We start from the raw sequence: 72,089 nt of genomic DNA, 5'->3' as shown, positions 1-72,089 counted from the left end.
CGTATCTTGGTGAAGCAGAGATAGCTACATTCAAGACTTCGATTGATAGATTCACAGAAGAAATGATCGATGCTTGGGGGGAAACTCATATAACACACTACATGCATATTCTCTATGCGCACAGTTCCTTCTTTCTAGATGAATATGGGTCTCTTGCACTCTGGAGCAACCAAGGCATGGAACGATCACATTACCAAGCCAAGGCGGCCTATTTTAAGAACATGGGTCATGGCGGTGGCAAGGTTCGTAGCAACAATGCGTTTCAGGAAATGTTCAATTGGTTTTACCGTGCAGTTACTGGGAGAAAGGCCCAAAAGCAAGCCGAAAATTTATCTTTGAGGCACAAAATCATGAAGGTGGTAGGTGCAAGGCGAAAGAGAAGGGTGCAATGCGTCAATGGCACGTGAAAGAGCGAGGCAATGGCACAGTGGTCGACTAAGAAATGGCCGCGTGTGGTTACCCACCCAATAATTCTTGTTCGCCACTTTTTGGCGCGTTCATTGAATTGACTTTTTTGTAATTTTGGCCCCCTGTAAATATCAAAGTGAGTTTTATTGTCATTTTTAAAAGTCTTGACTTGTGAGCTCTCTCTCTCTCTTCCTCTTCCCTTGACTCTCTCGCGTGCTCTCTCTCTCTCTCTCTCTCTCTCTCTCTCTCTCTCTCTCTCGTGCACTAATATCTCATGCACATGGAGCCCCCAAATGATCCTCCCTCCAATACGCAGGATGACATTTTCAAAGACCTTGGGCCCTTACCCGCCGGTGCACATAGAACTGAAATCCCAATCATTTACCCACAAGCCCAAATGGATCTGGAAGCTGAGCGTGTGAGGCTTGAGCGAGAGGCCCAAGAAGCCCAAGAACTCCAAGAAGTGGAGAGATTACAGAAAGAAGCAGAGGACATGGAGGCAGTTGAGAGAGCAAGAAAAGAAGCCGAAGAGACCGTCAGAACACAGGAGGAGGATGAGGCAGCAAAGAAAGCACAGGAGGATGAGGCTGCCAAGAAGGCGGAAGAAGACGAGGCAGTTAGGAAGGCGGAGGCAGATAAGAAGGCTGCAGAAGAAGCTCAGGCCGCCGCAAGCAACGAGAGAAGATTAGCATTCTTTGCTGTGGAGGAGGATTGGCTTAACAGACAAGCTCGCGGATTTGTTGTTGCTGACCTGCGAATGGCCAGATACGAAGATGACCTGCGAATGGCCGGATACGAAGATGACACAATTTTGGAAGCGGCTATACAAGGTCTTCGAGCAGAATATACAAAGAGGAGAAATGAAGACACAGTAGAAAGGGAGCACCTGCCGAGTAGTAGGATTCTCAATGCAATGTTAGACAGAGTCTTGGCTCGTGCACTTGGTAAAGGAAAGAGAAAACTCTCAGCTGAGGAAGTAGAAAATAAGAGACAGAAGCTTGAACGAGAAGCCATGGCAGCAAACGCACGGAGGCTTTGTGAGGAAAAAGAAAGGAAAGATGAAGAGGAGCGAGTAAGAAAGGAGGCAGAGCAGAGAGCAACTCAGAAGACTCCATCTGCAAAGGCAAAGAAAACTCCAACACCTGCAAAGGCTAAGAAGGGGAAAACCATTCCTAAATGCACAAAACCCCCTTCCGATAACTTCCAAGAGCAGCGACAAAAGTTCAAAAATGACACGCCAGCTTGGACTCGCCACGCGCAAGCACCACCGCCCCCAATAACGCAGAAGAAGCAAAGGTGGAGACCAGGGACAGTTGCCCTTAGAGAAATTCGCAAATATCAGAAGAGCTGCACACCAATTATTCCAAAGGCACCGTCTCGTCAAAGAGATTATTCTCGACCAGCGTCGGGATGTCAATCGTGTGCAAGCGGCGGCACTAGGCGCTCTGCAACAACAAGGTGCCGAGGATATTTTGGTTTCGCTTTTCCAAGACGCGGTTTTGTGCATGGTGCATGCAAAACGTGTCACTCTGAAGCCATCTGATCTTCGTCTAGCTGGGCGTATCCGTGGAGACGACGCTCTCTTTCACTAGATAGGAGAAGCCTTTGTAATGCAACAAATCCGTGTTTTGTAATCTCAATTTGATTAATGAAAAACCATGTCTATTTTCAAAAAAGTTGTTTTCTATTGCAAGTGATTGTCGTCTTGTCAAGGTAATTGTAGTCTTTTGCATGTAATTGTTGTCGCTACATACATTCGACCTCATGTGAACGCTCGTCTACCACCACTCGTTCGACTTTGGCTCGACTCGACGGGCCGATTTCTCCTGCGTATGGCCCCAAAAGGGTAGATCAGATGTGCGGTGTGCACCGGGGCCGACGGGGGGCCGGTGGTCACGCCGTGGAACTTGTGTGCCACGGAGCGACTTTAGCCTGTTGGACCAGGGCCCCAAAAGGGTAGATCAGATGTGCGGGGTGCGTCGGGGCGGGGGCCGGTGGTCGTGCTATGGAACTTGTGTGCCACGGAGCGACTTTAGCCTGTTTGACCTGGTCAAATAAGCTAAAGTCGCTCCGTGGCACACAAGTTTCACGGCGCGACCACCGCCCCCCCCGGTCGGCCCCGACGCACCCCGCAGGTCAAACAGGCTAAAGTCGCTCCGTGATACACAAGTTCCACGGCGCGACCACCACCCCCCCCCCCCCCGGTCGGCCCCGACGCACCCCGCACATCTGATCTACCCTTTTGGGGCCATACGCAGGAGAAATCGGCCCGTCGAGAAGCCAAAGTCGAACGGGTGGTGGCAGACGAGTGTTCACAAAAATTGATTGAAACATCCTGACACGACACGACAACAACATATAAACACATCAAGAGATAAAACTTAAAATCAGCTCGACAAACATCTTGATGTCATTAATTGTTTGATGTTCACAAAAGGCAAATGAGTACATTGGATCTAGCCAACTCGCTTGATGAGCTTGGTGAAAGCCTCGTGGGTGAGAGTCTTTACCGATGGTTTGTCACCAATGTGTTCGGCTATCTCTTTAGCATCAGTGATGCCTTGTCCAAGGCTAAGGCCACAAAATCCTAGGAAAGACCCTGCACTTTTATCACCAAAGCTATAGATAGCTGCTTCCCTATTTACAAGAATACATTTATGGGCATTTTGGGCTATAGGGGCTTCAGACAGGATGGCGCTTAGGGCTCTGCACTTCAAAAATTCAGCTTGCGCGTCATTTGAAAAGTCATTGTGAATCACGCGAAGCATCTCGGCATTGAAGCTCGGGATGTAGTGCCATAGCGCAACATCTTTTCCCTCCACCTCCTTTCATGCTCCACCCTTTCGGCTTGCGAACTAGTCCATTTCTCTTGTGGTCTACAAAGTAGATAGAAGAATGAGTTGACTTCAAAAAATTACAAATTAAGAGGGAAGAAATTGGGTGTACTACCTCAGTGGCATCATCATGATCCGCAAGGTCTGCATCACTAATATTGATGCTCCCGAGGCTGACGGAATCCGAAATGGCAAGCGGCTTGCGAGGGGCAAAGCTAGTTTCTGGCACACTCTCGTAGAAATCCTTGCACTGGGATATTTGTACAAGAGTCTCTGCCACAAGGGACTCTATTGAGGCATGATTTTTTGGGAGTGCAAGCACCTTTGTGACATCTGTGGAACTGAAGTCAATGCGGATGTCATCATCTTTGGACTGCTGTTGTGTGTCTTGCATGCCCGCGTACATAGCAATGACTGAGAGAGTTTCATCCTGGTGTAGCCTGAGGATATGGGCAATGTCATCCAAAAATAAGAACTCTACACCTTCTACTATGATGGGGTGTAGAGTTCGCACTTCGAGCTCTGGAACTTCATCCATGACATCGTCTCCCTCGATGTCCCGTTTCACAGCCTCAGCTTGCGGCTCTTCTGCCAGAGTCACAAGTGCAAGAGATGCTTCTTGAACTGGGGTGACAATCTCCTCCTTTGGGTCAGCTTCCTTGATCAAGAGATAAGGTGTGGCTTTCTTTGGAGGAGTGGCCTTCCTCTTTCCCTTGCTTTTCTCTGTTCCCTCCAAGATCAGGAGGGCAAGAGTCATGTCCCACCTCAAAAAACTTGTGCCGATGTTGCCCATTCCAAGACCTACCAGGTTATCTTCTTCCTCCTCCCTTAGATATGTGCTACTAAGGCCTTTGAGGAATCTTGCAAGCCTGAACCTGAAATTTTTGTCCGCTTTGTAGGTATGCTTGATAAGATCCACAGGCACCCAAGTCCCCTCCTCGTCTTCAAAGTTGACACAATATTCAGCCATGTATGTGTCCATGTAGCTAGTGAACGCCCCAAACACGTCATTATGGAGTTCGGCGGTGCCTTCCATGTTAATAGATGTCTGAAAGATGGGTGCAAGCTTCTCGATCAAGTGACCGAGGTCAAGCTTGTGCAATTGAGATAGAAGAGCTTGGGCGGGGGTGGCCATGCTTGAGTAGCGAAGAAGGCGAGGGGACCGCAAAGATGCTGAGAGTGAGAAGATGAACTCAAAGTGGCCAAAAGTGACTTATAAAGAGGTCTTTAAAACTTTTTTATGTTTAAAAATTCACTTAAAACGTCCAAAAAAATAAAAACACGCGACATAACTTAAAAGTGCACAAAATTGAAAGCAAATTGCAAGTAGCCAAAATTGTTTTGAATTAATCTCTCAAAATCTATTACATAGCTTGCTTGATATGGATACATCTAGGGAAGGGAATGCTTTTACAAAAGTAAGATGCCTCTTTCCTCTTACGTAGAGGTGTGTTATCAATCACAAATGAAAAGTCACCTTTCAGTGCAAACCTAAGGCCTAAGTACTCCCTTAGGTTCGCCATATTCCAATCAGCATTTACTACGATATCCCACACATCAGCTTGCGTGCTAACATGTACATCAAGCTGTTCTGCATCGTTGATGTCCGAATCGAGTGCTTGCCATTTGCCTCCAGTCAGCTTCCAACGTCTGTAAGGAAAGATAATAGAGAGTTGTTGCTTTCCAAGCTGGTACCGAACGACCATCTTCTCCAACACCACCATGCACTTTATCTTGTCACCCTGATGTTGTTGAATAACCTTCAAATCCCACGAAGGTGGCAGAAAGGCACTCATTGATGTGTTACCATATTATAGTAGTGATGTGTGTGAACACACTTAGGACCGCCGGGGCACTTTTTCCCTCACTAGGAGGTTTTTTCCCCCGTGCATTGTATATACGCCCATTATCTTCTAGGGCTTGTTATCTTTCATTTTGGCACTCATAATACACTACTGTGTTGTGCTCAAGCTTCCTCATCTTCTTGAAGTTGTGTGTGCATTCCTGCAACCCTAATTCCAACAATTGGTATCAGAGCAGGCTTCCTCCTCCCGGGCAGCATCACCGGCACCTGCCGCTTCATCTCCTCCGATTGCAACGAGGTTTCACGAGCGTCTGCAGGTTAGTATATGCCGTGGGATAGCCCATAGGGCTCGGTCGTTTCAGAATTTTGATCTGAAGTCATTTCGCCCTCCGTTTTTGCATTCCAAGTACTGCGCAGGCAAAATCGTCCTACTGTGCAGATTTTCTGTCAAGATTAAAATCTGCAGGACAGGTGCCCATTCGTCTGTTTTGGGCTGTGCTATATAGCACAGGTCGATTTTATACAGGTTTACCTCTTGCAGACAGCATTTACATCTAGTAGTACAGTCATTGGCCATGGCTGACAACAATGATGTATTCCGCATGTTGGCTGCTGAGGATAAGTTGGATGGCACCAACTATCCATTGTGGGCATATATGATGCGACATGTATTGGTAGCAAAGGGGTTATGGAATATTGTGCAGGGTATTGATGCACGTCCTATTGTGGCTGGGAATGCTGCAAACACATCAGAAACAGGTACTGTTGATGATGGTGCAGGCACAAGTGCTGTAGCAGCTGTTCGGGAACCACCACTTTCAGCAGAGCAGATTCGTTGGGATGGTAGAGATGCGCAGGCTCATGCCTTGATTGCGCTGTCTGTCAAACGTACCATTATCCCACATATTCGCTCCTGCAGGACTTCTAAGGATGCTTGGGATGTACTTGCCACATTGTATCAGGCAAGAAATGAGGCTCGTGTTGCTTATCTCCGAAAACAGTTGGAGAATGAGCATATGAACGAAGGTGATTCTATGGATAGTTTTTTGACAAAGATCAAGGATTTCAAAGAGCAGCTCATTTCTGCAGATGAAATCCTGTCAGACAGTTCACTTGTGCAGACTGTTTTGAATGGTCTACCAGATTCTTATCAGGGTTTTGCTTCCACTCTTCGCTTGATGATGAAAGGCAATCCCAATGCCTTATCATTTGAGGAGTTAGTTTCTGTTTTGCTGCAAGAAGACCAGTCAAGGCAAAACAGGAATAGTATGCGTGTCGCAGATCAAGCTTTCGGTGCTAGTCAGAGAAGCGGGAAAGGTAAAGCTGGCTTTTCTTCTAGTAAGCAGAAATCTGCAAATGCTGCGCAACCAAAGAAGGAAGACAAAGATGAGAAGAAGGGTGACAAACAGAAGACATTTTGCAAGTACTGTAAGGGAAATGATCATGTCATCAAAGCGTGTCCTAAGCTGGCTGCGAAAGAGGCTAAGAAGAAAGAGGCTGGTATGGCTGTTGCAGATGCCTCTCCTTCTAACAATGAATCTGCTAATGTTGTGCTAGATACAGAATGGGCATTCAATGCGCAGTGCAGTTATGACCCATCTTTGCATGACACATGTATGTCTGCAGTAGATTCAGATGTATGGTACTTTGACAGTGGTGCCACTAAGCATATCACCTCGCAGCGCAGTTTATTCACTTTCCTTGAGTCTGCTCCCACAGGGAATACTGTCACTTGTGCCAATAACTCCTCTTATCCGGTTAAAGGAGTTGGACAGATTGTGCTGAATGTTGCAAATGGCAACACCTTTACACTTTTTGATGCATTGTATGTGCCAGGGATCAAAAAGAATCTGCTGTCAGTCTCCGCATTTGCCAAAACAGGTTTGGTTATAAAATTTGTGGATGACAGATGTACTGTTCATGATCTCTCTTGTGGTGACATCATTGTAGCATCTGGTTCACTATGTCGAGGGCTGTATAAGCTCAATATGGATGGCAAATGTGTAGAGGATTCAGCATGTGCTATTATGGATACGCAGGCTATTTCAAATGCAAAACTGTGGCATGCACGTTTTGGTCATCTGAATTTTGCAAGTTTGCTGCGCCTGCAGAAATCTGAAATGGTGTCTTCTTTGCCTAAGCTTGAGGCACCTGTCAAGCATGTTTGTGAGGGCTGCATATTGGGTAAAATGCAGCGTGCTTCCTTTCCCAAAGATGGATCAGTGAGAGCTGAACGCAGATTGCAGCTTGTTCACAGTGATGTTTGTGGTCCCATGCAAACTCCATCATTTGGAAACTACCTTTACTTCGTGACTTTCATTGATGATTTTACCAGGCATGCATGGGTATATCCTTTGAAGGCAAAGTCCGAAGTGTTTTTGTGCTTCAAACAGTTTTTGGTTATGGCTGAAAATGTGTCAGAAAGTAAGATGGGCACCCTCCGTTCAGATCGAGGGGGGGAGTATATGTCTTCAGAATTTAATGCATTTCTGGCTGAGCGTGGGATAAAACACCAATGTACAGTGCCGTATACACCACAGCAAAATGGTGTGGCTGAGAGGAAAAACAGGTCTCTCATGGAAATGGCAAGATGTATGGTTAAGAGTCAAAGTCTACCACATGGTTTTTGGCTTGAGGCTGTCATGTGTGCCACTTATGTACTAAACAGGTGTCCCACCAAAGCATTACAGGTTGTCACTCCATATGAGGCTTGGCATGGCCGCAAGCCATCTGTTAGCCATTTACGTGTTTTTGGTTGCCTGGCATATGCATTAGTGCCTGTGCAACATCGCAGAAAATTGGATGACAAAGCTGTCAAATGTATTTTTGTTGGATATAGTGCTGAGAGCAAAGGCTATCGTTTGTATCATCCACAGACAAAGCGCATTTTGGTTAGCCGTGATGTTGTATTTGTGGAAGATGCAGTTCAGCCCTTGGTTTCATGTACTAAGGAGACAGATATCAGCTCACGTGATGTCTATGATACATTGTTGCCTCTTTTCAGTGGTGCACAGTCAAGTGCAATACCTCATGAGGCAGTTTTTCAGCCTATGCAGGTTTTAAATGATGGCACAGATCAGCCTATATCTGATGCAGATGTGCATGATGCACTTGAGGATGAGAGACAAGAGATTGAGGGCTCTAGGAATATGCCTAGATGGCTGGTGCAAACTTTGCGTGACAGCAAGTTGGATGCCCCTTTGTCTAGTCGCACTCGTTCTGGCTCTCATGGTGCCTCTTATGCGTCAGATTGTTATGCATTGGCTGTTTCTAGTATGTGCGATGAAAGTGAGCCTGTTTCATTTGATGAGGCACAAAGTTCAGAAAATTGGATGGCTGCTATGCAAGCAGAATACGATGCTATTATGAAGAATGGTACATGGTCTTTATGTGACTTGCCCCCTGGCAAGAAGGCCATTGGCACTAAGTGGGTATACAAATTGAAGCGTAAGCCTGATGGCACAGTGGATCGCCATAAGGCTAGGCTTGTTGCAAAAGGTTATGCTCAAGAGAAGGGCATTGATTTTGATGAGACTTTTGCTCCCACATGTCGTATGACCACTGTTCGTAGCATCTGTGCATTAGCAGCTCATAATGGTTGGAATGTACATCAGCTGGACATAAAGACTGCGTTCTTAAATGGAGATTTGCATGAGGAGGTGTATGTATCGCAGCCTCGTGGTTTTGTTCAAAGAGGGCAGGAAAACAAAGTGTGCAGGTTAAAAAAAGCTTTATATGGTTTAAAGCAAGCTCCACGAGCTTGGTATGAAAAAATACATGCATATTTGACTGCACATGGGTTTCAGAATAGTCCAACAGAAAGCACTTTGTATGTTAAACGTGTGGATGGTGTACATCTAATCATTGCTCTCTATGTCGATGACATGCTGCTCACAGGACCAAATGAGAGTCATATTGCTGATTTTAAGGCTGATTTGAATGCCTCTTTTGAGATGTCAGATTTGGGGCATTTGCATCATTATTTGGGGATACAATTTAAGCAGTGTGATGGAGGTATTGCTTTGTGTCAGACAAAGTATATTGAAACATTGTTGCGGAGATTTGGCCTTGAAGACTGCAAGCCTATTGCTACTCCAATGGAGACAGGTTTGAAGTTGAGTCTTCATGATGCTGGAGATCACTTTGATGTCACACTCTATCAGACAGCTGTTGGTTGCCTCATTTATGTATGCATTACGAGGCCAGACATTCAGTTTGCAGTCTCACAGGTGAGCAGATTTATGCATAGCCCAGGCATTAAGCATTGGCAGGCAGTGAAGCGTATCTTTCGCTATTTGAGTGGTACTCGGCATCTTGGGTTGTTTTATCCCAAGGGGGGATCATTGCCGCCAGATTTACATGCTTTTTCAGATTCTGACTGGGCTGGTTGTTATGACACACGCGTGTCCACGAGTGGTTTTTGCTTCATGCTTGGAAGCTCATGCATATCATGGTTGAGCAAGAAGCAGCCTACTGTGGCCACTTCTAGTTGTGAAGCTGAGTACAGGGCAGCTTTCACAGCTACGGTTGAGTGTGTGTGGCTCAGACGCCTTATGGCTGATTTGGGTGTTGGGCAGCCATCTGCCACCACCATCTTCACTGACAGTCAGAGCGCATTGGCAGTTGCGCGGAACCCAGTGTTCCATGCTCGCACGAAGCACATTGAGGTGCACTACCATTATGTCAGGGAGAGACTCTCTGCAGGAGAGATCAGTTTGGCTTATGTGCCAACACAGGATAACCTTGCAGACCTTTTCACAAAGGCTCTGCCTCGTGAGAAGTTCGAAGCTTTTCGCAAAGCTTTGGGCTTACTCCCTTTTGTGGATTCGTCCACATAGCTAGACACTTCCCTATACATGAGTGCTAGCTCTTGTTCACCGCATCACTCCAGGGGGGATTTGTTACCATATTATAGTAGTGATGTGTGTGAACACACTTAGGACCGCCGGGGCACTTTTTCCCTCACTAGGAGGTTTTTTCCCCCGTGCATTGTATATACGCCCATTATCTTCTAGGGCTTGTTATCTTTCATTTTGGCACTCATAATACACTACTGTGTTGTGCTCAAGCTTCCTCATCTTCTTGAAGTTGTGTGTGCATTCCTGCAACCCTAATTCCAACATGATGTGCCTCCCTTTGCAATCCACATTGTAGGAGTCCGGTGAACATTAGCCTCCTTGAACAAAAACACAAACAAATGTAAAGGCATGAAGAACGTGAGAGTCACACGATGTGACCCATAGGTGCACTTCATTGCATTGCACACATCAATCTCAATCCGACGTCTGGTTAGTGCAACCAAAGTATTGTCGGGCTTTGGCCAATCATGGTCCGTGAGACTTGGTGTAGGGAGCCTCCGTAGAGTCCCAGCCGTAGAGTCCCAGAACCATCTCTTGACGTGGGTACAATATACTCTCCATGAAAGAAGAAAACTGAGCGCTCTAAAAGCTCTGATGCCGAACAACCAGTATATAGTAGCTTGCCGATTTCAAAGTGGTGCGCCTCAAAGGTTCCAGAAAGGGCCTCTAAAGGCTCCCATTCCACAAATGTCGACGGAAAGATGTCTGCACAGAACATTACAAGAACACACTTGAAAAAATCAATCTTCCGTAACATGAAATGATATTAGCATGTCTCAGTGCAGCCCATAAAACAAGAAGCACAAATAAAACTTACAATTTGGAGGAAAGCGTTTGTGATTGGCATTGTCAACACGGAGTTGCGATGCCTTGTAGACGTGTTGGATCATCACCTGCTTGCTTCCGTCAGCCCCCTGCTTGAGATCCACTATGCGACCCTTCCAATGGTGTGACTTTAACCCTATGTATCTGCGAGAGACTTTGTGGGCTCCCCTTGTGCTTGGATGCATCGTCACCCACATTCCTTTTGCAAAGGTGCTTGTAACCCACAAGCCAGTGTCGTCTTGTTCGTTGCTGCTGCTAAAGGACTCCACCCTTGAACGAGGTCGGCGACTCATTGTGCTTGGCTAACCGATTAAGCTAAATGCTATGAAGTTGTAGGTGTGTAAGAAGATCTCTGCAACCTAATGCTAGCAGAGCATATAAGCTGGCAAGAGCAAAATTGTTTGAGTGTTGCCATGCTGTGATGGACGAGGTGCTGGAATGAGCAATCACAAGAGTAAGCCTGAGTTGCAGCAGTGATGATGGCTACTAATTTCTCTTTTTGTGTGAACTGGTGACTGTGTTTGATGTGAATCATTGTTGCTGTTGTGAATGGCGCCTGTTTGATGTAAATCACTATTTGAATGGCATTTGTTTGATGTAAATCACTGTTGCAACTGTGAATGGAGTCCCCAAACTTGTTCGTGCAAGAAGCCAGCAAAGGCTCCATTCCACCTTCTTCTTGAAACAAAGATACCAAGGCCTTTCTCACTAAAGCAGCAAGTTGCTGGCGCAGGTGCACAGCTGGCACTAGCCACTTCTCTGCCATTGGTTGCGTCATCAAGAGGGCTATGATCACCTGTCACTGCCAGATATGATCTGTAAGAAAGAGTTAGCAGCCTGCTCTGAAAATGAACCTGTGATGTGAGGCTATAGGTTAAATTATTTTTCTATAAGAGAAAAAGCTTGTGCCAGCCTGAGATTCTCAAGCTAGAAAGGGAAGACCCTTCATTAGGGGGCATTTGAATATATTTTGCACCTTTTGCTAATGAAAGTAAGTAGCAACGGATCATTAGGAATAGAGGATTGTGCACATTTGGTCTCCTTTGAATATAGGGAGGGAGACTAGGTTGTAGGGAGGGGGACTAGGCTTTCAGCACTAATAATTACACTTGTCCCTTTCTAAAAGTAGGGGGGTTAGGGTAAGTGTAGTCCCATCATTCTCGTGGCTCAAAAAATCCTTAAAATTTTAAAATTTTTGAGATTCTCCCAAAAGTCTCTTTTCTCCCCAAAAACCCATCTCAACTTTCATTATAGTCAAAAATTTCATTTTCAAGTCCGCTTTCCCTCTTGTGAATGTCCAAATTAAACTCTCGTTAACTTTCCTCCCTTCTTCCATCTCTTCAATATCCATCAAGGTCGAAATCTTAATCTGCATAGCATCTTTGCGTGTTTTTCTCTACCTCATTCGCTCAACCCTAATCTCACTACTATAGCTTCACAATTGATATGGCTACACCATGAAGAAGACCAAAAATGAAATCCAGATAGGCTTGTTACACAAGGAGGTTTGAAACAAAAGAGTTGCTTCAAAAAGCAGGTTAACATCTAAGATCTTTAGATTGTCTCGCTTGCCTCGAATACGCCGAGCTAGCTGCATGTCCTTGGCAAAAATGGTAATCCTCTTTACATGTATTGCAAGGAGGTTGGTGTCTTCAAAAAGCCCAACAAGGTAAGACTCGGAGGCTTCTTGCAATGTTTCAAAGGCAATCCCCTCCTGCACACGGAATTTTGTTTTATATCGTTGGAGAATCTCCTTCACTGTGCAAGTGAAAGGGGCTCTTCTTATCAGCAACTCAGTGTTCCTCTGATAAAACTTGATTTCTTGTAGAGCCTTATGTTCTTGGCGCATCCTTCTTGTTGTGTTGGTGTGTTGGGTGGCGAGGTTGGGACTTTCTTGGCTTGAAGAGCTTGACCTTTCTATGCTTGCATGCACTTGCAGGAATCTCCTCTTGGTCTCTCTCATAGTCTGAATCCTCTCCCTCCTACTGTTGTGGTACCTGTGTATCAAGTTCCTCCCGGGTAGGTAGGAAACCCTGTCTTGGTAGTAGGGTCTTGCCACCTGTGATGCTGCGCAACATAGGAATATTTTCACCAACCCAGTTAAACTGCTCATCATCGGCCTCTCTGTTTTGATCTCTGGGGTGGTTGCATTATTGTGGCGTCTTCTTCACGCGCTTGCTCCCACTAAAAGGGCTTGCATATGTGTACGTTGGTGTTGTTGTGGGAGGAGGGTTGGACTCTAGTGATCCCACTGGGCGTGTCCTAGAATCCAAGGGGTCACTCTCTTTCGTGGTGTCGCTAGTATGTGGTCGTTAGGTGCCTTGCACTCTGTTTTGTGAAGGCATGGTAACACGTGCGGTGTTCTTGGTGCGTGCCATATCCATGTACGACTATGCTTATTATGCTAACGTGGTGATGTGCTGGTGTCCTTACGTGGAAGCCTACATAGATCTTGAGCTCAAGCTCTCTAAAAAAGTGAAATGAAAATAAAGTGAGAGAAGGAACTATTAATAGTTTTTTTTAAGGGTAAAAAAAAACCTAACTAAACTTATTTTTTTAGCCTTATTACATCTAGATTTGTGCTGGTGCATGCACAACCCAACGCCTCCCTTGTTTCCTCATTCGTGCACGCCAAGCACCATGCCTATGGGGAGCATTGGTCTGTAACTCGAGGTCTGTAACCATTCAAGCCGAGCATGACTTTTTGCAGCCTTGCGTGCCTCTTGCGCAAGCTTTGATTGTTGGGTCCGCTTCCTAACCAATACCCTTCCAAAGGTTGTACGATAAAATCAATTGAACATCTCTTGTAGTAGATAGTTTGTACGTGTTCCTCCTGCAAAAGCTCCACCTCCATGTCTTGTATTTTTGAAATAAATCCCTCTTGCTTTATAATGTGATTTCTCCACATGTCGAGCGATCCATACTTGTTCATGAAATACGCACATGCGCATAAACTATGTGCTGCATACATGACAATAGAATTTAATTAGAAAAAGTTCAGGTTAAAACACGAATTTATTTTTTTATTGTACAACTTACCATATAGTGTGTTACTTTACTCTCTCCCCAAGCACCTAGCACACTTTTGGTGAATTCTATAATATGTTGTTGAAATGATGCTTATTCTTGGGCAGTTGTGCTACTTTGATTCATAATGCAAACCATGTTATTGAAATTTATCCAAAGCTGTTTGCGCATATTTACAAGATCTGGCATTGGACAATCTACATTAGTGGTGATTACACATAGGTCTCTCCAGAGTCCCCAAGTCTTCTTTGAATTCTATATGTTTGCTGGCTTCTCCAAAAATCTCCTTGTCTTTGCTCCAGTCATGGAGACCTTTTGAGCAACCTCGTATGACATACCAAAGGCTTGCTTATTCACTTCAATTTTCACGTTTTCGCTATGGCAGTCCAGAGAATTCAAAAGATGCTCTAATTTACCAAGGGCTGCAACTTTCCTCTCTTGTGTAGGAATTGTGAATGCATAATCGATATGGCACTCAAGATTCTCATGAATGCATGAAGTGTGTAAAAGTGAATATTCTTTAGTGGAAAATTAATGAATGGGGCTCCAATTTGAATTCCTATTTGGTTCTCCTAGCATATCAGGAGACATGAAACCTTTCACCCATCTTACATTTGGTTGTTTCTCATCTTCATCATCACAGTTGACTCGGTTGGATCTACTGCATCTTCCTGTTGCTTCTTCCCTTTCTTGGGACCTTTTGAGGCATCCTTCCCAACAAAACCAACCTTCTGCATACCTTTTCCATTTGTCTTTTTTTGCCTAAGAATATCAATCTGAGCATTGCAGTATGGACAAGACCATCTTGATGTCGCGCCTTGAGCACAACCCATCATGCATTTAATTATCTTCAAATCTCCCCCAAGATGCCAATCCACCTTGAACTTTCCTATGTTTTCTACATCTAAAAGTTGACCATCAATTTGCTTTTTGATTACATCTGTTATCCAGGGAACCCTTTCAAACATCCATGTCAATATCTCATGTGTCTCCTTCGGTACCTCGAATGCACCAAGCCACCAAACCTCTTTCGTAGATTGCATACTAAAACTTGGTTTGGTAGTCTTTTTCCATGCACATATGGCCTCATTCATGAGCGTAATGCTCATACGTTCCAGCTTCTGACCTTTTAGAATTTGGCACTCATCTAGCTTGAGCACAAATGAAAGTGTGCTCCCAAAACTGTAAATAAACGGTAACTTACAATATTCAAAACAAAATAATCGTCTTCATTTTCTACTGAAAAACATGAATAGTAGCAATTGCAAGTTCTCACCTTCTGGTGAAAGACCATAGAACTTCACCATAGCTTGTTGTAGTCTCTCAATATTAACAAAGATGTTATTGTAAACATCATAGTGAAATTCTATACTTGTTGTCTTGATTTTCTTTCTGCTCGACCCTGTGTCTAATGTTAGTGTGTCCTCGACGTGATAAAACTGTCCTATAGCTCGCTACACATCATCATTATTGATACGCTTGACATTGCGAATCACCTTGAGTGTAGAAAATAAAGTGCTAGTGATTCCTTGTCTTAGAAATGCATCTTTTACAACCTGACGGATTGCTTGGTACCCTTTCATGCTAATTCCAGCCACATCACAAGTATGTTGAATTAATGAAGAATCAATAGAGGTGGTAATCTTGCTCATCACATTTCTGACAACAACTTGGCGTATTTTAGGACGATGAGGGTCAGTAATAATTGAGAGAATATCCTTGGTATTCAGAATGGCTTTGACCAAATCCTTCCATTCCTCTTCATTAGAACCACACACCTCTTGTAAAAAATTCATGGCAGAACACAAATCATGACTATTTTGTTTAAATCACTGAGTGCATAATGAAAGTTTATGTTACTTACTTTGTTGTACGAATCCTTTTCTTCCATGCTCCACCTTTAAACGCAAGAGATTCTATACCAGCCAATGACTTTTTGCATTCATGAGCACCATTTGGAGTTGCTTTGAGTCGTTTGATAAGTTCCTCTAGCCTTTGAATCTTCACATCCTTCTCCACATTCTCTCCGAGGATCTCTTTTATTTTATCTGATGATGTTTTAAGTCCTTCTTGACATTGTAAAAGGGTGAATTATGATGCTTGCAATTGAGATTGGAGAATATGGGTTTGCCAAGCTCCACTTATAGTTAATCTTCTGCAGTATCCTAACAAGCCAAGCTCTTCTTCACCAACAAATTGCATAAAAGATAATAAATCGCGAAAAGGAGGATTTGCTCTTAATGGAGGGTCAATTGGATAGAGACGCCCATCAGCCCAAAGATCTACATTTTTCTCCTTAGCTATCCTACGAGCTTGGACAGATTGTGCATCAGTAGGATGGGCTTTTTTAGAGCTGCCATACTCTTCAAGAATACGAATGTGTAAATCAACCTTCCATTTTCTAGCTTCACAAGGGGGCTACACATAGCTTGCAAAGGCTCCATAGCTAAGCAAAGAGATCCTCAAAGGGGGGGGGAGAGAGAGAGAGAGAGAGAGAGAGAGAGAGAGAGAGAGACTATTAAAACTTTGCTATTGGAGGTTTGTTGCTGGAGGTTCAACACAAATCCGCTAATCTAAGTAACAAATGATATTTTTGATATACAAATATACTAACATGGAGTTTTTTTATCAATAAATTATATTTATGAGAAAATTTTAAAAATAATAATTTTTAGGGTCCCCACAATTTCGGGATCTCATGGATGTAGTGGTTCCTGATAGTTCGTTATGTTTATGGGGTTGTGGGGACCTGACAGTTAGTTATGGATGTACTGGCTCCTGACAGGCTTCTGACATGACCCTTGAATTACAAGCTTTTTAGAGAAAAATTTTTATTTTCATCATACATTTTGGTTGGATGGTGTTTTTTCCATCTCAAAATGTAAAAAAAATAAAAATTTTTACTTTTTGGAACCCACCTAAATACGAGAATGTTTTGCTGATGTGAAAGGGAGATATGGTGGGAGTTAATGAGGAAGGAGATTTCAAACTGACAAGAAAGATTCAATTTATAGAGAGTGAAGATAAAAAATTCAAAAAGTAAGAGAGAAAGTATGAGAAAAGTCAAAAAGTAAGAGAGAGTATGAGAATATTCCCTTTAAAAAGTGAAACTAGGGGGTATGGCTAATGTAGGAAGGCAAAAAATAGGGGCCATCATAGCCTTTGTCTCCCTTAAGCCCAGCTTTTTAAGCTCTAATCCCTTAACATTAGGAATCCTTAGGAGGCCCTTTTTGGGTCCAAAAAATTCCTAATGGTCTCTAAGCTATCATGCACATGTGAGATAATCTCCTTTTCTTCACCTTCTCCTCCACCCTAGAACTTTTGTCGTATGGTTTAGATTTCCTAACCAACTTTCTTTTCTTTTTGGGAGGGGAAGTGACTTCTTCAACTTTTATATTATCTGCCTTTGATTTCCTTTTCAATGATGGGGGAATTGTGAGGATCTCAAAGGCTTTCTTATCCCTCATTAGCAAGGGATGAAGAAATTTGTCAAACCTGTACCTCACCCTGCTTACAAGTGTCATGTCTGTGTCCATCAAAGTGACTCTTCTTGCATGGGCAACACATATGAAGCTATCATTCATAAAGTCTATATAAGGAAGTCTTCACACAAGCTTCTTTTGTAAACATGCCACTACACTGCTCTGCCATCTATAATGTCCTTGCCCTTTGATACTGTCACTTACTATTCTTTACAATTCTCAGGAATGGTGCCCTAGGGATGAGAAGATGTGTAGACTCTTGTGCTTGCCTTATCTTAGCAAACAATTTCTTTTGTTTCTAAAGGAAAGTTCTTGCCTTAGATATATTAGTTCTACCCTTTACTAGTTTCTTTTCTAATGGTTGCTTAGATGTTATTGCCTCAGCTTCAATTTGAGGTTTTGGCTCTGAATCTTACTGTTTTGGAAGGGAGGGACAAGGTACACCATCCGCACTCTTCTTGATTGGTGCATATTCATTCAATATGCGAATATGCAAGTCCACCTTCCGCACTCTTGTTGAATCTAAAATTTTTGCCATTCGAAAAATGGAAGAGACTATTCTGAAGTGACTCAGGGTTGTCCTATTATATTCACAATAGGGCTATCCTATTGTGAAGAGGGGGAGAGAGAGAGAGAGAGAGAGAGAGAGAGAGAGAGAGACTGAGGGAGAGATGAAGATAGACCTATTGTATTCGCAATAGGAGAAGAGAGCTTGGGAAAAAGGGAGAGAGAGAGAGAGAGAGAGAGAGAGAGAGAGAGAGAGAGAGAGAGAGAGAATCTTATTGTAGAGCTAGAAAACGTGATGAATAATAGTAATGATTAAAAGAAACGAAATGTGGGGGAAATTATAGATTTCAGTGATCCTTAGAAAGAGAATCCTAGTTCAAAAATTAGAGACTTTTAGGCCCAAAAGTAGGCATCATTATGACTTTTGTCTCCTTAAACCTCAATAAAATTAGTCTTAATTCTATAAAATTAGGAATCCTTAGAGGGCCCTTTTTATTCTCAAATGCCCCCTAATGTGAGTGTGTGAGAGAGTTCATTTATTGTAAGAGCACTGTAACTTTGTTTTATAAAAATGTTGGACTCTCTTTGCTTGCTTCTGTGAATGTGCACTTTCTTGTTTTGTTTTGTAAAAATGTTGGCTAAGCCTTTAGAGAACCAAGCAATGAAGCCCTTGACTAAGCCTTCAAAAAATAAGGTGATGAAGATTTGAACTATATCTCACTGTAACTTTTGCATGTACCTGAGTTTTCTTTATTGTAGGGGTGATGCCTGATTGTGTTGGTTGTCTGAACTCTGATGATATAGCAATGAAAGAATAAAATCTGTTCTCTTCATGCCTATCTCCATCTTCTTTGTAATGTAACCCAACTCATATATGCTCTGTGTAGAGAATAGCCTGTCTCTTTTGTCAAAAAGGAATAGTTTTTGTAGAGCAACACCTTCTAGAGTTTAGTTTTGTATCACACCATTTGTACCATCTAAACTACACTTGCATCATGTGTTTGTAGGTTAGTGAATCCTATGGTGTATGGTGCACACTGGCTCACTCCAGTGGACTAGGTTCAATTCCCAACAAGGCTATACTTGCAAACACAATGTTAACTAACCACTTTCTGAATTTTTGCACTCAAAATTGTAAAGCTTGTACACTTTTGCATCAACTAGTAATCAACATGCTTTCTGCATAATACTGATGCCTCAGAGCTGTAATAGAATAACATGCTATATATCTTCTTGATTACAATGTGCTAAAATGCTGTAAACCAGGGTATGTACTTGTAAGCAGTGTTTTTCTTAATACTTTTCTTGCTTCCTTCACTTCTAATACATCAAGATTTATACTATGTAGATTTGTTTATTCTAACAGATTTGCAATCTTTGTCTATCTTCTTTGCAAGAAAGTATCAAGATTAGAAAGATTTGATCAAGAATCACTTATTGTTTTGTTTTCTGTGTCAAGATTTGATTTTAGCATAATAAACTTTGCATAATTTGTAAATTGCTCTGTTCTGCACTGTAGATTTGTACCAACCTTTGAAAATCTGTATTATTTGCGCATAATCTTGAAATCTGCACTAAGATTTTGTACACTTTCTTAAGATTGTATCAAATTTCTACACACAACAATCTTGATTTATGCACAACAATCTGAATACTCTGCACAATCTCTGCACCACTCTTTGAAAATTACAAAACGAAATTTTTACAAAATTGCTTCTGCAACCAAACTTCTTGCAAATCTGCTCTAAGAACTCCAAGATTTTGAAAAATATGATAGAAATAGAGGCTTAATGGATTAATAATTGGAACAGTAGGCTCTCTAAGCAAGATAACATGCAAGAAAATCCTTCAATATTGGTTGCTAAAATCTCTGTAAACCCTAATTCAAAAATCAAGAAAATCAAGATTAAAAAGGTCAAGAAATCAAACAATAAAGTGGATTAGGGTCTGAAAACAGTGTTTAATGCCAATTCAAAATTGATTAACATAAACTTCTTTGCTAATCTTATCAAACAAGAATTTAGCAAATCTGAAAACTGTGTGAAAATCAATTTTAAAAATGATTAACACTAATCAAGACTTAAAAATGCATTACAGATAATTGCATTAACAATAATCCAAAAATGATTATCATTAATCAAGATCAATAAAAATCATTTTCAAAATTTACATTAAGCATAATCTAAAAATGATTATCAATAATCACTCTCTAAGCAAGGATCTAAGCCAAGAACTCTAATTCTAGGGATCTAAGCCAAGAGCTATGATCCTAGGGATCTAAGCCAAGAGATCTGATACCAATGCAAGAGACTAGGGTTGGCCACTCAAAGCATGGAGTGACAACATGGGTGTGGGTTACCATCCTCACATCTCATATGGGAGAAGTTCACCATGAAAGCTTGGGTAAGAGCACCAAGATGACATGAATGTTTATAGAGTGAATATGATAAAAAAAGGATAAGCCCTATGCCTCATAAAGCCCAAGCCCCCCCAAAAGTACACACGTAAATCAGCTTGTCTTTTACCTGAAAAGAAAAAAATCTCAAACCTCTTGTAATACCAATATCCTCAAGAAGCACAATCGTCAGTTTTGAACACAACATAATGCACTTATGCCACGTGGTCATTTAAGAAGCCACATGGGAATGTCCCCTTATTTAACCAAGACTTCAAAAGTTGCAGCATTGTTGTCCCATCCAGGCGAAGATTTCGAAGCACCAACAATTAGATAGTTATCTTTGGCCTGCACCACAAATACGTCATACAAGGCTCACACTTCCATATTGCAGAGATTCCCAAAAAAACAATAAAGACCAGGGCAAAATAAATTGTGATTACAAATTATTGAGTAGTATAAGTGACCTCCAAGTACATTCCAGTGTAGACCGATTGGATGTGCACCCTCGTGCCTTTTCGGGTTATATAAAACTTCTCCCAGTCTCCAGGGAAATATTCCGCGGCAATGACATTTCCTCCGGGAAAGTGAGCGCTGAAGTACTCAGATGAGCCCGTGCGAATAGTACAAACTTCATTTTTGTGTAGCCGAATCTAGAGAAAACAAATAATTCCTTAATGTGAGTTTAATGTTTGATGCGGAAAAATTAGCATGCAACCTAGTTTGTCTTCTATTGACGCTTTGGTGCTTGAGTCATCTTTTTCAACTTCAAGTAGCTCAGCATATTGCATACTGCAGAGATGGTGACCTACCACGTCATCTACAGCATTCAATTTGCTGGTTACCAGATTAGATATTGATTGGCAGGTTCACTATTGACCATACGGCCAGGAAATGTTCACTTATGGGGTTTGCTCGCCCTTGCACCCATCCTCTATAATCCTTTTTCAAAGCTTATTATGCATTGAATGTACGTGACAAACACACACACACACACACACACACACACACAAAAATCCGACCTTTACTGTATTTTTCACCGGTTGGAATTTCAAAATCCCGGCTAGATTTCAAGCTCGTCTTGAAGAAAACCGACGAATATTTAGACATTTCAGTGTAAAAACCAGCGAATCCTTCAAATTTAAGTGATAAAACCGAGATATAAACAACCATGTTCTTTTCTCCATTGGTTGGAAAAAATGTATGTTTTTTTTGTGAGAACTACACAAAAGGCTATAAGGTAAGTTAAACTGAGAAGAGCTTATTACCATGAGTCTTAGACCATCTAGTGCATCCGCATTCCGCATTTGAACTCGCCCTCCTAGGTGAGAATACACATAGGTTCCGAGAGTCACAGATTTGAGGGAAATTTCGTCTCCATCCTTATTAATTAACATCATAAAACATTTGTAAAAACACTAATTAGGCACGAGAAAGGAAAAACACCAATTATTTACACACATTGTTTGTATATATTCTAACGGAAATAAGGCTAACTAAAAGTTCTTACATTAAAACTCATTGAGGGCGCACGTACTAGTCCGGCGACTGGCTTTGACCACTCCTCAATGGTGTATTTCTTGGTCGGCGATAATCTAAAATCACTCACATAGGAAGGGTCACTAAGGTAAAGCTTTAACTTATGAATAAAGTAATGGTCACATACGGCTCAGTTATTAGTTACTATAGAGCCTTCTCCATGTTCACACGCATGGCTCGATTGTACTATTCCAAAAAAGGCTCAGTTATTAATTAACTGGGCCGGCGTGACCATCACCTAATGAAACATAACGATTCATTTATCAGATCTCTCCTCTCTCTCTCTCTGTGTATCAAGCTAAGTGCTTGTTGTGACTCCCGCTTATTAAGTTCAATCAACTGTGTACTAATGACGGTGATTTGAAGCTACGTATTACTTTAATCACACTATTAATGATGCTTTGTTAACTAAATTCTTTAGCTCTCGCCATGATTAGGTTCATGAACTGCATACCTATAGCTTTGGTCGATCTCAAAAGTCGCAGCATTGTCACCCCAACTAGGCTCTGACGAGGAGACATAATCAGCAGTGACCGGGCTGCCCTTATCTTTTACCTGGACTCACAAGAAAGCACCTTATCTATCAGTACGCTTGCATTAATGAGCATAGGGAAGGCTGCAATTATGCACCACCTTCGTAATTAAACGATCGCTGCAATTATGGACCACCTGCATAATTAAACGATCGATCGATTACCTGCAAATACATCCCATTATTGGCTCTGATGTGCACCCTTTTGCCATCCTCACTTCGTGTGAAGAAAAATCTCTCCCACGGTGCAGAATTACCATGCGCTGAGGCTGTGACTCTACCACCTCCTCCAGAGTGGACCATTAGGAATTGGCCATTGAAAGCCCGGAGACTAAAACCTGTATCTCCATGCTGCGTGATCTGGAGGCAAGAGACCAAATAGCATTTGCATATCATATTATTCTATGAATTCACACTATACGAAAAAACAAGAGGAAAGGGGCACCTTTCCCACAAGGGAAAATGTCCAACATTCGTTGTGTTGTTGCATACCTTGAACCCCTCCCAACAATCTGAGACGACAGCTTTTGCTATCAACAAGCCTCCACCCCCGTGTTCCGGTGTAATATAGGTTTTCAAAGTCACTGACTTCAGGCTGATCGTCGATCCATCCTTATTCACCACATTCATGAAACAATCAAGCAAAAATCAAACAGAGTAATAACGTTGGGATGGTTGAAAGACCAAAACTGAACAACCTATTGCTGGGCATGGGTAATTAGTAAGGGGACAAATCTTAACTTGAGATGGAGACAACAAAAGTAGGAGCCAACAAAATTGAAGGGCTTCTAACTAACTTTACCTTTCAACCTAACAGTACTAATTAATCTGTTTCTGTGATTGGTTGCATTCAGTTTCAACACTTACACAGAACAGAAGAGGCAATATTATCTCTATAGGTGGAGTGAGTAGGCTTAGCTGCTTACAAGAAGAAAGAAACCATCTCGGTACGGCCATGGCTCCACCAGCATCTTCATAACTCGCAGCTCATATGGGATGTCATTCACTTTGCTGTATGCACAAGGATACTTCAATTCTTCTTTCCAGAGTTCTTGCAAATCTGCCCAATGGAAAAACCCAGCATTTGCACGGGCTCGGGCACCATTCCATAGCCATTGTGGAAGCCTCAGGAACGGTAGCTCTCTTACAGGGTCCGGGCATTTGTGAAGCGTCGCAGTTAGGTGCCGGAGAGTTCGGCAAATCTCGGAAAAACAACCCCTCCTTTGCGGTTCTGCATGCCACCATGCCTCCAAGCAATGCTTCAGGTAAGGAGGGCACTGGTCATCGCTGAGTGAGCAAAGATCAGGTCTTAGATTTTCAGTGATGATCTTGGTGTATAAATCTTGCCCGGGAAACTGCAGGAGGAAAGGCATCTTCCCTGACAGAATCTGAAAACACAGCATGGCAAAGCTATATACGTCCGCAGGGAAGGTGTACTTATCGTCATTAAGTACTTCTGGTGCTCTGTAGTAGCCTGTGCCCATCTTCTTGGTGTGTGTAACAAAAGGGAAGAGGTTAGCTTTGGAACCGCCAAAGTCAGCTACCTTGATTTGGAAGGTTCTGCTTCGACCTGCACATGATTGTGGGATCGAGACAGAAGGTCCCTTCTTAACAAGCACGTTTGCAGGCTTGAGATCTCGGTGAATGAGACCTTTAGAATGGATGTACTCCATGGCCTTGGCTATCTGTAGCATGATGCTCACCTTTTCCGGCAAAGTTAACTGTTCAAGCTCGCCTCTTCCAACAAAATATGCGTACTTAGGTCTCGATGACAAGGTCAGGTCGTCCACTGTGCCATCCATGAGCTCCATGAGTAGGCCACCCGTCTTCTCATCTTGCAAGATGCACGTGACTTGAAGGACATTTGGATGGTGAAGACTTTCATATATCTGTGCTTCTGGAGCGAACTGTGGCACACCTCCGCATTCTTCGAACTCTTTCAGTGCGTATGTTGCCCCTTGCCACTTAACCTCCTTCACAGTCACCCATCCATCACAGAACAGGGTCGTTCCAGCAACCATATCTCCATCAAAGCTCAGATTCAAAAGCTCACAGCCGCCACTCACACTGCCGCTCTGCATGTGAGAGAGCTTCCTCCTCAGGAATTCTGCTACCTTCCGCTCGTTACTATCTGCTGAACTACTTGCTTCAGTCTTTAAAGTAAGCCTTTGCTCGAGCCCCTTTCTTAGAAGCTCCTCATCACGTTTTCTTTGGCGATCCAGCACCAGATCGTCATTCAGGGCAAAGACATGAGGTCTTCCTCGATCCATGGACCAGAACATTGCGGGCTGCCTAAGTTGCAGCTGATCCGCACGCCGCCATGTTTGCTCAAGAACAACGCTTACATCTGGTTTCTTTTCCAGAGAAAACAGGATAGCGTCCGTGACAGAATAGTATGCCAGCAGGAAGTCGTGGAGATGAACATCCACAGCATCTGTATCGAGGCCCAACATGAGGGCTCTCATCAGGGGCCATGTGCTCATGTGAGTACTGCAGGAGGTCTCCTGCTCGTCCACCTCCTGCTCACAGCATGCCACAGTTTTGATGAAATGGCGGGCATCTTTCAGGCAGTTCAGGAGCAGGACAAGAGCAGGTGAGACGCACGAGTGCAGGCGGGTGGGATCATGGAGGTAATATGTGGAGGCTGCGTGATCTAGCTGAGAGGCCAGCTTCAGGTGACCTGTTTGAAAGATCAAAACCAGGGCTTGGCAAGTGTGGCGATGAAGCCATGACAGTGCAGCAGAAGCCTGGATGAGTGCCTCTATTTCCTGCTCGATGGCGGCCTCAAGCGATCCAAGAGAGGCCCACACATCCTGCTGCTCCTCTACCATGATCCAGCCGGCGTCTGTATCTATATGTATGTATAGTGCAGATCAAGCCGAATGCATGAAGCAGCTAATCATGGAAAGCATGGGCCATTGTGCAAGCAGCTAATCATGGAAAACCTTGTAGTATGGAGATCAAGAATGCATGAAGCGGCTAATTAATGAAGGCACTGACCATATATATTGGTGCGAGCAACTAGTAGTAAAGGGAAGGTGTTGGAGGATATAGAGCGTGCTCACGTGGAGCATAGTAGCACAGTTTTGCTCCTAAGCTCAGTTGAGGCTTAAGCCGCCACTATCCAGGCTTAGTTGATTGCAGGTGTAAGCTTGTAAAAATACCTCCAAGTGGGGGTGAGCTCGACGGTCGTCCCCAAAAAGCTTGAAAAAAATGAGTTGGTTCAATTAATACCACAATTTGCAGCGTCCCACCCAGGGGCTGGAGCGTTTGTAGGAATGGAGTGTGAGGTAGGAATACTTTCCAAGGCCCCATGGTGCCTTGGGGGTATGCTAGCCCGCGTCAAGGAATATGCATCTATGTGAGGATGAGGTACAATGGAGCGGTACGGGCCCATGTTAGGCACACGTAGAAACGTTCACGTACCGGGTAGGCACATTAGGCATCTCGCGTTGCGAGTGAGGTTCCAAGATGCCAAGTGCCTCCGAGGATGCCCTCCTTGCCTTGACGGTGATATTGCCGGAACGTGGAAATAGGACCACCGACGAAGACAGTGGAAACGACAGACCGGTGAGCCCAGAGCCGTGCCGTGCTAACGGGCCGAGATGCGGCCGGCGGGCCGACGGATCATGGATGGAAGGCAAGTCTCGAGTCTAGGCCGTGGAGCCGGGCTGGGCATGAAGGCAAACGAACGGTGAGACCCGCAATGAAAACGCGCAAGACGCGCTCGACGGGCCGGTGGAGCCCAGTCATGAAACATGGTTGGTGGAAGGCTACCTCGTAGCTAGATGTCCGAGTTCCGATCTGCCCCCGGGCTTGTGACACTTGGTATCAAAGCATGGTTCGTTTTAAAAGTCCATGTGGGGCATGTGATGCCAAGACTGCAAGAACGGCGGAAACGTAAAAAACGGCATCACGAATCAACACAGTTCCAGACGGGGGCCCGAACGATGGAATTTGGGGACATGCTCTATATGAAAAATGATTAGTTTTCCGAGGGGATCGCAACCGTGCGGTCCGTTCGAAGAGATTCCAAAGTTGGCCAACTCGCCCATGAGGCCAGTGGATAGTTGGGTTCAATGTGAGGTAAGGTATCCGGGTGCAAGTCCAGCTGAAGATGCTGGCACGGGCCCGAGAGGTCCAAACGCACTCGAGCTGAGCAAAGAAACATGCAACTTGATCCGGGTGGGGCTGATAGCACTTCAAGCAAGAAGAACAGCGGGCTTGGCATCTCATAGAGTAACCACCAAGGGAAGGTGATGCTTTGAAGAAAACAGCAAAGGCATGTAATGAGATAAAGTGGCACTTTATAGACCGGTAGCACCGCAGATGGGGGCCGCGGGCTGGTACCCACTCAAAGGTCAAGGATAGATGGTAGCAAAGGGGCCACGTATGCAGAGACAACGCCGGTTATGGGGCCAGGTTTGCTTATGCTAAGAAACTGGATGCGGCAGAATGGGACATCGTGTTGGTGTGGTGCCCAAGAGTCAAAGAGCAAAATGCAAGCCACCAAGCCAATCATTTGGGGATCATGTATGTGGCAAGACGTCCGCTAAGGCCATGGTGCGCCTTGTGGCAATGGAGCCACCCCCTCTCATCACGATGCAAATGGGTTAGGCCGGAGGAGTCGAAGCCCCTTCAGATCATCAATGATCACATCTTGGGCAGATGCAGCAAAGCAGAAGCCTCACTTCTCCACACAATGCAGAGCATGGGATAGGCCATAGGAGCCGAGTCCCTCTTCAGATCATGCAGGATTAAGCCTAAGGGTGAACGCAGTAAAGCGGGAGCCTGCTCTCCTTCGTAGTGCCAGAACACGGGTTAGGCCGGAGGAGCCGAAGCCCTTTTTCAAATCGTCCCAGGATCACTTCGGGTGAGGCAAGCATGCCAAGCCCCACACTCCTTCACAATGCTAAGCAGGGTGAGATAGAAGGTGTCAACATCCCTTTTAGGTTTACAAGAGCCAAGCAACCAACCTTCACAAAGACCACTGAGCTACGGTACGGTAACCAACCCAAAATATGTAATGATGGTGGCAAACAACATCGGGCATGTGGGTGAGGGTAAGGCCAAAGACGACACCAAGAGACCCATGACCCTAAAGGAAACACCGAAGTCTCCGCCTGGATGAGGGTAAGTCCAAGGAAGTCACCAAGAGCCCTGGGCAATGCAGGCTGTCGCGAGCTACAATCCGGCCCAAGAGTGGTCCCCCCTTGTGGCTGTGTAGCCCAGGAGAGGCGCACGTGTCACCTGTCAACCATAACACTGAAGACTCCTCCTGGGTGAGGGTAAGGCCAAGCATGGCACCAAGAGCCCCATGTCTTACAGGCTGCAACAAGCAGTGCTCCAGACCAAGAATGGTCCCCATGTGGCCGTGTAGCCCGCAGAGGTGCACGAGCTACCGAATAAAGCAACACCGAATAAAATCGCACTTGAGTGAGGGTAAGGCCGAGAACAGGTACAACTAGAGTTGAGCAAGTGGACCCGAGTCATTTGGCTCGCCGAGGCAAATGGAAGATGGAAACAGCCGTTTGTGCAAAGTGGCATTTGTGTAGATGGTTGGGTGAGGCGAAGTGGCAGTCATTTCACTGAAGTCCAAAGGGAGACTTGGCCCAAGTGACCTAAAGATGGAAACAGTTGGATGTGCAAGTGGTAGTGTGCATGCAGTAGTTGGGTGGGACATAGTGGCAGCTGGCTCACTGAAGTTTGAGGGGAACTTGGTTATGGAAGGCACTCATATCAAGCCAAAGGGCAAAGAGGGTGCAAAGCAAGAGGTACAGCCCAAGACGGAGTTCAAGCAGGTAAAACTTGGGACCTAGCCGTCCAAGCAGAGCTTGTTGGGATGACGTTTAAGAAGTGTGGAATCTTCACAGCATGGCATGACACATTCTGAACAAAAGGTTCAAGGTGATGGTGCAGAGTCAGGAAGCAAAGCTAATGTGAAGGTCGTCATGGTGTCATGGGGGCCTAAGCAAACTAAGTGGAGAGACTTTGCACCTTGTTGAACAGGAACATGCATACTCAAACTTAAAGGTCAAGACCGCCCTTGAACATGTCGAAGCAGTTTGGCTAGAGCATGGCAAAGCAAGTCTTGGTGTCAAGTGAACCAAGGCCGAAGAGGTGCAAATGTTCGAATGCCAAAAAAGCGCGGTGGTTTCACTTGGTGTCAGGTGGGGCCAAAGGCACTTTGTCAAAGAGGATCAATGCACCTATGGGCAAAATAGGTTAAAGAGCATGGCAAGAAGGTCCAAGGCAACCAGGTGGTGCAGGGTTGGAAGTTGCAGAAGATGGGGCAAACCAAGCTGGAGTCAGTGAGGTGGGCAACTCTTGTCCATGAAGATTTTGCACAAAGAGCTCACGGGGCATCGATGAGCAACAAGGCTCAAGACAATGCTCCAAAGGAAAGGAATGTGAAGTCAAATTTGAAGAAAAGATGTTGCAACCAAGTTGGCATCAACTCGACAGACAAATCTCGACTTCCATGAAGGCTTATGCATTCTAGGCAAAACTGCATTGCCTCTGGTAATCACTCTAACTCAGCTCAGACAGGAGCTTCAGTGAGACCACGCAGTCACCTCACCAAATTTTGGGGGATTGGGGGACTCTCGAGTGGGGGCTTGAGAGTCTGGGCCATTTAGGATGAAACAAGATAAAAATACAAAAATATGCACCATCTTTTCATTGTCACGGGTTCGACATTGACTTTGCTGATGGCTATAAAGCAAGGTTAAGACCTCCCGCATTTATTTACTATCTATCACTCAGCACAGATCATACTCCAAAGTGAATACACTCAACCTTTGGTTTCGAAGGCAATTGATGAGGGCATCAATTCCATAAAGGGGGGGTATATGTGAGGTGGGAATACTATCCAAGGTCCCATGGTGCCTTGGGGGTATGCTAGCCTGCGTTGGGGAATATGCATCTATATGGGGATGAGGTGCAATGGAGAGGCATAGCACGGACCCATGTTAGGCACATGTAGAAGCACTCACGCACCGGGTAGGCACGTTAGGCCTCCCGCATCACGAATGAGGTTCCATGATGCCAAGTACCTTTGGGGGATGCCCTCCCCGCCTTGATGGTGATATTGCTGGAACGTGGAAAGGGGGTTGAAAACGGTGGAAACGGCAGACCGGCGAGCCGTGCCGTGCCGTGCCGACAGGCCGACGGATCATCGATGGAAAGCAAGTCCCGAGTCTAGGCCGTGGAGCCGGGCCGGGCATGAAGGCAAGTGAACGGTGAGACCCGCAAGGAAAACACGTGAGACGCGCTCGACGGGCCGATGGAGCTGAGCCATGAAGCATGGTTGGTGGAAGACTGCCTCACGGCTAGATGTCCGAGTCCTGATCCGTCCGGGCTTGTGACATGGCGGGTGGTGGAAAAATAGTAAAAGTTCACTTTTGCATAAAACTAGGGAAGCTCTACTAATACTTCAATATTTGCAAGTTTTAGTAAGGGTTCAGGGTTTTCGCTAAGGTTCACCGATCAGAATATTTTCAAAAAATTAGAAAAAAATCTCTTTAATTGTCGCTGGGGTGGGACATCTACCCTCCCCCTCCATACTTTGTGGAGCCCTCCCCCCACAAGCACTGGGTGGGACGCAACTCTTAATGAGGGGCTGTAGTAGGTAACTAAGCCTAGGGAGTGCTACTATGCCGTTTTTAGCATAGTTACACACTTGAGGGCCTAGTTCTACTAAGTTCTACTAAGCCTAGGGAGTGCTACTATGCCGTTTTTGGCATAGTTACACACTTGAGGGCCTAGTTATACTAAGCCCTCCCTCTCAATGCGCGTGAGCAAGAAAGGGGCTTATGGGAAAATAACTGATAACTAAGCCCCGTGTGTGCATTGCCTTATATATTGTAATTTGTCCCCGCCTCCTCCACTCAAGAGAAACTATGGAAAACTCAAATATGAAGCCTTCAAAAAAATTCTATTAAAGCTTAAGTCCAATTTCAACATTGTGCCACTTGTGTAACCTCATGCTGGTACCTCCCTCTACAAGTTGTAGCTATTTTCCTACCTTTTAAAAAAATGCAAGTTGATTGTTTTATATTGATAATAGATATCAAACGAAATAGATCACCCGTGGGTCACCCTACCCTTTTTATTAAATGCAAGTGGATTGTTTTATATTGATATCAAAAGATATACATCCCCATGACCTTTTGCCTTGTTCTTCTCCCAGATGGCTAAACATTCTTTGAAAAGTTAATGTCATCAAACTAGGCCTTCGAATTGTAACTATGCCATTTTTGGAAGAGTTGCAAAATGCCATTCAAAACTCCGCCATCTTGCACTTTGACTTTTTGCAGAGAACACAATGTTCTATTTTTTATGATGAAAGGTAGTTTGTCTGTTGTCATTTAATGCCGTGTGGCCCAGCCCAGTTAACTGGGCCACCTGGGAACCTTACCTAAGTGGATTGTTTATATTGATATCAAAAGATATACAACACCCATGGGTCAGTCTTGAAGCTAAATATGTCACATTGTCATTTTTTAAAAAGAAAACTAATTAATTAATAGTTAACAAAACTTTGCAAAATGAAAGGATGTTTCCAAAGTAGATTAAGAAAATGTCTAGAGAGGTATAAGGCTGAGAGGGTCCCTTCTTCAACGTTTGGCTTTAATAAAATGTAAAAAGCCTTTAACTTTTCATCCAAAGGCTACAATAGTAATACAATATGAGAAGCCTCGGGAAAGATGAGATTTGCAATAACTACTTCCATAGAAATTTAGGATAAAATTGCTAAAAAATATTCGTGGAAGCGGTTTTTTTTCTCAAAAAACACAGGGATTTGTATTGAAGGAAAAGAAGCATACAATGAACAAGATTACAATGATATTCGATCATATTTGTGGAAGCAGATTTTTAAAAGCCACTTCGATGGAGTAACTACGAATTTTAGATTTGAATGAAGCTATTTTCCTACCTTGTGCCGTATTCTTATGTAATCTACTCCAAAGTTTAGGCTCCAAGGCCCTTAATCTATTGAAACCTTACCCTGCATGTGGGCCACTGGGCTTCATCTTCAAGCTAAAGACATTTTTTTAAAACATAGTTTTAAATAGAGCCCGTAGTCTGTTGAATTCTGACATATAATATGAGAAATTGGATTTGAAAATGCATCTTCAAGATAAAAAAACTAAGGAGTATTTGTACATATATCATACATGTACATATAGTTATTATATATAAACATACATACATATATTGAAACCTTGTAATTTTAGGTAGGATTCACCCTAGAAACCTTGGTAAAATCTTTGGGCTTCTTTTGAAATCCAAAATGGCCCTTGAAGCCCATTTTAGGCTTCAAATTTAAGCACCCTTTTATGTTGTGAAGTGTGCATTTGGTGTGGTGTTGTGCAGGATGTCTTGACTCTTGGGCCATGCTAAATTAAACTGCAAATATTTTATATTTTGAATGTGGTGCTCGACGATAAAAGGGATCGAGAAATGGAGAGCAGAGACGGCGAAGAGAGTGGATATGGTTAGCATAACTATACGGCCGTCCTCGAGCTCAGGCCCTAGGGGTCTCACCCATGGTGAAATCAGGGGGTCCGATTAGAGCAGAGACGGCAAAGAGAGTGGATATGGTTAGCATAACTATACGGCCGTCCTCGAGCTCCGTCCTCGAGCTCAGAGCAGAGACGGCGAAGAGAGTGGATATGGTTAGCATAACTATACGGCCGTCCTCGAGCTCAGGCCCTAGGGGTCTCACCCATGGTGAAATCAGGGGGTCCGATTAGAGCACCCCCAAACCATCCTCGAAGCTAGCTAATCAGAGTCAGTTGTCTTATCACACGAAAAGCTCATCGTCCCAAACAAAGTCTTCAGTATAAGAAATACAGGCTCAAGTGGAGGGCTCGACATCCTAGGTGGATGCATCAATGTACGGTGTGTAGGGAGGCCTGGCAAACATCAGTCAAGATCCAGGAAATCATGTAGGATAGCCACAATGCACCCCCTCCTCTGCATGGGAAACACGGGCACCATCCCTATACTTAGGTTTATATAACCTAACATTCAGGCACTTCCAGCACCTGATCTGCCACTTGATTTTTGCACAGTGTTCAACTCTGAGTATGGCCTCCCAGCCAAGAACACCCAAGGTGGAGATGGAGTCGGAAACAAAAGAACCTTTGGAGTCATCTCTAAGGAGCAAAGGAATCTCCCCGACTTTGGATGTGGATGAGATCCGACAGATCAATGAAGCCCTCTCAAAGGCAAAGTACTGAAGCTGCAATAAAGAGCAACGAAGAGGGAGGCGACTAGTCTGATCGAATGAAAATAGGCAACCTGGAGCTAGTAAATAAGAACATCCCCATTTCATTATGTGAAGGCTTGGTAAATGAATGGAGCTTTTCTTACTAGGCACAAGCAGTAGTGGGACTGTATTATGGCCCTAGACCACCAGTTGAGTTTTTGCACTCCTGGATTAGGAATAACTAGAATGTGAGAGGCTGGGAAGTAGAAAAAATGTAATATCTTCCTAATAATTGCTATTGCTTTTTGTTTAAAAACGAACAAATGGCCCTCAATGTATTAAGAGCAGGACAATGGACGATTAGGAATTCTCCATTGTCTCTTTTTAGATGGTCACCGGACTTCTCCCCCTTGGGACCCAAACCCTCTCTCGTACCCATCTGGGTAGAGCTTTCGAATTTTCCTTTACACCTCTGCCTGTTTTGCTGAAGCTTATTGTTAACCCTCTGGATAGGCTGTTAGAAATAAGGCCCATTGACGACCTTGACCCTAGGTGGCACCCCCAGGCTCTTATCGAGATGGATATCACTCAAGAGCTTTCGGCCAATTTATCTATTTTTGTGGGAAGAGAATAGTCTATTGACCAGCCAAGTAATATATAAGAATATCCCCAACACATGTTTCCACTGTGTGTAGCCAAGGATCACTTTATTAGGAACTGTCCAGTTAAGTTCCCCCTCCTCCTCCCAAACCAGATGAGCAAAAGAACCCAGAGCCGAACAATCAAGGTTTTCAAAATATACGAAGACGAAACAAACCTTTCAACAAGAGTTGGCAACCAAAAGGCAACTCCAAAGTTAACAGAATAATAGGTTTACTCCCCCTCCTCATGGATCTTGCTGATCCTTCCCAACCAGAGGACCTCCTCATGGATCTTGCTGATCCTTCCCAACCAGAGGACAAATATCCTAGTGATGTTGAGGAGTATGTCCCAAGCTCCTAGGCTAAGACAAGACAAGGTGCATTTGCAACAGAAGTAGAGGACATGGGCTTTCAGGAAAATTTCCAAGAAGAGCAGCTACTCCCCTCAATAGATGAAGGATCTCTACCTAGAGAAAAATAAAAAGTGCCTCTCTTGCGGCAGTTAAGCAAGGGTTGAGGAATGGCAGCTTGAGTGATATAGGATCCTCTAAAAGGAGGCAGCCTCAAGTGGGAGGAATGCACTCCCCAACCCTTGATTAAAAGACCCCAAACCCCTTTGGGAAACCTCCATCCAAAACCCCCAGAACATGATGCTAGACAACATTACAGCTTTGTCCTTCAACACAAAAGGACTCACTGATGAAATTATACCCCATGTTATTAAAGATTGGATGTGGCAGTCAAGTTTAAAGCCTTTCGTTATATGCCTACAAGAAATCAAGGTGGTAGGTGATGCCACTCCAAATTCTTGTCACATGGCAGCTTTGTGAAACTCTTCCTAAAGATAATATAGAGAAGAGACTTGACACATGACAGCTTTGTGAAACTCTTCCTTAAAATAATATAGACAAGAGACGTAACATTTGACTTTAGTAGAATGTAAAAAGCCTTTAGCTTTTTTAATCCAAAGGCTGGCAAGTTGAAAGGCGAAGGCCAAGTTGCCAACGATAAGTCAAGCGCCACATAAATGCATAAAATATACAATATTATAGCAAGCCTCGCAAGTTGCAAGGCCGGCCGCCTAGCTGGCTGTTTTGTCCACTACTCGTCTCGCTGCACGATGGCCACTAATATAACTGCAGCTTGTAGACGGGTCCCATGCGTTCTCCTCCTTGCACACAGCAGGGCTGTAGAACTTAAGTCCATTTGCAAGGTCCAATCTCGTGGGTCCTCTCTCTCTCTCTCTCTCTCTCTCTCTCTGCACCATAGAATCAGCTGCTTCGATCAAACTGTCGGCCTACTTTATTAACATAAAAAGCTTTTTCACAAATTGCCTTTCTGCTCACTTTGTGGAGTGAGCACTCTATCCAAATGATTTAGCCCTTAGAACCGGTCATTCCAGTTGAAAGTTTAAATTGAATGTGCAAGAAATTTAAATATCAAACCTGCACGCGATGCAAAGCCGGTTAAAAGTGTAGGATGCACCGCCACTTGTCAGTGTAGGTTTGTGGGGTCCCTTCTAGCTTTGCAACAGCCTTGCAAACCATGAGGGCCCGCTTCGCGTTGGGCACCCTTGCTGCCCTCGTGGTGTGATGGCATCCCCATAGTTTGCAAAAACCATGGGGACGGGCTCTTATTCACTCACGAGATCACGCCCTTCCTCCAAAGGACACGTGACCACTCAAGAGGCTCAGTTACTCACACATAACTCATAACCGAGCCTGTGTCTGACCGTTACCTTATATATGTATTCAAATTTCTCTGTTCGAGTCTCAGAACGAGCTTGCTACGTTTCTCACTTCGAGTCTTAGAACGAGCTTGCTACGTTTCTCAATTCGAGTCTTAGAATGAGCTTGTTCGCTTTTGACCCCGGCTCGAAATACAAAAACAAAATATTCAAATTTCACACCAAGGAGCCTCACTTATATTAAAGCATTCTGAAGAGGCTATTCACACATAAGTTCAAATTTCCAAGTTTCTCATAAGGGTTGTTGGCTCACACACTCGAAAATGTATTGTGCACAATAACATTTGCATTGGCATTCAAAAGTACCCACATGGACATTAATCTCACATTACACAATCTTTTTGAAATTGACATGCATGATAGACCGTGTAAGCAACTAGACACTACCTTGGTGCACAATAGGCTGAGTGGTAAGACCTTCACACAATGGAAAAAGAACGCACGCATATATACAAAACTCACATGGGGAAGGGACAACACACAATTGGGTGAGCATACAAGCACGCACACACAAACATATGGATACCAAAGATGCAAAAAGCATTCCACCAAAACATGAACGACCCCTGAGACAAAGCATGACATTGAGCCAAAAGGCACATCAAAGATTAAAAATCAAGAGCAAGATTGCAACCAAGCATGCGACAAGGAGCAAGGAATCAACATAGACAAAATTTGACAAGAAGCTACATCAAGAGAAAAGAACGAAGCATAGTGGATAAACAAGCAACTTGCAGTTGCAAGTGTGCGCCTGTCAGGACAAAGGTAGGGCTTGGGCTAGGACGGGACTACTAGTAGCACACTACGACTGTGGGCAAGATTCAGGGGAGTCCAGTACATGTGAACAACCATCCTAAAAGTAAGAGCTATACTCCAGTGAGTAGGAGATAATGCTTATAAGCTCTCTCTTCCCGAACACTCTAAGGTGCATCCCGTTTTTCATGTGAGTCAAACATCTTGGAATAGATATGATAACGTGGTTGACACAAGTGTTTTGGTAGATTACATGGAACCCCCTAGTCTTGCACATGAGGCTGATCGTATCCTTGATTTGCAAGGCAAGTGCACTCACCATTCGGGTGCGGCAGGAGTGTCTAGTCAAGTGGAAGGACAAACCAGAGGAGTGTTCTACTTGGGAGAAAGTCGGTTCTCTCAAAGCCCATTTTCCTACCTTTGTTTTCAAGGGCAAAAACTCTTCCAAAATGGGGGAGTAATGTAAAGACAAAGGTAGGGCTTGGGCTAGGATAGGACTACTACTCGGACATTACAAGTGTGGGTAGGGTTCAGGGGAGTCTGGTACATGTGAACGATCCTCCTAAAAGTAAGAGCTACTTTTGGGGTGCATGGCTAATACTGGGAGAGCCTCACTTTTTTCGTCTTGTCTTGCATGAGAGGTCGTGGCTATGGCTTTCACATGCTCACAATGCCAAGCATGAAAACAACAAGGCCGCTAGTACAGGACAACTTTCAAGATAAGGGTTGGAGACATGCATTAAATTTGAAGCGCATTTTGGGCATCATAGAAGATTTCAGCATAAAAAGAAGCCTTAAATTTTGGTGGAAGGTGTCACTGGATGTAACTTGGAGACACCTTGTACTTGCCAAAATTGTGTTGCACCAATAAAGAACCGAGTGAGTTTGTAGGATAGTCCAAGTTTGGCTATGGCAAGCTCACGATACTTTTAATCGTGTGTATGTTCTCCTCAGCTGCTGCTGCTGCTGCTACCCCAATGTCCTCTACTACACCAAACAAGCAATAAATTCATGAGTATGCAGTAGGACTATAGCAAATAGTTACTCCTCTATTAGGGCTATCGAAGGTCCCTTTTTCTTCTCTCTCTTTGCACTAGATCTAAAGTGTGTTTGACAAGCTAATACAAAGAGAAATGGTGTGCTTGGTACTACCCTTTTTCTCCCCTTTCCAACAGATTTGCATGCAACTCTCTCTCTCTCTCCCCCCTACCCTAACATGGGAATGAAAAAATTCAAAGTCAATGCTCTCCCTATACAAGCTTCAACTAGTGAGAAAACTTGTAAGTACCATAAGTTGAAAGAAAAAACTTGATTATTGTCGACAAGTGTGAGCCCATTTGTCATGGGTAAGTTTGCTTTCAAGTGTAAAATTAGGGCCTGAGTTGCTTTCCGTTTGTGATTATGTGCTCCTCCTTCCCTCTCAAAGATAGGGGTCATAGTCTTGTTTGTGTTTAGGCTATCTTGTTTGTGTTCCCCATTCCCAGAAAGATTGAAATTCATATCTTTCATTAGTGTTTAGTCTTAGTTGTTTCCCCCCATTGTCCTCCATGTTGTGGGAGTAAGATCTTGGGAAGGTGTAGAGATCACCTCTGCAAGTACCCCCTCTCAACATCATTGGACTAGAAAAATGTATACTTGAGAAAGAGAAGCCTAGGGGGTTTGGCCGTGCAAAAAAGACCATAGATGAGCATGAAAAATGTATACTTGAGGAAGAGAAGCCTAGGGGGTTTGGCCGTGCAAAAAAGACCATAGATGAGCATGAAGAGACTTGGAAGGAGAGTAAAGAATCCTTAAAGAAAGAACAAGAACCTAGCAAAAGATGCAAGAAATCATAAAAGATCAAGAGAAATATTACCATCAATGAGTTTCCCCTCTAGGAAGGGGTCATGAACCATACAACCTCTTTGGGAATTTGAGTAGTCAAAGTTTTATTCATAAAAGTATGTAAGTGTAAGGGGTTTTCTAAAAGTACTTTTATTCATTTTATTCATAAAAGTACTTTTATTCATTTTATTCATAAAATTACTTTTATTCATAAAAGTATGTAAGTGTAAGGCGCACAACATGGTTTGGGGGGTACCCTCACCCCCTTCTAGCTTTGCAACACCGTTGCAAACCATGAGGGGCCGCTTCGCATGCTGTAGGCATGGGGACCCTTGCTGCCCTCGTGGTGTGATGGCATCCCCATGGTTTGCTAAACCATGGGGACATACTCTTATTCACTCACGAGATCAGTTGAACTGCACCCTTCCTGCAAAGGACACGTGACCACTCGAGAGGCTCAGTTACTCACAAATAACTGATAACTACAAGTGGCTTGTCCCTGATGGGCAAGAGTATTCTTATTTGTCAATCACGAATCAGTACGGTAGAGAGAGGTGTTGCTCTAGAGTCCCAAGATCACAAGTTCAAGCCCTCATTGAGAAAGCGATGGCATGCACGGGTGTGTTTTTTTTCTTACTTTCTAATTCTAAACAATTGAAGAAAAAAAAGAAACGCTCATCTTCGAAGGGTAAGTAAGAATAAGCCTTATATTTGAAGCCCATGATGGGCCCCATGGTCCCTAACTTGCCAACCTATATATAAACACACCATGCTTGCCATATATATACTCCTAAAAAGGACTTAATCTCATTGAATAAAGCACCAAACTTGGCGTAAATAAACAGCGTATTTCAACCCAAAATAATGTTGACAATCTCAACACACTTGAGTAAAGCTTTAAAACAATCTTCGGACAACTGGATCATCTCTCCTTGGAAGCCTATACTCCTCGCCTCCATCTAGCAAAAAAACATTAAAGAAAAAAACATTAGCTAGTGCAAGATAAACTTTTCGTGAAAAAAAAAGAAGGAAAACAACAAAACTTTATAAAACTCATTTGGTGGATCAATATTTGAGGCGAATGGGGTTTGAACAACCTTGTAGACAGCAAACCGAAAAATTCTGTATTGTCCAGTACCTAAGACTCGAAAATCTAACCTATCAAGCTTTTCATAGTCCACAAACATTACATGTACATGAAGTTGATATGCGATCTTTTGTAATCTCATACTGCAAATTCCAAGGAGCCCAAAGCTCTCGTGTAAGGGTCTCGACCATACAAACCCAACAATAATTTGGGTTCTTAAAAATAAAGATTCTAATCACAAACACACATACTTTGATTAGCTCTCATATTTTGATAAACTTTCATAATATGGCATTAAAAAAAATATTTTAATAAACCTCTCTCTCTCTCTCTCTCTCTCCCCCCCCCCCCACACACACACACACACACACACATATATAATACTTTCACTCTATCTATGAGAGTCTCCCATATTAAGAGACTAAGGTTATGTAGAAGGGTGAGAGAAGGGTGTGAGTGTGAATGGACTTAAGGTCCACTAGCTCACCTATTTAAAGGTGGAGCTATGAGGCATTTGAGGGTGAGCAAGGCCTCGTTGTATTCATAAACAACTTAATAAGCAAGATATTGTTCTTGTATTTTTTGTCTCTCTCCTCTCCACACACTTGATCTAGCATGAGCACCACATTTTCTCAACATGGTATCTAGAGCTTAGGTGATTTGAACCACTTGTGGTGTAGATTAGGTCAAAAATATCTATTTTTTCCTTATCTTCCTTGTGTGGAGCTCAACCCTCTTCCATTGGAGGCATTCTACCAGCTAGTAAAGGCAAAATCTTGAGGAGATTTCTTCATGGAACATGGAGACAAGGTCTGGGCGCATCATTTCGTACGGCCTATTTGAAGCGAAGAGGACTCCACGCGGCGGCATTGGCTCTGCAGCAAGTCGGCGCTGATTTTCTGCACAGTCCAGGTCGTACAGCCATTCTACTTGTGTAGGCCACCATTTGCCAAAGGGTTTAAGGGCTTTTGAGGCTCACCTCATCCCCTATCTACAGCTCAGTTTTGAGCTTATTTCATCAACTGTAGCGCTGGCTGGAAGCAAAAGACCAGGCGCCATTTTTTCTACTCACTCAAGCAAAAGACCAGGCGCCATTTTTTCTACTCACTCAAGCTTCCATTAAAGCTTGATTTTTGGAGGTTCTTTTTGCTCAAATTATTCCTCCCTTGCTTTATGCTGTTGTGAATTCTTGTAGCTGATCTTTCTCTTGATTTTGAAGAGCTCCCATTCACATGAGGTAGCCATAAGCCTCATGCCCGTCAAGCTTCAACATCAACATCAACTTTTAAGCTTTCAAAGTGATTCAAAGTGTGCTTTTAAGCACTAATTGTGTTGTTTAACACTAATTACTCTGTTAATCCAGTAAAGAAAAAGTGTTCTTAAACACTAATAGTGTTATTAAACACTAATGGTGAGTTAATCACCAAAATAAGTGTCATTTGACACTAAAAATATACTTTTTAGCACTAATTATGTTTTATACACACTAATGGTGATATTAATCATCAACTAAAGTGTTGCTCAACACTAAGGTGGTCTTAACCATCAAAGGAGGAGGTCATTTACATTAAGGAGGCTCTTCTTCATCATCAACATGGAGGCCGGCGCACACACCATAAGTGCCACATTACAAGTCTTCATCGTCAACCGTTTCTTCCAAAAAGAAATGGTGCAACCATGAACCAATTGTCTTCATCTCATAAGCTAAAGAGATTGAAGAATTCTGGTTTTTTATCAGAAAATTCAGATTTTTGAGTGTTCTTAAAGTTGGGCACATGTACATTAAGTGCTCATCTTCAATGTTTATGTGTATTACCCTTGAGGCTCTTATTTGTAAAAGACATAGGCATGCCATAAGCCATATGTTCTCATTTCCCAAGCCCAAGGCGATTCATTCCGCTGCATATTCTGTATTTTCATCATATAAGATGAGTTGTAAGGTTGAGCATAACATCCCTAAGTGCTCTACCTTATTGGTTGTCATGATTTTAAGCATCTTTTGGCATTACTTTTGTAGAGGCATTTGCAACATTATGAGCCATGTCCTCTCCTTCTTGAGCCAAAGATGATAAACCTTAGTTGTTTGAGTATTTACCTCAACCAATTACTCATTAAGCTTGTAACTTCAAACCCCAAAGGGTATCATTTAACCAACGTGCATAAAAGCTATTGTAATTGTGGAGTAGACACTGTCCTTGACCAATCCATAAGGCAAGTGGTAAGACCCTCCCTTTCCCTTCCCCATTTAAATCTACCTCATTACTCATGGAGGAGATATATTATTCAAGGAAGCATAAAGAATGTTGGAGGACCATCTAAAAGCAAACCACTTAAGCAATGGTGGCAGCCTGCTTATGATCATTGTGTGAGAATGGTCAAGGTGGAAAGCATATGGTGGAAGCAATGGCATGTATGTCTCAACCATGTCATCTACAAGAAGCAAATACAAAGAGTGGGGTGCACCATCATTGAGGTGTACATCTTCATCGACAACAAATAAAGACTTAGATGGCAACAATGAATTAGCCTCTAAGGCTCTAGGAACACATTTGTAAATCCTAGATAATCACACCTATATTCCAAGCCTTGTACGCCTAATGTTATAAAGGCATCTTATGTCCAATACCACCTATTCCATCCTTCCATAGTTGGTATTGAGGGGGGGTATTAAGAGACTAAGGTTATGTAGAAGGGTGAGAGAAGGGTGTGAGTGTGAATGGACTTAAGGTCCACTAGCTCACCTATTTAAAGGTGGAGCTATGAGGCATTTTGTAGTGAGCAAGGCCTAGTTGTATTCATAAACAACTTAATAAGCAAGATATTGTTCTTGTATTTTTTGAGTCTCTCCTCTCCACACACTTGATCTAGCATGAGCACTGCGTTTTCTCAACATCCCACACACACACACACATATATAATACTTTCACTTTGTCTATGAGAGTGAGAGAGAGAGAGAGAGAGAGAGAGAGAGAGAGAGAGAGAGAGAGAGAGCGCTCACCTTGAATCCGAAGCACCTCACGGCGGCGATGCGAACAACCCTCAAGCCCTGCACACCTGCCAAAACCACCGCCAATTATTGTTAGGGATACATCAAGCTACTGGTTCATAAGGGCTGCAACATTCAAAATTTTGATACCTCAGTGAAGAGGGCGCTATACGGCCGGCGGCTGCATGCAACAGGGTGCTACAACATTCATGCAACACTGCAGAGGGCACTGGGGGCGAAGGTGCCTAAAAGTTTTACCACGTGGTGGAAAGTATCACTCAAGTGCCTAGGCCTGAAGAGTGCTCGTTATGTGCAGATGAGGATGATACTAAAAGCAGACACTACTGTTTGCCAGGCCTACCGGTCATGTATCGAAGTTGAAGAGGCTCTTGCCCGTTAATGAAGCTCAGGAAGAGTACGAAGAGAAGGTCAGAAATATCAAAGCCAACCGGGAGAGCCAGGAACAAGACTGGACTGAGGTAGGGAACCAGTTGGGGCAGAGGAAGAAGCAGAGTTAGCTTAATTTATTCTAGAGCTAACTGATCTTAAGAATACCATTTAGGAGTTTCAATGAGTTAAGCTTCTCTAGAAAAACTTTTTGTATCTCACATGATAATTTTTGGAATAATACAATCTCTCTCGTTCCGATTAAATTTTTTTTTTAAAAGATAAGAGGGAATGAGGGTCCATTCTTTAACACTAGTGGGCAACCCGTGCTTTGCACGTATTTTGAGACTCCAAATTCAAATTTAACCCAAATTTCCTCCTTTTCTTCCCGAACCTCCAAATTCTTGCCACATGGTAGCTTTGTGAAACTCTTCCTTAAGATAATATAGAGATTCTGATTAATTTTTTTAAAAAAAAGATAAGAGGGACCGAGGGTCCATTCTTTAACACTAGTGGGCAACCCGTGCTTTGCACGTATTTTGAGACTCCAAATTCAAATGCTACCCAAACCTCCTCCTTTTCTTCCCGAACCTCCAAATTCTTGCCACATGGCAGCTTTGTGAAACTCTTCCTTAAAATAATATAGACAAGAGATGTAACATTTTTTTTTGATGAGAAAGTGTAATTGAATTAAAGAGAAAATTGAACCAGCTACAATGGTCCCTCAGGAAGAGGGAGGGACAGCCTCAACAGATAAAAGAGATTACAACATAAGCATATTGAGATACATCTTGAGCCTAGTTCTTGAGTAGAACAATGGAAGGATGGAACTCCATTTTTGCCATCTGGTATTTTTCTAAAGCCGAGATTGGGTAGCCAAGGGGTCTTGAGCTTCTTTCATTTTCAAACATAGCAGCTCTCCTGAAATCTTCAAGTCAGACTTCAACAGTTGGAGAGGAAAGAGGTTTCCATTAAACTTGCATTCCTATTGTGCCATATGAACCACATGGCAACACCCCTCCAAATGTTCCAAAGGGGAATGTCAAGATGCTTGCAGTTACCCAACCAGTAGAAACTCCTGAATTCCTATTTTGTATACACCTTTAGGCAAAATTGCCTGCTGTAAAAGCTGAATTACCTGTTCATTCTCTTTGCAACAACAATTGAAGAACATATGAAGATATCCTCTGTTGAACCTTTACATCTTACACATTTTCCATCCCCTATCCCACTGTTGCCATATATATATAGGCAGTGATGTGTGTGAACACACATCACTGCCATATATATATAGGCAGTGATGTGTGTGAACACACTTAGGACCGCCGGGGCACTTTTTCCCTCTTTAGGAGGTTTTTTCCCCCGGCTTGTATATACGCCCATCCTTCTAGGGCTAACTTATCTTTTGTACATTGACACAATCTAATACACTTTGTGTTGTGTGCATTCTTGCTTCTTCTTCTCCAAGCTTTGTGTGCTTTCCTGCAACCCTAATTCCAACAATTGGTATCAGAGCAGGCATCGGCTCTCAGGGCTACGCCGCCAGCACCCTCCGACTCACGTTCTCCGATTGAGGTGAGCTTTCACGAGCGCTTGCAGGTCCCTATACTCTGCGTTCTCAGAATTTGCATCTGAGGTCGTTTCGGGCTCCGTTTTCGCATTTCAAGTTCTGCCACAGGTGTTTTCGTCATTTTCTGCAGAAATTTTGACAGTGCAGTTTTCTGCAAAACAGGCATACGTGTTCTATTGTGGACCGTGCTACATAGCACAAGTTGTCTTCTGTTCAGTCTTTGCTTCATTACAGGTAGCTTTTGCATCAGTTTCAGTCAGTGGCCATGGCTGATAACAACAATGATGTATTTCGCATGTTGTCTGCTGAAGACAAACTGGATGGAGACAGCAACTACCCACTTTGGGTAGCTTTTGCATCAGTTTCAGTCAGTGGCCATGGCTGATAATAGCAATGATGTATTTCACATGTTGTCTACTGAAGACAAACCGGTGGATGGAGACAACAACTACCCACTTTGGGCATACATGATGCAGCATGTTTTGGTTGCAAAAGGAGTATGGAACATTGTGCAGGGTATGGATGTACGTCCAGGTTCTGTGGATGTAGGATCTGTTGAGGATGTTGCAGGTTCTAGCAGCTCTACTGTTGCTGCTATTTTACCCACTGCTGAACAAGCTCGTTTGGGATGGTAAAGATGCGAAGGCTCATGCCTTGATTGCACTTTCTGTCAAATGTAACATCACCCCACATATTCGTTCAGCTAAAACAGCAAAACAGGCTTGGGATATTTTAGCTGGTTTGTATGCAGGTCGTAACGAGGCAAAAATCGCCTACCTACGTAAAGAGCTAGAATTGAAGATTATGCAAGAAGATGATGACATGAATGTTTTTCTTGCTGAGATTAAAGATCTCAAAGAACAGTTGATTTCTACAGGTGAGATTATTCCTGATCATTCTCTTGTGCAGACTGTTCTTGATGCTTTACTTGAGACATATTAGACTTTTGCTTCCACGTGGAGACTTCTTAATGAGGACAGCCCGGTTGATACTTTAGTCAACAAGCTCTTGCAAGAAGCGCAGTCGAGGCAAAACAGGGCCAGGCAGCGTGCAGTTGATCAAGCATTTATTGCTGCCCAGCAACAGAGAAGAAGTGGTAAGGCATCCCCTTCCACTGTTTCTTCTCCTATTAGTAGGTCTGCAACTTCTTCTCCTTCCACAGGTAGCAACAATAAGTCTGAGAAGGCTCTTGATAAAGGTAAGAAAAAGACCAGGTGCAACTATTGTAAGGCAAATGATCATGTCATTAAGAATTGCCCTAAGCTAAAGGCTAAAGAGGCAAAGAAGAAAGAGTCAAATGCAGCCACAATAGCGGATGCTTCTACAAATGCAGATTCTGCAAATGTTGTGCAGGATACAGAATGGGCGTTTAGCGTGTATTGCCAATATGACCCATATGTACATGATGCATGTTTGGCAGTTTCTGTTGACTCTCATGTATGGTATTTTGACAGTGGTGCTACAAAGCACATTACCTCGCATCGTGATATGTTCACTTCTCTTGAGGCTGTCCCTAATGGGAATACTGTCACATGTGCCAATAATGCTTCTTACCCAGTGAAGGGCATTGGTAATATTATGCTTACTGCTGCAAATGGCAGCGCTTTCACACTTTCAGATGCTTTGTATGTGCCAGGGATAAAGAAGAATCTATTGTCTGTGTCTACGCTTGCCAGACTTGGACTTGTAGTCAAATTTGTGGATGACAGATGTACTATTCATGATTTGACTTCTGGTGATACGATTATTGTATCTGGCACCTTGTTTCGTGGGCTGTATAGGCTCAATTCTTATGACAATGTGGAAGATTCAGCAAATGCAGTTTCTAATGAAAAGGCAGTTTCAGATGCAAAACTATGGCATGCTCGTTTTGGTCATCTAAACTTTGCTAGTTTGCTGCGTTTGCAGAAATTTGATATGGTTGCTTCATTGCCCCCTCTTGAGGCACCATTGAAACATGTTTGTGAAGGCTGTATTTTGGGCAAAATACAGCGTTCTGCGTTTCCAAAGGATGGTTCTGTGCGGGCCACTCGCAAATTGCAGCTTGTACATAGTGATGTATGTGGGCCTATGCAAACTCCGTCATTTGGTAAACACTTGTACTTCGTGACTTTCATTGATGATTACTCGAGGCATGCATGGGTATATCCACTGAAGGCATGCATGGGTATATCCACTGAAGGCAAAGTCCGAAGTGTTTTTGTGCTTCAAACAGTTTTTTCTTATGGTTGAAAATGTATCCAATTGTACTGTGGGTACCCTCCGTTCTGATCGAGGGGGGGAGTACTTGTCTAAAGAGTTTGATGCATTTCTGGCTAGTCGTGGGATAAAACACCAATGTACAGTGCCGTATACCCCTCAGCAAAATGGTGTTGCTGAGGGGAAGAACAGGTCACTTATGGAGATGGCACGATGTATGGTCAAGAGCCAAGCTTTGCCACATGCGTTTTGGCTTGAGGCTGTCATGTGTGCTGCATATGTACTCAACAGGTGTCCCACTAAGGCCTTGCAGTCTATTACTCCATACGAAGCTTGGCATGGCAGGAAGCCTTCTATTGGTCACTTGCGTGTCTTTGGTTGCTTGGCCTATGCTTTAGTGCCTGTGCAACAACGCAGAAAATTGGATGATAAGGCTGTCAAATGCATTTTTGTTGGTTACAGTGCTGAGAGCAAGGGTTACAGATTGTATCATCCACAATCAAAGCGTATCTTGATTAGTCGAGATGTTGTTTTTGTGGAAGATGCTGTGCAACCTTTGTAATCATGTACCAAAGAGACAGGTGTGAGCTCACGGGATGTATTTGATACGTTGTTGCCTCTCTTTACAGGTGGGAATTCAAATGTAAGTCCTAATGAGGCAAATATTCAGCCTATGCAGATTTCAAACGACATCATAGATCAGACTATTTCTGATGCTGATTTACAGGATGTAATTCATGAGGATAGGGCTGAAAATGAGCAGGCTAGAGGTATGCCAAAATGGTTGGTGCAAACCTTGCGTGATAGTAAGATTGATGCACCTATGACTAGTCGTACTCGTTCAGGTTTTCAGCATGCCTCTTATGCATCAGATTGTTATGCTTTGGCTGTGTCTAGTATGTGTGAAGAGGAAGAACCTCTTTCATTTGATGAGGCACAAAATTCAGAAAATTGGTTGGCTGCAATGCAAAGTGAATATGATGCTATAATGAAGAATGGTACATGGTCTTTGTGTGATTTGCCCATTGGTAAAAAGGCGATTGGATGTAAGTGGGTTTTTAAGTTGAAACGAAAGCCAGATGACAGTGTTGATCACTATAAGGCTAGACTTGTTGCAAAGGGTTATGCTCAAGAAAAGGACATTGATTTTGATGAGACCTTTGCTCCCACTTGTCGTATGACTACCATTCGTAGCATTTGTGCATTGGCAGCTCATAATGGTTGGAATGTACATGAGTTGGACATAAAGACTGCATTCTTGAATGGAGATTTGCATGAGGAGGTGTATGTATCGCAGCCTCGTGGTTTTGTTCAAAGAGGGTAGGAAAACAAGGTGTGCAGGTTGAAAAAAGCTTTATATGGTTTAAAGCAAGCTCCACGAGCTTGGTATGAAAAGATACATGCATATTTGACTGCACATGGGTTTCAGAATAGTCCAACAGAAAGCACTTTGTATGTTAAACGTGTGGATGGTAATCATTGCTCTCTATGTCGATGACATGCTGCTCACAGGACCAAATGAGAGTCATATTGCTGATTTTAAGGCTTATTTGAATGCCTCTTTTGAGATGTCAGATTTGGGGCATTTGCATCATTATTTGGGGATACAATTTAAGCAATGTGATGGAGGTATTGCTTTATGTCAGACAAAGTATATTGAGACATTGTTGCGGAGATTTGGCCTTGAAGACTGCAAGCCTATTGCTACTCCAATGGAGACAGGTTTGAAGTTGAGTCTTCATGATGCTGGAGATCACTTTGATGTCACTCTCTATCAGACAGCTGTTGGTTGCCTCATTTATGTATGCATTACGAGGCCGGACATTCAGTTTGCAGTCTCACAGGAGGTGAGCAAGTTTATGCATAGCCCAGGGTCTCAGCATTGGAAGGCAGTTAAACGCATCTTTCGCTACTTGAGTGGCACCATACGTCTTGGGTTGTTTTATCCCAAGGGGGGATCGTTGCCGCCAGATTTGCATGCTTTTCGGACTCAGATTGGGCTGGTTGCTATGACACAAGAGTGTCCACAAGTGGTTTTTGTTTCATGCTCGGTAGCTCATGCATATCTTGGTTGAGCAAGAAGCAACCTACTGTGGCCACTTCTAGTTGTGAAGCTGAGTACAGGGCAGCTTTCACAGCTACGGTTGAGTGTGTGTGGCTCAGACGGCTTATGGCTGACTTGGGTGTTGGACAGGAGTCTGCCACCTCTATCTTCACTGACAGTCAAAGCACATTGGCAGTTGCGAGAAACCCAGTTTTTCATGCTTGCACAAAGCACATTGAGGTGCATTATCACTATGTCAGGGACAGACCAGCTTGGCCTATGTGCCAACACAGGACAACCTTGCCGATCTTTTCACAAAGGCGCTTCCTCGTGAGAAGTTCGAAGCTTTTCGCAAAGCTTGGCTTGCTCCCCTTTGTGGACTGATCTACTTTGGGCATGGCACTCCCCTATACATGAGTGCCAGCTCTCGTTCACACCATCACTCCCAGGGGGGATTTGTTGCCATATATATATATATATAGGCAGTGATGTGTGTGAACACACTTAGGACCGCCGGGGCACTTTTTCCCTCTTTAGGAGGTTTTTTCCCTCGGCTTGTATATACGCCCATCCTTCTAGGGCTAACTTATCTTTTGTACATTGACACAATCTAATACACTTTGTGTTGTGTGCATTCTTGCTTCTTCTTCTCCAAGCTTTGTGTGCTTTCCTGCAACCCTAATTCCAACACCCACACTTGAGAGCCTTGGAGCCAGTCCAAACTCCATGATGTATAATGCTCCACAACAAGAAGCTATGTTTGCTAGAAACTGGAAATGCCCACAAACATTTAAATCTATATGTCCACTGTTTGGAGCTCCAATTGACCCTCCATTTTTAGTTAATTTTTCTCTTTAAATCTTCACACACTCCACCTTTGACCTGAAATTGAGAGAAGATTGCTTGAGCAACCATGCTTGTAGTACTTTTGATCTGAGAACCTCTGGAGGTATATGGAACCTGCTCATCACTTTCTGCAATCTTTCTATGCACCATTTAGCATCAGCAAGACTGATGTTGAAGTCCAGCTGAAGATCAGCAGCTTCCTTGATTCTCTGATTCTTGAAGAAGCATCCCCAGGGAGAGTATTCCAGCTTTATAACACTTGTGAGCTTTCCTTTTCAGAGGGAGTTTACACTGAACTGCAAAAAAAACCAAACCATGGAGAGTCATTCAAGAAAAAATGAGGGTTAGTCTTCAGATCCTTTACTTTAACTTGCAGGGCCCACTTGAGGGCCTAAACAATCTCAAATCGTAAATCTAACTGCGACAGTGATCGCCAAGACCGTAGAACTTCTGTAATCTCCTAATTACGTGTAGGTGGTCGATTGGCCATGCTTTGTATATGCAAGTAGTGTGCTAAGTCAATGCAACGTAGCCGCCCATGCTTTGAACATGCCAACCGCTCCACCTACAGTGCTATATAAGGAGGCCATTGTCACTAGTTGAGGCATCCAATGCTAGAGAGCATCCATACCCTCTACACATAGTAATCCCCCATCCAAAGTTTGTCTAGATTGCCATCTAAGCTCTACTTGAGAGTGCACAGGTGGATAACGCCATCTCATTGTACCCTACTCTTTGGTATAATAAATTTTTTTAATTCTCTCCATTCTCTCATTTGCTTTGTCTTAAGTACTTTTATTGCTACTATTTCCTCTTGGCTGTCATATAATCTTATGTGGTATCAGAGCAGTGAGGTTTTCGAATCTAAAAAGTACTAGAAGTACTTGTCTTCCTTTGGAAATAGCTTGTTTTTGGAGTGATGGTGTCTTCGTCAAATGTTGCTCCTGCTGCTACTGTTGCACCACTTCACATTTGTCCACCAGCCTTCACCAAAGGCAAGTATGATGGGAGAAACTACACCTTGTGGAAGTTCAAAATTAGCATGATTTTGGATTCCTATGAGTTGCTGGAGACCGTCATGGGGCCTCTTGGAGCTGATCCAAAGCCTATGCCGATTGTCGACCCGTCAAACCCAAATGTGTCCATCCAACTTGATGTTGTCCTTCTTCAAGCACGGAAGAGGTACAATGCTAATGCACTTTGCACCATCATCACCAGTGTAAGTAGTTCTGTCCTTATGTTAGTTCAACATATAACTAAGGTGTGTGATGCTTGGGGCATATTGGCTTGCCAATATGAGACCACCAAGAATCATACCAGAATTTAGAATCTAGAAAATCAACTTGCTGCTAAAAAGCTTGCTGAAGGAGAGAAGGTGGAGGACTTCATTAAGGAGATTAAAGATCTGCAAGATCAGATGGCTGCCATAGGGGCAGCTAAGTCTCCTAAAGATTTGGCTCGTCTCGCTGCATTTGAATCCTACTAGCAAAATGCGACGGACTCGTAATGGCATTCAACACTCAAGTTCAACCAAACCCTCTTACTTTTGAAGAATTGAGTGCCATGTTGCTTGAGGAGGAGTTGTGACTCAAGACCCTTGAGGGTGGAGTTGATGCTGCATTCTCGGCTAATGCAAAAGGCAAAGGCACTACTGTGCGGATGGTTCAAAGAAGAAGCTGAAGAAGAAGAAGTTCTTCGAGAGCTGTTACTACTACGACAAGAAAGGTCATACAGTGAAGGGCTGTAGGAAGAAGCATGCCGACGAAAAGAATGGCACCATAAAGGCTTCTTGGAAGGGTAAAGAATCAGTCAAGAATGCAAAAATTGAGCTCGAATTATTTGCAGCCATTGAAGAGGTATGCTCAACTGCTTAGACTCTTTGTGATAATGATTCATGGATATAGATAGCGGATCATCTCGACACATGACCAGTAAAAAGGACTGGTATAGTTCTTGGAAGTCTCTCAAAGAACCCATCAATGTCACTGTTGGGAACAATGCTAAATGTCCAGCCGAAGGGCTTGGCAGTGGTGGCAGCTCTACAGGTGAAGAGAAAAAGCTATTTGATGTACTCTATGTGCCTTAACTTAGGAGAAATCTATTTTATCAGTTGCTACAATTATAGATCGCGGCCTTGAAGTATGCTTCAAGAAGATAGGAGCAGATATTCTTGATGCTGCTGGCAAGCTGGTCGGCAAAGGCGCAAAAGGCAGAACAATCTGTACGAGCTTAGCACCCTTACAACAAGTGCAGATTATGATACAAGCAGGCTTTGGCACGAGCGATTCAAGCACATCGATTTTGCCGAGCTGAAGGAAATGCAAAAATCAGAGATGGTGGCATACTTACCTACAATTTCAGAATTGCAGGAACCATGTGAAGCTTGTATGATGGGCAAGCAACAAAGAAAGGCTTTTCCACATGATAGCAGCAATCGATCAAAGACTTCTCTAAAGCTGGTTCATGCTAATCTATGTGGTAAGATGTCTACTACTGCTATGAATGGATCTTCCTATTTTTTGCTATTAGTCGATGATTATAGTATGAAGATGCGGGTTTATTCTATTTGTGTGATAAGGCTAAATGCTTTGGCAAATTCAAAGAGTGGCACAAGCTAGTTGAAAATGAGACTGGAAATAAGCTAAAGAAGTTCTGCATGGATCGAGGAGGAGAATTCACTTCAAATGAATTCAATGACTACTTCAAGGAGCATGGCATCAAACATTAGCTCACGACTGCACATGCCATAAATAGAACGGTGTTGTTGAATGCCGTAAATCATGGAAATGGCTAGGTGCATGCTAAAGGGAAAGGGGCTTCTAGACTCTTTCTGGGTTGAAGCAGTCAACACTACAGTTTACATCCTCAACAGATCTTACACCAAAGTGCTAAAGGGTATGACACCTCAAGAGGATTACTTTGGTAAGAAGCCATCCGTTCCTCATTTCAGAATATTTGGATGTGAGTGCTTTGTTCATATTCCAGATGCTGATATAGAACAAAGCACTCACATCCAAATATGATCGCCAAGAGGAAATAGTAGCACTCCACATAAGATTATATGACCACCAAGAGGAAATAGTAGCAATAAAAGTACTTAAGACAAAGAAAATGAGAGAATGGAGAGAATTAAAATTTTTGATTATACTAAAGAGTAGTAAGGTACATTGAGATGGCATTGTCCACCTGTGCGCTCTCAAGTAGAGCTTAGATGGCAATCTAGGCAAACTCTGGATGGGGGATTATTGTGTGTAGGGGGTATGGATGCTCTCTAGCATTGGATGCCTCAACTAGTGACAATGGCCTCCTTCTATAGCACTGCAGGTGGAGCGGTTGGCTTGTTCAAAGCATGGGCGGCTACACTGCATTGACTCAGCACACTGCTCGCATATTCAAAGCATGGCCAATAGACTAGCTACATGTAATTTTAGGAGATTACAGAGGTTCTACCATGTCGGTGATCACCGTCGCGGTTAGATTTACGGTTAGATTTACGATTTGAGATCGTTTAGGCCCTCAAGTGGGCCCCACAAGTTAAAGCAAGGTGCTTTAACTTGCCTAGCATATATACGATATCTACCCATATGCCACTTGGCAGTATGCCAAGTCTACCTAAGCCATCTCCTAACCATCAATGATCACAAACTAGATCCCTTCCAGCATCTAAGCTGGGGTTCCTACCAAAGTCACATGCATGATTGGATTCTCCTCCTAATGGGGGCCATACAATATGTGCAACACAATACAATAGTAGGGCAATGATGAGAGGTGGGCATTGAGTGTATACTAACAGATTTGTGATGATGCTTGAAGCAGTTTCTTTTGGCTTCCATTCCTTCTTGGGCTCTAATTGTTGTGGCTGCGCTTCTTGTTTATTTATGGTGCTTGAAGTAGAGTTTTGATTGTCCTTCATAAGAGCCTCGTGCACTAATGAGGTGTTCTAGAACAATCCATTCTTGGTATGACTTAGACTCTACTCTTTTGGGTAAAATCCAAACTAAGTGGCTCTTTCCCTTAGCTGATATGTGAGATATGGCTTCCTTAGGGACCCACGTTTGAACATACCTTGTTTCCATATTGCATTCACTAGAAGTTGAAGCATTTTTGGGTGATCTTTTTCTTGGCCTTTTCTTTTCTCGCTTTAACTTTTGTGTTTTTTGTTCATGAATTTTGCTTGGTGGTAGTGTTGTATTGGATGACACCTTGTAGGTTGTAAACTCTAGATTTGGCAACCACAATTCCCTATTTCCTTGGCTATATCCTTGTGCTTCCAATGAACTTTGAGTAGAAATCCATCCACTTGATTGCATATTCCTTGTTTCCTGGCATTCTACCCACTTGTGTTCATCTCTAGGACACAATCTTCGTGCGTCTACCATCTCTTTTGGAACTAGAACTTGTCATGGTCGTCTTTGATGTGCTTTTGGTGACGGATATTCTCAGGGGTTCACTATAAGTAAACCCTATGTATCACGTGCATTCAAGGCCTATCTAAAAATCTCTTATCTGTGATTTTTTCATGAATAAAACATACCCTTTTTCTAGTCAACTTGTGAATACCCCCTTTAAATGGTACCCTTTTGTATGTAAAAAAATGTGTTAAAAAGCTATTTTAAAAATCCCTTCTGTTGAACCCACGTGCTACACTTACATAATTATGAGTGATCCCCTCAAGCAGATATTTAGGCTGATAAATGTTTCCTTATTGCCTCTTTTGTTGCTCTCTTTTAGGTGATCTTTTGTGGTTGTTGATGAAGATGCTTCAGACTCCCAAGTGAGTTGGTGTTTACTTTTGGAGGTTGAGATCTACGAATGTTGAGGTTGTGCGATAGGCTCCACCTTGGCTTTACCTTTCTCTTGGTAGGTGATATAATGATTCTTAGCTCCTTTGTACGTGTTTCCAAAGTAGAGGATTCTTGTTTAGAAGGTTGCTTAATTTCTTGGAGACTTTGTCTTCTTGAAGACTGGTACTCAATGCAAGGTTGTTGCTCTACTAATCTGAACACCGATGGCACACAAGATTCTCCTCAGCCATACTAACCACAATTAGCAAAACAAGCTGCTTTGTACCCAACCTCTATTGAAGAAAGTGCCACCGTTGGTTGCTTCTTGCTTGTCCAGGAAAAGACACCTGAACCAAGACAGAAGGAATATCCAAAAATTGATTTCCTGGAATCACAATCTCTTGCCCAATCTGAATCATAATAACTTGTAGGTGTGTCACCTGTATTATATGTGATACCATAGTCTAAAGTGCTTGCAATGTACCTAAGCACTCGCAATCCTTCCTTCTAGTGACTTTCTCAAGGCTTGTTGGAAAACCTGCTCAGCACACCAACTGAGAAACTGATATCAAGTCCAGTATTTGTTAGAAAAATTAAGCTACCCACTAGCTTCCTGTACTTCTTGATGTCAACAAGTGGTGAAGAATCCTCTGCAGAGCTTCACGTTCACCTTCATGGACGTGGAAACTAGCTTACAGAGGCAACCATCCCAAATGCCTTCAAAATCTTTGAGGCATACTTCTGCTGTGAAATGAAGATCTTACTTGACTCTTTTCAGACTTCAATCCCTAAACAGAAACGCATAAGTCCCAAGTATGTCATTTCAAACTCTTGACTTAGAATTTCCCTTGTTTGCTGGACCATCTCTTCATTATTATATGTGAGATGTTTAAGTCATCCACATAGAGGACAACAATGACAATGTTTCCATGCCTTCTTTAAACATACAAGTTAGCATCAGCAGATGCACATCGAATGAAACCATGCCTTCTTTAAACATACAAGTTAGCATCAGCAGATGCACCGAATGAAACCATGCTTTTTTGAAAAATCGGTCAATCTTATGATACCATGCTCTAGGGGCTTGTTTCAGCCCATATAATGTCTTTTTCAGCTTGCATACCTTGTTCTTCGATCCGATCATCTCAAAACCTGGTGGATGTATGAAATACACCTCCTCCTTGAGATGTCCATTCAAGAACGTTGATTTGACATCCATGTGATAGACTGGCCATTTGTTATAAGAGCGACCACTACAAGTAGTGCCCTGATTATTGTCATTCGAGCTATGGGAGCAAAGGTTTCAGCAAAGTCAAAACCTTCAACCTGTACAAATCCTTGGGCAGCCAAACTAGCCTTGTATTTTTCTAAAGACCCATTAGCCTTATACTTAACTTTCCAAACCCATTTAGTACCAATTACCTTACATTTGGGTGGCCGGTTTACAAGCTCCTAGGTATCATTCTTCATGATGTTGTCGTACTCAAACTGCATAGCCGCTTTCCATTTCAGATCTTCAAGTGCTTCCAATAAAGTGGCCGGCTCATGTACAAAACCCATAATCTCAGCCACCATCAAAGCCATATTGACTATGTGTTCTACCCTTCTCTACTCCTCTATCCACTTTGATCTTCAAGGTCCATCTGCTGAAGTTTTTGGAACCTCAAATTGGGGGTTTTGCTCATCAAAGAAATGCCAAGCTAATTTTGGAAGTGGCTTTCCTTGTGGTGCTGGTGTTGTGGGAGGTAGTCTTCATCTTCTCACAGCTCCTCCTCCTTCATTGTTTCCTTGCTTGGGTTAGGCACATGGTGGATGATTTCTCCACTTGATGATGAAGTAGACGGAGCCTTCTATTCTACTGGATGAGTGTGGATATTCTAAAAATACCACATCTCAGTTGATAATAACTTTCTTAGCCGCCCGCTGGTATGCCTTGGATTCATGGTGGAAGAAGCAACAAAGGATGCAAGTGAACAATGCAAGAGCTATGATAACTCCCACAATTAGGAAGGTGAGGCCATTGGTAAGAGCCATTGTTGGAGAGAGGAGAGAGCAGAGTAGACAAGGTTAGTTGGAGAGAGTGGAAATTAGAGCTAGCTACTATACATATTTGTGTTGGTAAGAGCCATTGTTGGAGAGAGGAGAGAGCAGAGTAGACAAGGTTAGTTGGAGAGAGTGGAAATTAGAGCTAGCTACTATACATATTTGTGTTGGTATATATATCCGTATAAATACAAGACGTTATATACATATTATACAAATGCATTAGAAATGAGTGGATTCTCTAGAGATGTGGGGTGAGGTATGACTTGCTTACACACTGAGTGGATTCCCATGAGGTGGAAGCTTGCATCGTGGGAGGGTGTAAGCTTGGATTAAGGAGAATTTCATAATTGTGTATTGGGAAGAAGAGAAAAGGTACATAAAGTGATTGCTTTTAAAAAAAAGACTAGTGGGTGCCAGCAATACCGGCGTTTTTAATCGGGTCGCTAGTATTACCAGTGCCTGTACTTTTAAAAAAGTAAAAATAAAGTATACTTCCTGTAATACCAGCGCCGCCTGCTAATTTTAAAAAAAGAAGCGCCAATATTATCGGCGCCCGCTATTTTTTTTTAAGTGCTAGAAAATTAGGACTGGTAATTGCCCCATGTGTTGTAGTGTTAGGGTCTATAATTTTGAAAAGTCAAAATACAGGAGCAACCAATGTATTATACATTTTATGTTGCTAACATGGGTGAGATAGTAGAAGATGCCATTTTGGGTTGGCTTTGGATGTACCGAAACGAGTTGCCAAGAAGGCCAACACATACTCCATATGCAAGAGAAACAACTACACGAATCCCATAAAAGTTAGCATCTTCGAGCCATTGAGATCCATGCCCCAACTACAACTCCCAATACCATTTGCCATGCCAAAAACAAGTGTGTCATCGAGTTTTACACCCATGTCACTTTAATCTCACCAGGATTTGGTCCTTTAGCTAACATTCCCACAAATCCTATAGGTACCAACACTTTCTAACCCCTAGATGCCCACACCTTAGATATACTGAGTAGCCTAGGAAGGGGGGTTGCCCAAGGACTAAGTAAGTCACTACCCACATCAGCACTCACACGTGGCCTCAATGACTCATATAAAAATATGGCCGTACAGATTTTCAAAATCATGGGCAAATATGATGAACAACTGATCCTGTTCAATTCATACAAATGTTTGAACAACGATATGAGGCCTTTGGAAATCCCAACTATCCCACCAAGGTACATGCGTTTAACCTATGCTTAGTGGGAAAGGCTAGTCATTGGTTCATCACATTAATGCCGGCGATCAAGACAAACTTCAAAACCTTGAAGTCAGCCTTTATCCATGGCTTCAAGACAAGGTGATCGGTTGAGTGCAGTGAAAGAACTCTATTCAATTGAGTGTAAACCAAACGAAACCATTAGAGATTTTATCCTTCGGATTAAACTCTTGGACTCACAATGTGAGTCATGGGAAAAATTAAGCGATTCTCAGTTGAAGAGATATTTCATGATGGGCTTAAACAAACAGCTTACACAATTTGATCATTATATCCAATCCGAAAACATTCAATCAATGTTATAAAGAAGCAATACGGTTATATGACAACATGATGGAAACTGAACATGATACGAGATGTTCCTCATCTCTAAACAAAGGGAAGCAATGGCTAAAGAAAAATTTATCTCAGAATTGTCATTCCCTGAATTCTATGCAACCTTGCTTAAAAACTTTCACCGACATCTCTAAGAGAGGATGAGCTCCCTCAAAATAAAACATCCTTAATGCCTCTCCAAGTGATGAGCAAAATGCCTTGTGTTCAGTGAAATCATTATGACCATCCCAATCCCCATATTGTGCGTACAAGGCACTTGTTTTTTTGTACTGCATATATTGTAAAACCTTTAGTGTCCCAATTCATCAACAATTGACTTAAAACCTCCATCTCCCATGCACCAAGTAGAAACAATCCAAAGGGTAGAAACTGCTTAAGAAACAGTCAAGCAAACACTTCAGTGTTTCTATTATCGTGGACCACACAAGGCGGTAGATTACACAGTTTGGAATACTTCCATGCCCATAATCACTGACATCTTGCAACCCATGTGTGAACGATGTGGCATCGATCACCTATTCCAAGATTGCCCAAGCGAGTTGCTTCACTACAACCTGTCTCACAAAATACACCTTTTAACATCTTAAGTGTACAAAACGGGCAATTGTCTACAGTACCCTTGAATGTGCTTACATGCTTATAAGCCAAGACACAAGAAACAGTAAAAAAGAACGTAAAATAAAACACTTCAAAATGGGTAGAAGAACATGCTTTAAAGCAGGAACCAAAAGAAAAACCAAAACCTTCTAAACCCAAGAAAAACAAGGGGCAATAAACTATCAACATAAAAACTGAAATAAAGGATAGAAAAAAGGAGCTTGTGGAGGGCATAAACCCAAAAGAGCCAAAAGCTACACATGATGTAGAAGCATCCACCTCCAAGGCTACCACATAAACCAAAAAACCTACATGTGCGACACAGAATACAAAAGCCTGAAGAAATTTCGATCTCGTCGGATGGAAAAACTTAATGAAAACCTGACAATCCAAAGAAAGTCAAAAGATGAAACAAGTTTTAGTACATCACTTAGTGAGGATGAAACAAGTTCTAACTCTTCACTCAGTGTAGTTTCCATACCAATCCAGAAACTAGAACCACCCCAAATTGAAAATCATGATCACATGACATATGCGAAACGCAAAAAGAAAGCTCAGGAGAGTATGCTTAGCATTGTTGAGTGTCATATAGGATCATCGGTTGTGATTAAACCTTATAATGCCAATCCTAAAAAAGCAATCAAAATACAAGAACCGGAGGAGAATCGCTTCCCCTTTCAAGATGAACACGTACTCCCTAAAGAAGAGTCATTAGAGGCAAATTGCACAAATTATGTGGTTGAAAATGCACATGAGGAATTCGATGAATCCCTTACAAAATTTAAGCAGCCTCTCAAATCCTCAATTGGAGGAGTGCTCTTCTCTCATGTTGGTGAAGCCAACATAGCATCAGCACTTACACCTTTAAGGGCTCAAGTGTGCCATTGTACGCATTAGGCACTCTTGAAAAAGCTGAGAGCCAAAAAGAGGATGAAAGTGAATGGGAATATGAAACCAAAACGGGATTTGAAGCTGAAACACAAACTGTAACATCTATGGTTCCTCTTGAGGATTCTATCATGATATGGTTGGATTTCCTTACGGGGAATGATGTTAAGCAAAAACGTGCATTGATTAGCCCTCGAGATAGTCATAACATTATGACAATAGACACTTGGGTGTCATTGGGATAACCTAAAATCACCCTTAAAGACAATGGTCTTGCAAGAGATGCCAATGGACATAACATTAAAGTTCCAAGTTACTTTATCTATGCTACTCAAACAATTGATGGGAATGTGGAATTTAGATTCCATATTACCCCATATCCACTTGAGTATGATGTCATCCTTGGTGGAACTTGGATACGTGACTCGTTGTATTCAATTGATGAATCTATGCAAACAGTCACCTTGAACACTCCTGCAGGCATTGTGCAATTGCTATTATACGGGAGGAATAAACCTTGGAGGATCTAGAACTTCCAACACATCTTACTTAAAACATCCCTTTAATTATGGTTGGATTGGAATAAAATCCAAGCACGGCTTTATCCAACACGAGAGAAGAATCTAATGAAAGCTTGAGTTATGGGATTTGTTAGGTCAACCAACACTTGGGTACTTTGAACATACAATGTATATTAAAACTAACCCCCTTACTTGCAAGATTTTTTGTGATTGAGTATATGTTAGAAGAAGATTTGATCTTGGGGCATAAATGGACTATTACTGCCCAAGCACCACTGTGCTTTGCCAGTAGTAGGATCATCATGATGGTCAACAACACAAAGTTGACAATACCATACTGCAAGGAAGAGAATCCAACCTTAATGGATTTCTATGATGCTGAATACAAAAATTACAAGCCTCTTCTACGAAAGCCCCTCTACAATATGACCTACCATCTGCTCCACCAACTCCATCTTCACTAATACGAGAAAGAGCTTCTATGTCCAAATGCCAAAATCTCGCAAATCAACCACCACTATTCTTGAAGAAGATCCCCAACTGAAACAATCTATCACTAAAATGAAACTCAAAGGAAAAGCCTCGGAGCCAATGCTTCTTCATTGACAAACCTCACCAAAGGAGATGACTGCATACTCAAAAGCCTAATCATCAATAGCCACTTTGCACGAGACTCGAACCTCATCATCAACAACACCCATGAGGCTCAAACCTGTAGCCTCAGTGCCAACCAATGTGAAGGAGGGACCACAATCTTCCACTTCCACCAAAAAGAAAAATCCACCAAGACAGCCAAGATCAAGATATCTTAATGGTATCAAAATGTGGGTGGAGAAGCAGCTACTTGTATCTCAAGGCTACTGCGAAGATGCCAATTAAATTTAGGTGCCTCGACAATCAAAGCCTCTTCCTCAATGCAACACTCGGAGGCCAAGGAAAAAGAAAAGTACTCCACAACACCGTCCCCACACAAAAGCCTATACGAGTTTCTCAATGAACTCCAAATCTCAACGGATTTGCATTGCAGGCAGGTTTGACCGGTTCTAAGGGCTAAATCATTTGGATAGAGTGCTCACTCCACAGGGTGACCAGATTTCTAAGTGAGCAGAAAGGCAATTTGTGAAAAAGCTTTTTATGTTAATAAAGTAGGCCGACAATTTGATCGAAGCAGCTGATTCTATGGTGCAGAGAGAGAGAGAGAGAGAGAGAGAGAGAGAGAGAGAGAGAGAGAGAGAGAGAGAGAGAGAGAGAGAGGGGACCCACGAGATTGGACCTTGCAAATGGACTTAAGTTCTACAACCCTGCTGTGTGCAAGGAGGAGAATGCATGGGACCCGTCTACAAGCTGCAGTTATATTAGTGGCCGTCGTGCAGCGAGTAGTGGACAAAATAGCCAGCTACGCTAGCGCATGAGGCGGCCGTCCTTGCAACTTGCGAGGCTTGCTATAATATTGTATATTTTATGCATTTATGTGGTGCCTGACTTATCGTTTGGCAGCTTGGCCTTCGCCTTGCAACTTGCCAGCCTTTGGATAAAAAGCTAAAGGCTTTTTACATTCTACTAAAGTCAAATGTTACATCTCTGGCGTGTGAGTAGTGACGGGTGTTCGTGTGCAAAAAGCTGGGCAAAAAATCTGAGCACTGGTAGGGGAGGTCTATGAGCAGTAGGGGAGGTCTATGAGCAGTAGGGTTTGCAGATCTAAGGTCTCGTCTTCTTTATTTCCTCTCTATAATTCAACAAACATATCACAAGCTCTCTGACAGAGGCTCTTTCCCTTTCCCCTCGTCCCCCCAAAGGGGGAGGAGGAGTAGGTATGGCTCTGCAAGAGGCGCTGAGGGATGGTATTGTACACACCATTCAGATCCCAAGTTCTCCTAAGAAAGCTCAGGGATTCAGCTCCATTGACTCTGCTTCTTTTGCCCCCAACCCCCTGTTTCAGACTGTGACCTTCCTTCAACATGACGCCCTGCTCAATGGTGGCCCTTTGCCAACAGCTATTCAACAAGGTGCTGCCATACAGAGGCCCATGCCTATGTCCTATGCAACGATGGCCAGTCTCCCTCCGGCCAGTGTGGTGAGCACAGGGGGTTTCTTTCAAAATGCTGCTCAGACACCTCCTCGACCTCTCGACAAGGGGGTTTCTTTCAAAATGCTGCTCAGACACCTCCTCGACCTCTCGACATGACATTGATGTCACTGCATGCACAAGGTATCTCCTCACAGAGTCATCGTCCTCTTTTTGCTTCCAATTTTTTGCCTTTACAGAATCATGCTGTAGAAAATTCTTTTGGTAACCCTGAGACTATTCCTCAAAGAGAAGGGAAAGGTATCGAAAATCCCAACCAATAGTTCATTCCCAATCCTTCCCCTTTATCTGAGAATAGAGATCCAAAAGCCTCAGAACTACTGAAGAAGATTTAGAGGAGGCAGTAGGAATGGGTAGTGAAGAGGAGGGTGTCACCATACCTGTTAGTGAGCTTGAGCTCTGGTATACTCAATTACAAGAAAGGGTCGTCATAGGTCTGTGTCATGGAGTGAGACCTTCTTTAGAGACTTTAAAGTTTTGGATTTCTCAGCAATGGGAGAACAAGAATATCAAAGTGCTTCAGGTGCAATACCTACCCAACAACTACTATTTGTTTTTTTTAGAACTCTACTGTTAGTCCTGGGCAATGGCTAATAAGAAATACTCCCCTTTCTGTTTTTAATTGGTTTCCTGGTTTTAACCCAAAAGGTCCTAGACCTACAAAGGTACTGTTTGGGTAGAATTCCCAGATCTCCCCATAGACCTTTATCCCTGGTTGAAAAACATAGGAGCATATGTGGGCAAAGTGCGTGGACAGAGGGCCAGAGGAGGGATCAACCCTAAATGGGATCCCCAACTCCTAATAGAAGTGGATGTTAGCTCTGATTTGAAAACTTCTGTTCCTATAAAAGACTCCTCAGGTAAATCTCTTCATCTTCAAAGAGTTCTCTACAAAAATTTACCCAATGCCTGCTTCCAATGTATGAAACAAGGTCATTTCATAAAAGACTGCCCTGATTTAAAGCCTCCATCCCCCCAAGAAGTTCTTGTCCAAAACAAAACTGATGATTTTCAGCCAGTCACAGCAAAAAAAAGCTTCTATCAAAGCTAATAAGGGAACAAAGCCCTCTACCTCCAGGAACAGGAATACATATAGCCCCCTATTGGAAAATGTTTTTGATCCTTTCAATTATGATTTAATTGCTTCTCCTAAATGTAACACAAAGAAGGTCCATGAAGAAGTAAAATTCCCAGATCAGGAAGAGAAGAAGACTTCAGAGGAAACATTTGCTAATCTAAAACAGTAGGAAGCTGGGGGTCCTCAACCTGACCCTTCAGCCAAAAAGCCCCCTCAAAGCCCCATGGATAGGACCAGGGGCATGTCTTCAGACTCCTCTTCAGATTCAGAGGGTGATTCAATTCCCAACACACAAGGCTCTCAAGCACCCCTCCAAGATGATATCATCTTTACTGCTGCTCAACTAGAAGATCAAGAGACAAGATTCTAAAAGAGATGGACAGCCCAAGGGATAGCCCATCTGTTGACATCCTCATGACTCAGGCTGAGGAGGAGAGCGTTCCTTCAGTAGCCTCATCTAAATCCAAAAGGAAGAAGGAACCTTCCAAAGATCCCACAAGGCTATCTGTCTCTCTGGCTAAACCCTCTACTAAAAGCAGTAAAAAATGAAGACATCTCCATTCAGAGGCTACACTTTGAACTGCAAAGGGCTAACAGATCCCATTAGGGCCCATATCATAAAAAATTGGTTAAAAGACTCGAACTCTAAGCCTGACTTCATGTGTCTACAGGAACTGAAAGTGTCTAGTCAGTCTCTTCTTTCTAACCTCTTGAGAATTGGTGCTGGTTATAAATGGTATGACACTGATCATCAAAGTGGTAAAGGTGGGGCTGCTATAGGAATAGCATAGAAATATAGCAATCTTATTACTAATGTTCATAAAGCTTCCAATGACAGCTAGATAGCAATAACATTAGATAGCCCTTTTAATTTCACTGTGGTTTCAATATATGCTTCCAACTCTTTGACTGACAGGGCTTCAACTTGGGATGAATTGTCAAAACTGCCTAACCCATGCATATCTGCAGGAGATTTTAACATGGTTGAAATTTTGGAACACAGATGGAATAAGTTGGGGCAAACAATCAATGGCAGTGAGAAGCAAGCATGGGACAAAATGCTTTTTGAGCTTAACATGTTGGATGTTTCTCAGAATACTGGTTTCACATGGTCAAACAAGCAGCAAGGCAATTGTTTGAGGGCAGCCAGGCTAGACAAGTTTTACATGAATGCTGATCTTCTGCAGGAATACTGGAACAGGTAAATTGTCAAAAGGATTGCTCTCTTTTTCTCTTTGATCATTTCCCTGTTACTATTGAGTTGCACAAAGATGAATGCTCATATAAGGTAGGCTGGCCACATATGGATCAGTCTCTTCTGTCTATTGGTATTGTTCAGCAAAAAGTAAAAGAAGCTTTTGCCTGTTCTTTGGTATGTATGCATCTACTTTCAAAGCCTGGGACCAAGCTGTTAAGGAAACTCAAAAAATCCTAACAAATTTTAAGAAGAAAGCTAGAGAGATTAGGACATGCAGAAGGATGATGATATCATCTCAAATCTCTGACCTAGAGTCTAAAAATGATCCTGGTAGTCCTCCTTCCTTCACTCTATTGAAACTTAAAAATAAGCTTAGACAGGAAGAACTTCTATAGCTACTAAGGCCTACCTGCTTTTTGGACTAGAGATTTTTGGGCTGGAAAACTTGATAAACCTAATAAAGACATGTTTAATTTGCTGAGAAAAAAAAAATCAGGGATTTCATTCCCTTTCTGAAAGATTCTTCTGGGCAGACTTGTGAGTTCTCATAAAGATAATCTAAAAGTGGTTGAGGACTTCTATTCTGGCATTTTTTCTTCTCCCCCTCAAAGAGGGGCTAATCAGACTCAAGCAAGGGCTCTTATTGCATTGAAAAAGAAGAAATTGCTTCCTCCCTCTCTTGCTAAAATATTGGATCAGCCCCTTACAGAGGTGGAGTTGAGAGACACTATCTCCTCTTTGAAAGTTGGTAAATCACCTAGTCTTGATGGATTGCCCAATGAGTTCTTTCAGGTTTATCAAGAATTTCTTATCCCTCATCTTCTTAAAGTCTGGCAGGAGGCCTTAAAGCTAGGAGCCCTCCCTACTTCTGTTAACACTGGTGTGGTTAAACTGATACATAAAAGGGGGGAGAAGGAGGACCTAGGTAACTAGAGACCAATAACTTTTCTGACTTCTGCATATAAAATCTTCTCTCTCTCTCTCTAGCTAGAAGGATCAGTCCTAGTATGAAAGACATTATCCTGGCCTGAGCAAAAAGGATTTATAAAAGGTAGATTTATTCTTGATGCAATTATCAGTTTGTGGGAAGCAATTGAGCATGTAGATGAAACTGATCAAATATTTATGTTCTTCAAGATTGATTATGGCAAGGCTTATGAGACAGGATGGAATGGGACTTCATCTTTCAGTCCTTACATGATGTTGGTTTCATAAAATTCATTTCAGTTCCATTTGTTGGTAATGCACATGCAAGAATTGCTTTGAATGAGGAACTCACTGATGCTTTTCCTCTTAGGAAATCTATCAGATAGGGTTGTCCTATTGCTCCTCTGTTATATGCTATTTACTCAGATGCATTGGGATGGCTTGTACAGGATGCCATGGCACAAGGTAAGATCACAGGAATAAAAATCCCAGGGGCTTGCAACAAGGACCTATGTATACAGCAGTTTGCCGATGACACAAATGCTCTGATGAAGAATGATGTTCAGTCTATAGAAACTTTTTGGCAATGTCTGGATATTTTCTATCTGGCTAGTGGGTCAGTCACATTAATCATGTCAAAACTAGTTTTTATGCCTCAGATGGTGATGTCCCGCAGATGGTGATGTCCCACAGATTATTTTATCAGCTGGCTGTAAAAAAATAGAACTTGGATAGATCTTTAGACTGCTGGGCATTCCTATGGGCTTCAGAGTCACCCTTATCAGAGATGAAAACGTACAAGCCCTATTAAAAACGTCGGTATTGCTGGCACCCACTAGTCTTTCTTTTCAAAAACAAAAAAGAGAGCTATTCTACACCAAATCTCACACAAATCACAATTAAATCCACATAATCACTTTATGTACCTTTTCTCTTCTTCCCAATACACAATTATGAACTTCTCCATAATCCAAGTTTACACCCTCCCACGATGCAAGCTTCCACCTTATGGGAATCCACTCAGTGTTGTCTAGGCAAGTCATACCTCACCCCGCATCTCTAGAGAATCCACTCATTTCCAATGCATTTGTATAATTTGTATATAACTTCTTGTATTTATATGGATATATATACCAATACAAATATGTATAGTCTTAAACACTATAAATTGGTCATGTTTTTAGTTCATTTTCACTTAGCAACTAGATTATGCCAAAGTTCAATTAGCTAGCTCTAATTTCCACTCTCTCCAACTAACCTTGTCTACTTCACTCTCTCCCCTCTCCAACAATGGCTCTTACCAATGGCAGTGCTGCTGCCAGACTCACCTTCCTAATTGTGGGAGTTATCATAGCTCTTGCATTGTTCACTTGCATCCTTTGTTGCTTCTTCCACCACGTGGCCTCCACCAACGACATGGAGAGCCGGCAGAATGCTAATTGGATAGTTGTCCCACCAATGTTGAAAGCTACTTTGAATGTTTATGCCATAAGCAATGTCATTGGAAGGTTCATATCAATAATTCTTGTTCTCTTGTGTAGTGGCCGACCATCAGAGATTGCATGAGAAGAAGGAGAAGAAATGGCTTTCTTGTGTCTACACTACTAGAGAAAACGACATGTGCTGTTGTTCCTAGAGATAAGCATTTTTTCAGAATGATGCCGTCAAGTAGATGGCGCTGTTTTTTATTTAGCTTGCAAATGATGTTGTGGAATTTTATTTCTCTCATTTTTTAAAGGTCTTTTCAAAAAGGTACATTTTACTTACTTATAGTTTCTTTATTTTCAATGTCTAGTGTTGCAGTGAAGAAGCTCATATAGTATGTTGAATTTTTACTCTCTCTCTCTACGATTATTTCCTTATTCGTTATGTATGCCATCATGCCATCTACTATGACACATTAAGAGTTACTGAATGAAAGATAAAGAAAGCATTGTTCTTTGAAATATTTCTCTAGATCATTGGCCTTGTTGTAGTGGATATAGTGCATTATTTTTGAGTTTGTTTTAGTGGTCTAGTCGATAGTGTTTTTTGGGTGTAATCACTCACAAACTCTGCAAAGGAATAGGAGTGCAATATTTTCTTTACATTTAGAATATTTTTGGGTAGTGTCATCAAAGAAAACCTTCTCTCTTTTGGAGTGTTTGGAATGTTAATTTTCTTCGCAAGATTAGTGTGCAATTATCTCTTGGTGGGCTTGTGTTTATGAATGTGAACTGCCTCAAGGTAAAGTGCAATGGCAAGAATAGTGCAATCTAAACCTCTTGTTATGAGCTAAGTTTTTATGTGATGATTATGGCATTCCCTATTATTTGAGGAGTGTTTTGATTTTGGGAAGTACATTTATTTATCTTTTCTTTGATTAGTTTGCATATTGTGTTAGCATTTTTTGTCATGTAAGAAGTGTAGGAGGATGTTGTGCCATGCGCAGTCAAGATGAATTAAATATCTTTGTTCGCTCCCAAGAGTGCAAAAAATTATGCAGCTTGTTGAAGTTATTAGTGTTTGTATCTTTCACGTGTCTCTTAGAAAAATTGTTGGTGGTTTCTTGATTATGTAATGAAATGCTTCAACATACTCATACTTAGAAAGTTGAAGGTGTATGAGCCTTGCTTCAAACCTTGTTTGGTTTTCAACCTCTATAGCTTAGCAAGATTTGTTTAATTTTGTTCTTGTTGTTTTTGTGTAGCGTAGATAGCTGGTTGTTTTGATAGTATTTGAAACGAAGCACTATAGTTGGGTCAAATGATGGTGGGTGCAAGAAGTTGAATTTAGATTATTTTTTGTATATCTTCTTTTGTTGGTGTGTTTGTGCACCTCTCAATTTCTTAGGGAGTTCAAAGATGTCTATTGAAGCCAATTCTTGAGTTAAGAATTTGGTCGATGTTTGTGTGTTGTGCAATGTCTCAATGCAAGGAGGTGTCTATCTTGTAGTTGCCCTTTTCTCAATCACACCCATGTTGAAGATAAAATTCTTTTTATCATCAATTTTATTGCCTTGAAGAGAATGTGCTTGATGCACAGTTCAAAGAGAGTGCAAATTGTCTGTGTTTAGTCAGTAGCTCCCATTTTGCAACTATTTTGTAGTTGTGTGTTCACATGGTGGAACAATGTCTTGGTTCTCTGAAAAATATTATTGGAAAAGAGCACTATTCACAAAAGTATGACTGCACCGTGTGAAGCCTTCCAAGGGAGCAATAGAAGGGGGAAAATTTCATGGTCCATTACTTATTGAATATAGAAAGACCATGCAACAATGCATCTATAGGTGCGTCTTTATCTTTGCCAGTCTCTATGCTTTCTCTTGTTGCTTGCTTATCTTAGTATCTTGTTTGTTTTTCTATTGCAACTTTGTGATGTTCTCAATCCAATTTTGATTGGTCTTACTGTTATTCTCCTTGTAAAAAGTTACTTGTGGTAGTTCATGGAGTGATTTTATTGTCAATAATGGACGCACACATCCTCTCATGTAGAAATTCTTGTAATCACATTTTTTTAAAATGCCCACAACTATTGAAGCCTCGTCTTCATAGAAGTGTAGTAGTGTAGTGCCAGAAGTTCTTTCGAGGTCAACTACCCAATGCTGCCTTGCATATTAACTTGTCCTATGAGAGCTTGTGAACTTGCGTAAATGGAATTTGACATGCTTTCAATATTGTTAAGTTCTCCAATGGCTTGTTCATTTTTACCTTTTTAGGGCATACAAGTATGGCAAGCCTTGTTTGAGTTTTGTGCTTACAAGAGCTTGATGCATGTGGCTTTTCTTTTTGTGTGCTAGTTGGTGTTTCACAAATGGATGCTAAGAACTTGTTGCACTTCTTGTGCACAATCCAAAGCTAGATCTTGAACATGAAGGATTTGGAACTATAGCATGGTTTAGAAGGAGTGTCCTTAATTACTCAGAAGTATTTTCTTTTAGTAGGAGTGGAAGAGTATTATTTAGGTATATCACATGCAAGAGTACAATACTTTTTCATTGTGATTTGTAGCCTATTTGGAAAGGCTTTCTAGGCAAGAATAGTGCCAAAGTTGTCCTCATTTAATGTGGATATAGATGGTTGGATCTTCTTTTGAAGGTTGTGTACTTTTTGATAGACATCACTTTGTATAGACATCACTTTGTAGTCCACTCAAGTTTGTTACAATTGAAAGGTATACATCAACAATTCTTGGTGTTGTGTCCTATGGCTCACCCTAACCCTCCTTGAAACACATCCAAAAAAGAGATTACCTGGTGAACCGCAACTGTTGAAGATCATGGCCGAGATCGTAACCCTTGAGGTCTCCAAGCTCTACAACTCCTTGAGAAGCAATTCCACCACGTCTCCCGGAGCGTTATCACACTGCCGCATTGCACTACGGGTCTTTGTCCCTCCTCTCACCTCACTTCACTCACACACTCACTAGAATCCATTAGGGTGAGAGATTAGCAAGAGGATTAGCAAGATCAAGACTCAATTGCACAACGGGAAAGTATGTTGTATTATGAGAGAAATTCACTTATATACATGGCCATAAGTGTTCACACTCACTTAAACTGTGGCCGACCGAGCAGTTTAGGCTCATAAGAGACCTAATGCTATTACAATGATTACTCTCATAATATATCCATGAAGTACATCACTTAGGACTTCATTCTAACTTGCTACCACACACTCTTGAAGCGGGAATTGCCAAATACTCTGTCACACCAGGGCGCCCGTCCAAGTTGTAGCTTTGGACACTATTGCTTCATATCTTGAATGTATGACCCTTTGGTGTATCTACCATGACTCCTTGATGTAATATAATGGCGGTAGCTCTTGTTAATCCTAGAATCGGATTAACATTTCCCCCTTTTTGATGGCGATCGCGTCCTCGTGATCGCATTGAAGACCTTTGTGCGAGGAGAATGAACAAGCTTTGTCGATGGCTTTGATGTTGAATGATGTTCAATGGTCTTTGTTCCTCCGGAAGGAATAAGAAAATCTAGTTAATGAATGAATAGATTAGTGGTTTTGGGAATTCCTAACAGGGTGGGGTTTTGCAAATGATTGCATTTTTATATTTGTGTGAGCCCCCCTTTTTTTTGCTCAATTTGTTTTTGGCAATCATCGACAAGTTTACATGTGATTTTTGTTAGTGGGGACACTAAGAGATGTTAATAATGGGAGAGATGAGAGAGAAGGATATGGAGGACCGTAGACTTAATCATCAGAATGAGATGGTGATTCTCAATTCCTCATTTGATTTATTGAAGCGACATTCATCATTTAAAGTAATTGGCTTGTGATGATGTCCCTTTGTGTGGCAGGATTCTTGTCAAATGTTGTTGAGTAGGACCTGATCATGTCTTCTTCTGTCCATGTGCTTTTTATGTTTTTATTCATATTTAAGTGCTCTTATGAAGCATATTTACATGAAGTACAAGAATTGAGTCATATAGACTCTTAGTGAATTGCTCTGTGTTGAAGTAGCCACTTGTTGGTGAGGATTGAAAGAATTACGTCGACTTGCGAGGCTAATATAGATATCTTCACTAAGGATTGAAGATAATTGATTTGCAAAGATGGTGGCGTCGTTTTTGGAGAGGTTTGTGATTTGAAGGAAAATTCCAGGCGATGGGTTGTACCATTGACCAGGCTTTCGCCCACCATGGCCCCCCCATCCAGGGATGTACCTGGAAGTTGTTGATGGTGAGGCTTTGGTGCAAATGTTCTCCAGTATATGAGTATGGATACGTACTCATGGAGCAGCTGCTAGCAAAAAGAATAGTAAGCAATAAGCTTAACAAATATATAGTGGCTATTACGTGATATGGCTTAATCCATGATGGGGCTTAAATCGTGAAAGTGCAGGTTCTTAAGCCGTGAGATGGAACTCCGTGAATTGTAATTCCGTGAGATGGAATTTTGTGAATTTGCAGGTTTTGAACTTAATTTTATTTTTTTTATTTTATGGGTCATCTAGGTCATGATTTACAAGCAACAGCTTCTTGTGCACTCATTTCTCACTTCCAGAGGGGTGACAAGAGTATTATTATTTTGTTCTTGATGTGCTCCTAAGTCTCCGTATTAATTCTTGAATTTGTTGCTGAAATGATGTCGAGGCAGTAGGAAAGACTGTTGATTGTTTGCTTGAACACAGACAAGCTCTTGTGTTGGTGCTAAATGCACGAGAGTGGTTGAGTATTTGCTGTTGCTTGGGCCTCCATTCTTGTCGAACTTTAGGTGAAGTTGTTGGGGGGTTAAAGTCGGTGGTGAGGTTTTCTTCACATTGTTCGATTTTGGAAACCATATGATGGAATTACCATCATAGTAACCTTGTTGTTGAAGTACATGCACAGGCACCCATATTTGACGAACACTGTAATTTGGTGGGTGGCTGATGTGCTTGGTGTTTAGGCTTTTTTCTTTCTGTAAGCTTAGGGGACTTTGTTATGCGCATGGGGACCCAAGCTTTGGTATTTCTTTGGTAGTACCCTTATGCTTGCAGTAGTGTTTTTGGTACCCACACTTGTTGCATTGGTGGAGTTCTTTGAGGAACTTGCATAAGCTTTTGTGGACGGTGTTGTGGAGTACTTTTCTTCTTCCTTGGCTTTTGAGTGCTGCATTGAGGAAGAGGTTTTGACTATCGAGGCACCCAAATTTGATTGCCACCTTCATAGTAGCCTTGAGCTACAAGTAGCTGCTTCTCCACCCACATTTTGATACTATTAAGATATCATGATTGTGGTAGTCTTGGTGGACTTTTCTTTAGGGTTGATGTGGAAGGTTTGGGGCCCTTCTTGACTTTGGCTGGTGCTAAGGCTCTGCAGGTTTGAGACTCATGTGGGCATTGTTGATGATGACGAGGTGAGAGTCTCTTGTGGAGTGGCTGTAGATGAATGAGGCCTTTGAGCATGTGGTTGTCTCCTTTGATGAGGTTTGTTGATGAAGATGCATAGGATCCGGGGCCTTTCCTTTGAGTTTCCTGCTAGAGATAGATGGTTGGGCTCTGGGAACTTCTTCAGGAGAATAGCTGTTGATTGCGAGGTTTTGACATCGAACTTCGTAGGTGAGGATGGGGTTGAAGGAGTAGTGGCTTTATCGGAGTTGGTTGTTAACGCAAATGGTAGGTCATTGTATAGAGGGGCTTTTGTGGAAGAGGCTTGTATCCTTTTGCGTTCAGCATCATAGATATCCATTAAAGCTAGATCCTCTTCCTGGCAGTATGGTATTGTCAACTTTTTGTCATTGATCATCATGATGACTCTATCACTAGCAAAGCAAAGTGGTGCTTAGGCAGCAACAATCCATTTATGCCCCAAGATTAAATCTGCTTATACTCAATCCATTTATGCCCCAAGATTAAATCTGCTTATACTCAACCACAAAAAACTTGCAAAGTAAGATGGTAGGTTTCCATATACATTGTACATTCAAAGTACCCCATACATGGCATGTTCAAGTCTTGTGTAAAGGTAATCCTTTCAGGATGTGCCATGAGTGTTGGTTGACCTAACAAATCCCATAGCTCGAGAGTCATGAGATTGTGTTCTCGTGTTGGATAAAGTTGTGCTTGAGCTATGGTGATTTTATTTGAAATTTCCAATCCCACCAAAATCCTAGGGATTTTTTCAGTAATATATGTTGGAAGTTCTAGCTCCTACAAGGTTTCTTCCTCCCATAATAGCAATTGTACATTGCCTGCAAGAATGTTCAAGGTGACTGTTTGCATGGATTCATCTAGTGAATACAACGATTCACTTATCCAAGGTCCACCAAAGTTGACATCGTACTCAAGGGAATCTAGGGTGACATGAAATGTAAATTCCATATCACCACCCATCGATTGTTTGAGTAGTGTATCTAAAGTAATCTACAACTTCAATGCTTTGTC

General features: G+C 42.5%; 1 protein-coding gene across 4 annotated transcripts; it reads right to left on the bottom strand.

Moving 5' to 3' along the window:
* Window positions 1-19,819: 19,819 nt before the first annotated feature.
* Window positions 19,820-25,410, bottom strand: LOC147620916 (uncharacterized). Of its 4 annotated transcripts, none has more exons than XM_086825188.1 (8): window positions 23,139-25,410; window positions 22,705-22,824; window positions 22,378-22,572; window positions 22,135-22,235; window positions 21,652-21,736; window positions 21,410-21,523; window positions 20,609-20,794; window positions 19,820-20,489 (listed from the first exon to the last, which is right to left on the bottom strand). In XM_086825188.1, exons 1-8 carry the CDS (start codon window positions 25,041-25,043, stop codon window positions 20,400-20,402), a joined length of 2,796 nt encoding a protein of 931 aa, XP_086681314.1. In that variant the 5' UTR covers window positions 25,044-25,410; the 3' UTR covers window positions 19,820-20,399. The 4 variants fall into 4 exon arrangements, 3 of the variants coding, with proteins under 3 accessions (XP_086681314.1, XP_086681315.1, XP_086681316.1); XM_086825189.1 differs by having other exon boundaries at window positions 20,266-20,489; window positions 20,619-20,794; window positions 23,139-25,409; XR_015270027.1 differs by lacking the exon at window positions 21,652-21,736 and having other exon boundaries at window positions 23,139-25,409.
* Window positions 25,411-72,089: the final 46,679 nt, after the last annotated feature.

The sequence above is a fragment of the Cibotium barometz genome, chromosome 31, assembly GCF_041138505.1.
Source record: "Cibotium barometz isolate CiBa-2024 chromosome 31, ASM4113850v1, whole genome shotgun sequence".
In the NCBI taxonomy this organism is placed as follows: Eukaryota; Viridiplantae; Streptophyta; class Polypodiopsida; order Cyatheales; family Cibotiaceae; genus Cibotium; species Cibotium barometz.
The sequence above is the reverse complement of the archived record's forward strand: the minus strand, read 5'-3'. Positions and strand labels throughout refer to the sequence as shown.

Bases quoted from the DNA above. Each gene is read 5' to 3' on its own strand.
- LOC147620916 (XM_086825188.1), bottom strand. From the start codon at position 25,043: ATGGTAGAGGAGCAGCAGGATGTGTGGGCCTCTCTTGGATCGCTTGAG. The intron at 22,573-22,704 runs GTATGCAACAAC...TCTTGCCTCCAG, and splicing joins ATTGTTGGGAGGGGTTCAAG to ATCACGCAGCATGGAGATAC. The intron at 20,795-21,409 runs GTAATAAGCTCT...TGTTTTCTCTAG, and splicing joins TAGATGGTCTAAGACTCATG to ATTCGGCTACACAAAAATGA.